Raw genomic sequence first — 68,418 nt, forward strand, 5'->3', positions numbered from 1 at the left:
AGTGGCTGAGGCCAGCTCCAGTCAGGAAAAGAGGGAAGCTGTAAGGTTGTTCCAGTTCTGCGCTCCCCTTGGCATGCCTCTCGCATTGTCAGTGTCCCTGGAGCTCTGGGCTTTGTGGTTTTCTGAATCCTAACCCTAGGCGTAACCCTAACCCTAACCCTAGCTCCAGGCGCAGCCTAAGAAAGAGCAGTGGGCTGAGGCCAGCTCCAGTCAAGAAAAGTGGGAAGCTGCAAGGTTGTTCCAGTTCTGCGCTCCCCTTGGCATGCCTCCCGCATTGTCAGTGTCCCTGGAGCTCTGGGCTTTGTGGTTTTCTGAACCCTAACCCTAGGCGTTACCCTTACCCTAACCCTACTCCTAGGCGCAGCCTAAGAAATTGCATGGGGCTGAGGGGAGTTCCAGTCAGGAAAACATGAAGGCTGCAATTTGGGGCAGTGCCGCGCTCCCCTTGGCATGCCTTTCGTATTGTCAGTGTCCCTGGAGCTCTGGGCTTTGTGGTTTCCTAAACCCCAACCCTAGGCATATCCCTAACCCTAACCCTAGCTCCAGGCGCAGCCTAAGAAAGAGCAGTGGGCTGAGGCCAGCTCCAGTCAGGAAAAGAGGGAAGCTGTAAGGTTGTTCCAGTTCTGCGCTCCCCTTGGCATGCCTCTCGCATTGTCAGTGTCCCTGGAGCTCTGGGCTTTGTGGTTTTCTGAATCCTAACCCTAGGCGTAACCCTAACCCTAACCCTAGCTCCAGGCGCAGCCTAAGAAAGAGCAGTGGGCTGAGGCCAGCTCCAGTCAAGAAAAGTGGGAAGCTGCAAGGTTGTTCCAGTTCTGCGCTCCCCTTGGCATGCCTCCCGCATTGTCAGTGTCCCTGGAGCTCTGGGCTTTGTGGTTTTCTGAACCCTAACCCTAGGCGTTACCCTTACCCTAACCCTACTCCTAGGCGCAGCCTAAGAAATTGCATGGGGCTGAGGGGAGTTCCAGTCAGGAAAACATGAAGGCTGCAATTTGGGGCAGTGCCGCGCTCCCCTTGGCATGCCTTTCGTATTGTCACTGTCCCTGGAGCTCTGGGCTTTGTGGTTTTCTGAATCCTAACCCTGGGCATAACCCTAACCCTAACCCTAGCTCCAGGCGCAGCCTAAGAAACAGCAGTGGCTGAGGCCAGCTCCAGTCAGGAAAAGAGGGAAGCTGTAAGGTTGTTCCAGTTCTGCGCTCCCCTTGGCATGCCTCTCGCATTGTCAGTGTCCCTGGAGCTCTGGGCTTTGTGGTTTTCTGAATCCTAACCCTAGGCGTAACCCTAACCCTAACCCTAGCTCCAGGCACAGCCTAAGAAAGAGCAGTGGGCTGAGGCCAGCTCCAGTCAAGAAAAGTGGGAAGCTGCAAGGTTGTTCCAGTTCTGCGCTCCCCTTGGCATGCGTCCCGCATTGTCAGTGTCCCTGGAGCTCTGGGCTTTGTGGTTTTCTGAACCCTAACCCTAGGCGTTACCCTTACCCTAACCCTAGCTCCAGGCGCAGCCTAAGAAACAGCAGTGGCTGAGGCCAGCTCCAGTCAGGAAAAGAGGGAAGCTGCAAGGTTGTTCCAGTTCGGCACTCCCCTTGGCATGCCTCTCGCATTGTCAGTGTCCCTGGAGCTCATTGCTTTGTGGTTTTCTGAGCCCTAATGTAGCGACTCAGGTGGCTGCAGCTACTCTTTGTCCTGAGGAGAACTCAGGCAAGCAGCTGTGGTGGTTAGCAACCCAAGTTAAGCATGTGACTTTGCAGTCATGGTGTGAACCTATGATTCCCTTGTTTTGCCTTTTGCATGTTTTCCCCTGATTAGTTAATATTTTGTCTCCTTGTTTTTTGTATGAAATGATGTAGATTCATTTTCCTTCTTTAATATGTATTAGCTCTAGAAAGTTCCTTGTTCCTCGACGCCCCATTGGATCCTTCCCTGAGTCCCTCCTATGTGTTGTTCCCAGTGGTTCCCTTCCCGTCAATCCCACCTGCTTGTGTCTATACCATTGGCTGAGATCCCTTTCCCCACCTACTCCATACCCAGTATAAGATCCCTGGACCCTCCCAGCAATTGGCCTCTTCGTCCTGTCTTTTCACGGGACTAAACCTGCGTGGAACACATACAGAGAGTCCCCTCCTCCCTTTACTTCTTTCCCTTGGCCTGCGTGCCTGCATAATGGTGACAGGAAGATACAGCCCCTTTGGGTAAGGAGCTCTAACCAGTTTTCACTGAATGCTGGGCACTGAGGGCTGCCTTCCAGAGGGGTTTCAGCGTTGACATCCGGGCTTCTTTGTGTTGGCACGCGAGAGGTGAAACCATCCTTCTGCAAGCTCCCAGGGGCTGAAAATACCTCCACCCGAACCTTCCCCTAAGCCTAACCCTACACCTAGGCACAGTCAGAGAAACTGCATTGGGCTGAGGGGAGTTCAAGTCAGGAAAACATGAAGGCTGCAAGGTTTGGCCAGTGCCACGCTCCCCTTGGCATGCCTCTTGCTTTGTCAGTGTCCCTGGAGCTCTGGGCTTTGTGGTTTCCTAAACCCCAACCCTAGGCATATCCCTAACCCTAACCCTAGCTCCAGGCGCAGCCTAAGAAAGAGCAGTGGGCTGAGGCCAGCTCCAGTCAGGAAAAGAGGGAAGCTGTAAGGTTGTTCCAGTTCTGCGCTCCCCTTGGCATGCCTCTCGCATTGTCAGTGTCCCTGGAGCTCTGGGCTTTGTGGTTTTCTGAATCCTAACCCTAGGCGTAACCCTAACCCTAACCCTAGCTCCAGGCGCAGCCTAAGAAAGAGCAGTGGGCTGAGGCCAGCTCCAGTCAAGAAAAGTGGGAAGCTGCAAGGTTGTTCCAGTTCTGCGCTCCCCTTGGCATGCCTCCCGCATTGTCAGTGTCCCTGGAGCTCTGGGCTTTGTGGTTTTCTGAACCCTAACCCTTGGCGTTACCCTTACCCTAACCCTACTCCTAGGCGCAGCCTAAGAAATTGCATGGGGCTGAGGGGAGTTCCAGTCAGGAAAACATGAAGGCTGCAATTTGGGGCAGTGCCGCGCTCCCCTTGGCATGCCTTTCGTATTGTCAGTGTCCCTGGAGCTCTGGGCTTTGTGGTTTTCTGAATCCTAACCCTGGGCGTAACCCTAACCCTAACCCTAGCTCCAGGCGCAGCCTAAGAAACAGCAGTGGCTGAGGCCAGCTCCAGTCAGGAAAAGAGGGAAGCTGTAAGGTTGTTCCAGTTCTGCGCTCCCCTTGGCATGCCTCTCGCATTGTCAGTGTCCCTGGAGCTCTGGGCTTTGTGGTTTTCTGAATCCTAACCCTAGGCGTAACCCTAACCCTAACCCTAGCTCCAGGCGCAGCCTAAGAAAGAGCAGTGGGCTGAGGCCAGCTCCAGTCAAGAAAAGTGGGAAGCTGCAAGGTTGTTCCAGTTCTGCGCTCCCCTTGGCATGCCTCCCGCATTGTCAGTGTCCCTGGAGCTCTGGGCTTTGTGGTTTTCTGAACCCTAACCCTAGGCGTTACCCTTACCCTAACCCTACTCCTAGGCGCAGCCTAAGAAATTGCATGGGGCTGAGGGGAGTTCCAGTCAGGAAAACATGAAGGCTGCAATTTGGGGCAGTGCCGCGCTCCCCTTGGCATGCCTTTCGTATTGTCAGTGTCCCTGGAGCTCTGGGCTTTGTGGTTTCCTAAACCCCAACCCTAGGCATATCCCTAACCCTAACCCTAGCTCCAGGCGCAGCCTAAGAAAGAGCAGTGGGCTGAGGCCAGCTCCAGTCAGGAAAAGAGGGAAGCTGTAAGGTTGTTCCAGTTCTGCGCTCCCCTTGGCATGCCTCTCGCATTGTCAGTGTCCCTGGAGCTCTGGGCTTTGTGGTTTTCTGAATCCTAACCCTAGGCGTAACCCTAACCCTAACCCTAGCTCCAGGCGCAGCCTAAGAAAGAGCAGTGGGCTGAGGCCAGCTCCAGTCAAGAAAAGTGGGAAGCTGCAAGGTTGTTCCAGTTCTGCGCTCCCCTTGGCATGCCTCCCGCATTGTCAGTGTCCCTGGAGCTCTGGGCTTTGTGGTTTTCTGAACCCTAACCCTAGGCGTTACCCTTACCCTAACCCTACTCCTAGGCGCAGCCTAAGAAATTGCATGGGGCTGAGGGGAGTTCCAGTCAGGAAAACATGAAGGCTGCAATTTGGGGCAGTGCCGCGCTCCCCTTGGCATGCCTTTCGTATTGTCAGTGTCCCTGGAGCTCTGGGCTTTGTGGTTTTCTGAATCCTAACCCTGGGCATAACCCTAACCCTAACCCTAGCTCCAGGCGCAGCCTAAGAAACAGCAGTGGCTGAGGCCAGCTCCAGTCAGGAAAAGAGGGAAGCTGTAAGGTTGTTCCAGTTCTGCGCTCCCCTTGGCATGCCTCTCGCATTGTCAGTGTCCCTGGAGCTCTGGGCTTTGTGGTTTTCTGAATCCTAACCCTAGGCGTAACCCTAACCCTAACCCTAGCTCCAGGCACAGCCTAAGAAAGAGCAGTGGGCTGAGGCCAGCTCCAGTCAAGAAAAGTGGGAAGCTGCAAGGTTGTTCCAGTTCTGCGCTCCCCTTGGCATGCCTCCCGCATTGTCAGTGTCCCTGGAGCTCTGGGCTTTGTGGTTTTCTGAACCCTAACCCTAGGCGTTACCCTTACCCTAACCCTACTCCTAGGCGCAGCCTAAGAAATTGCATGGGGCTGAGGGGAGTTCCAGTCAGGAAAACATGAAGGCTGCAATTTGGGGCAGTGCCGCGCTCCCCTTGGCATGCCTTTCGTATTGTCAGTGTCCCTGGAGCTCTGGGCTTTGTGGTTTTCTGAATCCTAACCCTGGGCGTAACCCTAACCCTAACCCTAGCTCCAGGCGCAGCCTAAGAAACAGCAGTGGGCTGAGGCCAGCTCCAGTCAGGAAAAGAGGGAAGCTGTAAGGTTGTTCCAGTTCTGCACTCCCCTTGGCATGCCTCTCGCATTGTCAGTGTCCCTGGAGCTCTGGGCTTTGTGGTTTTCTGAATCCTAACCCTAGGCGTAACCCTAACCCTAACCCTAGCTCCAGGCACAGCCTAAGAAAGAGCAGTGGGCTGAGGCCAGCTCCAGTCAAGAAAAGTGGGAAGCTGCAAGGTTGTTCCAGTTCTGCGCTCCCCTTGGCATGCCTCCCGCATTGTCAGTGTCCCTGGAGCTCTGGGCTTTGTGGTTTTCTGAACCCTAACCCTAGGCGTTACCCTTACCCTAACCCTACTCCTAGGCGCAGCCTAAGAAATTGCATGGGGCTGAGGGGAGTTCCAGTCAGGAAAACATGAAGGCTGCAATTTGGGGCAGTGCCGCGCTCCCCTTGGCATGCCTCTCGCTTTGTCAGTGTCCCTGGAGCTCTGGGCTTTGTGGTTTCCTAAACCCCAACCCTAGGCATATCCCTAACCCCAACCCTAGCTCCAGGCGCAGCCTGAGAAAGAGCAGTGGGCTGAGGCCAGCTCCAGTCAGGAAAAGAGGGAAGCTGCAAGGTTGTTCCAGTTCTGCGCTCCCCTTGGCATGCCTCTCGCATTGTCAGTGTCCCTGGAGCTCTGGGCTTTGTGGTTTTCTGAGCCCTAATATAGCGGCTCAGGTGGCTGCAGCTACTCTTTGTCCTGAGGAGAACTCAGGCAAGCAGCTGTGGTGGTTAGCAACCCAAGTTAAGCATGTGACTTTGCAGTCATGGTGTGAACCTATGATTCCCTTGTTTTGCCTTTTGCATGTTTTCCCCTGATTAGTTAATATTTTGTCTCCTTGTTTTTTGTATGAAATGATGTAGATTCATTTTCCTTCTTTAATATGTATTAGCTCTAGAAAGTTCCTTGTTCCTCGACGCCCCATTGGATCCTTCCCTGAGTCCCTCCTATGTGTTGTTCCCAGTGGTTCCCTTCCCGTCAATCCCACCTGCTTGTGTCTATACCATTGGCTGAGATCCCTTTCCCCACCTACTCCATACCCAGTATAAGATCCCTGGACCCTCCCAGCAATTGGCCTCTTCGTCCTGTCTTTTCACGGGACTAAACCTGCGTGGAACACATACAGAGAGTCCCCTCCTCCCTTTACTTCTTTCCCTTGGCCTGCGTGCCTGCATAATGGTGACAGGAAGATACAGCCCCTTTGGGTGAGGAGCTCTAACCAGTTTTCACTGAATGCTGGGCACTGAGGGCTGCCTTCCAGAGGGGTTTCAGCGTTGACATCCGGGCTTCTTTGTGTTGGCACGCGAGAGGTGAAACCATCCTTCTGCAAGCTCCCAGGGGCTGAAAATACCTCCACCCGAACCTTCCCCTAAGCCTAACCCTACACCTAGGCACAGTCAGAGAAACTGCATTGGGCTGAGGGGAGTTCAAGTCAGGAAAACATGAAGGCTGCAAGGTTTGGCCAGTGCCACGCTCCCCTTGGCATGCCTCTTGCTTTGTCAGTGTCCCTGGAGCTCTGGGCTTTGTGGTTTCCTAAACCCCAACCCTAGGCATATCCCTAACCCTAACCCTAGCTCCAGGCGCAGCCTAAGAAAGAGCAGTGGGCTGAGGCCAGCTCCAGTCAGGAAAAGAGGGAAGCTGTAAGGTTGTTCCAGTTCTGCGCTCCCCTTGGCATGCCTCTCGCATTGTCAGTGTCCCTGGAGCTCTGGGCTTTGTGGTTTTCTGAATCCTAACCCTAGGCGTAACCCTAACCCTAACCCTAGCTCCAGGCGCAGCCTAAGAAAGAGCAGTGGGCTGAGGCCAGCTCCAGTCAAGAAAAGTGGGAAGCTGCAAGGTTGTTCCAGTTCTGCGCTCCCCTTGGCATGCCTCCCGCATTGTCAGTGTCCCTGGAGCTCTGGGCTTTGTGGTTTTCTGAACCCTAACCCTTGGCGTTACCCTTACCCTAACCCTACTCCTAGGCGCAGCCTAAGAAATTGCATGGGGCTGAGGGGAGTTCCAGTCAGGAAAACATGAAGGCTGCAATTTGGGGCAGTGCCGCGCTCCCCTTGGCATGCCTTTCGTATTGTCAGTGTCCCTGGAGCTCTGGGCTTTGTGGTTTTCTGAATCCTAACCCTGGGCGTAACCCTAACCCTAACCCTAGCTCCAGGCGCAGCCTAAGAAACAGCAGTGGCTGAGGCCAGCTCCAGTCAGGAAAAGAGGGAAGCTGTAAGGTTGTTCCAGTTCTGCGCTCCCCTTGGCATGCCTCTCGCATTGTCAGTGTCCCTGGAGCTCTGGGCTTTGTGGTTTTCTGAATCCTAACCCTAGGCGTAACCCTAACCCTAACCCTAGCTCCAGGCGCAGCCTAAGAAAGAGCAGTGGGCTGAGGCCAGCTCCAGTCAAGAAAAGTGGGAAGCTGCAAGGTTGTTCCAGTTCTGCGCTCCCCTTGGCATGCCTCCCGCATTGTCAGTGTCCCTGGAGCTCTGGGCTTTGTGGTTTTCTGAACCCTAACCCTAGGCGTTACCCTTACCCTAACCCTACTCCTAGGCGCAGCCTAAGAAATTGCATGGGGCTGAGGGGAGTTCCAGTCAGGAAAACATGAAGGCTGCAATTTGGGGCAGTGCCGCGCTCCCCTTGGCATGCCTTTCGTATTGTCAGTGTCCCTGGAGCTCTGGGCTTTGTGGTTTCCTAAACCCCAACCCTAGGCATATCCCTAACCCTAACCCTAGCTCCAGGCGCAGCCTAAGAAAGAGCAGTGGGCTGAGGCCAGCTCCAGTCAGGAAAAGAGGGAAGCTGTAAGGTTGTTCCAGTTCTGCGCTCCCCTTGGCATGCCTCTCGCATTGTCAGTGTCCCTGGAGCTCTGGGCTTTGTGGTTTTCTGAATCCTAACCCTAGGCGTAACCCTAACCCTAACCCTAGCTCCAGGCGCAGCCTAAGAAAGAGCAGTGGGCTGAGGCCAGCTCCAGTCAAGAAAAGTGGGAAGCTGCAAGGTTGTTCCAGTTCTGCGCTCCCCTTGGCATGCCTCCCGCATTGTCAGTGTCCCTGGAGCTCTGGGCTTTGTGGTTTTCTGAACCCTAACCCTAGGCGTTACCCTTACCCTAACCCTACTCCTAGGCGCAGCCTAAGAAATTGCATGGGGCTGAGGGGAGTTCCAGTCAGGAAAACATGAAGGCTGCAATTTGGGGCAGTGCCGCGCTCCCCTTGGCATGCCTTTCGTATTGTCAGTGTCCCTGGAGCTCTGGGCTTTGTGGTTTTCTGAATCCTAACCCTGGGCATAACCCTAACCCTAACCCTAGCTCCAGGCGCAGCCTAAGAAACAGCAGTGGCTGAGGCCAGCTCCAGTCAGGAAAAGAGGGAAGCTGTAAGGTTGTTCCAGTTCTGCGCTCCCCTTGGCATGCCTCTCGCATTGTCAGTGTCCCTGGAGCTCTGGGCTTTGTGGTTTTCTGAATCCTAACCCTAGGCGTAACCCTAACCCTAACCCTAGCTCCAGGCACAGCCTAAGAAAGAGCAGTGGGCTGAGGCCAGCTCCAGTCAAGAAAAGTGGGAAGCTGCAAGGTTGTTCCAGTTCTGCGCTCCCCTTGGCATGCCTCCCGCATTGTCAGTGTCCCTGGAGCTCTGGGCTTTGTGGTTTTCTGAACCCTAACCCTAGGCGTTACCCTTACCCTAACCCTACTCCTAGGCGCAGCCTAAGAAATTGCATGGGGCTGAGGGGAGTTCCAGTCAGGAAAACATGAAGGCTGCAATTTGGGGCAGTGCCGCGCTCCCCTTGGCATGCCTTTCGTATTGTCAGTGTCCCTGGAGCTCTGGGCTTTGTGGTTTTCTGAATCCTAACCCTGGGCGTAACCCTAACCCTAACCCTAGCTCCAGGCGCAGCCTAAGAAACAGCAGTGGCTGAGGCCAGCTCCAGTCAGGAAAAGAGGGAAGCTGCAAGGTTGTTCCAGTTCGGCACTCCCCTTGGCATGCCTCTCGCATTGTCAGTGTCCCTGGAGCTCATTGCTTTGTGGTTTTCTGAGCCCTAATGTAGCGACTCAGGTGGCTGCAGCTACTCTTTGTCCTGAGGAGAACTCAGGCAAGCAGCTGTGGTGGTTAGCAACCCAAGTTAAGCATGTGACTTTGCAGTCATGGTGTGAACCTATGATTCCCTTGTTTTGCCTTTTGCATGTTTTCCCCTGATTAGTTAATATTTTGTCTCCTTGTTTTTTGTATGAAATGATGTAGATTCATTTTCCTTCTTTAATATGTATTAGCTCTAGAAAGTTCCTTGTTCCTCGACGCCCCATTGGATCCTTCCCTGAGTCCCTCCTATGTGTTGTTCCCAGTGGTTCCCTTCCCGTCAATCCCACCTGCTTGTGTCTATACCATTGGCTGAGATCCCTTTCCCCACCTACTCCATACCCAGTATAAGATCCCTGGACCCTCCCAGCAATTGGCCTCTTCGTCCTGTCTTTTCACGGGACTAAACCTGCGTGGAACACATACAGAGAGTCCCCTCCTCCCTTTACTTCTTTCCCTTGGCCTGCGTGCCTGCATAATGGTGACAGGAAGATACAGCCCCTTTGGGTGAGGAGCTCTAACCAGTTTTCACTGAATGCTGGGCACTGAGGGCTGCCTTCCAGAGGGGTTTCAGCGTTGACATCCGGGCTTCTTTGTGTTGGCACGCGAGAGGTGAAACCATCCTTCTGCAAGCTCCCAGGGGCTGAAAATACCTCCACCCGAACCTTCCCCTAAGCCTAACCCTACACCTAGGCACAGTCAGAGAAACTGCATTGGGCTGAGGGGAGTTCAAGTCAGGAAAACATGAAGGCTGCAAGGTTTGGCCAGTGCCACGCTCCCCTTGGCATGCCTCTTGCTTTGTCAGTGTCCCTGGAGCTCTGGGCTTTGTGGTTTCCTAAACCCCAACCCTAGGCATATCCCTAACCCTAACCCTAGCTCCAGGCGCAGCCTAAGAAAGAGCAGTGGGCTGAGGCCAGCTCCAGTCAGGAAAAGAGGGAAGCTGTAAGGTTGTTCCAGTTCTGCGCTCCCCTTGGCATGCCTCTCGCATTGTCAGTGTCCCTGGAGCTCTGGGCTTTGTGGTTTTCTGAATCCTAACCCTAGGCGTAACCCTAACCCTAACCCTAGCTCCAGGCGCAGCCTAAGAAAGAGCAGTGGGCTGAGGCCAGCTCCAGTCAAGAAAAGTGGGAAGCTGCAAGGTTGTTCCAGTTCTGCGCTCCCCTTGGCATGCCTCCCGCATTGTCAGTGTCCCTGGAGCTCTGGGCTTTGTGGTTTTCTGAACCCTAACCCTTGGCGTTACCCTTACCCTAACCCTACTCCTAGGCGCAGCCTAAGAAATTGCATGGGGCTGAGGGGAGTTCCAGTCAGGAAAACATGAAGGCTGCAATTTGGGGCAGTGCCGCGCTCCCCTTGGCATGCCTTTCGTATTGTCAGTGTCCCTGGAGCTCTGGGCTTTGTGGTTTTCTGAATCCTAACCCTGGGCGTAACCCTAACCCTAACCCTAGCTCCAGGCGCAGCCTAAGAAACAGCAGTGGCTGAGGCCAGCTCCAGTCAGGAAAAGAGGGAAGCTGTAAGGTTGTTCCAGTTCTGCGCTCCCCTTGGCATGCCTCTCGCATTGTCAGTGTCCCTGGAGCTCTGGGCTTTGTGGTTTTCTGAATCCTAACCCTAGGCGTAACCCTAACCCTAACCCTAGCTCCAGGCGCAGCCTAAGAAAGAGCAGTGGGCTGAGGCCAGCTCCAGTCAAGAAAAGTGGGAAGCTGCAAGGTTGTTCCAGTTCTGCGCTCCCCTTGGCATGCCTCCCGCATTGTCAGTGTCCCTGGAGCTCTGGGCTTTGTGGTTTTCTGAACCCTAACCCTAGGCGTTACCCTTACCCTAACCCTACTCCTAGGCGCAGCCTAAGAAATTGCATGGGGCTGAGGGGAGTTCCAGTCAGGAAAACATGAAGGCTGCAATTTGGGGCAGTGCCGCGCTCCCCTTGGCATGCCTTTCGTATTGTCAGTGTCCCTGGAGCTCTGGGCTTTGTGGTTTCCTAAACCCCAACCCTAGGCATATCCCTAACCCTAACCCTAGCTCCAGGCGCAGCCTAAGAAAGAGCAGTGGGCTGAGGCCAGCTCCAGTCAGGAAAAGAGGGAAGCTGTAAGGTTGTTCCAGTTCTGCGCTCCCCTTGGCATGCCTCTCGCATTGTCAGTGTCCCTGGAGCTCTGGGCTTTGTGGTTTTCTGAATCCTAACCCTAGGCGTAACCCTAACCCTAACCCTAGCTCCAGGCGCAGCCTAAGAAAGAGCAGTGGGCTGAGGCCAGCTCCAGTCAAGAAAAGTGGGAAGCTGCAAGGTTGTTCCAGTTCTGCGCTCCCCTTGGCATGCCTCCCGCATTGTCAGTGTCCCTGGAGCTCTGGGCTTTGTGGTTTTCTGAACCCTAACCCTAGGCGTTACCCTTACCCTAACCCTACTCCTAGGCGCAGCCTAAGAAATTGCATGGGGCTGAGGGGAGTTCCAGTCAGGAAAACATGAAGGCTGCAATTTGGGGCAGTGCCGCGCTCCCCTTGGCATGCCTTTCGTATTGTCAGTGTCCCTGGAGCTCTGGGCTTTGTGGTTTTCTGAATCCTAACCCTGGGCATAACCCTAACCCTAACCCTAGCTCCAGGCGCAGCCTAAGAAACAGCAGTGGCTGAGGCCAGCTCCAGTCAGGAAAAGAGGGAAGCTGTAAGGTTGTTCCAGTTCTGCGCTCCCCTTGGCATGCCTCTCGCATTGTCAGTGTCCCTGGAGCTCTGGGCTTTGTGGTTTTCTGAATCCTAACCCTAGGCGTAACCCTAACCCTAACCCTAGCTCCAGGCACAGCCTAAGAAAGAGCAGTGGGCTGAGGCCAGCTCCAGTCAAGAAAAGTGGGAAGCTGCAAGGTTGTTCCAGTTCTGCGCTCCCCTTGGCATGCCTCCCGCATTGTCAGTGTCCCTGGAGCTCTGGGCTTTGTGGTTTTCTGAACCCTAACCCTAGGCGTTACCCTTACCCTAACCCTACTCCTAGGCGCAGCCTAAGAAATTGCATGGGGCTGAGGGGAGTTCCAGTCAGGAAAACATGAAGGCTGCAATTTGGGGCAGTGCCGCGCTCCCCTTGGCATGCCTTTCGTATTGTCAGTGTCCCTGGAGCTCTGGGCTTTGTGGTTTTCTGAATCCTAACCCTGGGCGTAACCCTAACCCTAACCCTAGCTCCAGGCGCAGCCTAAGAAACAGCAGTGGCTGAGGCCAGCTCCAGTCAGGAAAAGAGGGAAGCTGCAAGGTTGTTCCAGTTTGGCACTCCCCTTGGCATGCCTCTCGCATTGTCAGTGTCCCTGGAGCTCATTGCTTTGTGGTTTTCTGAGCCCTAATGTAGCGACTCAGGTGGCTGCAGCTACTCTTTGTCCTGAGGAGAACTCAGGCAAGCAGCTGTGGTGGTTAGCAACCCAAGTTAAGCATGTGACTTTGCAGTCATGGTGTGAACCTATGATTCCCTTGTTTTGCCTTTTGCATGTTTTCCCCTGATTAGTTAATATTTTGTCTCCTTGTTTTTTGTATGAAATGATGTAGATTCATTTTCCTTCTTTAATATGTATTAGCTCTAGAAAGTTCCTTGTTCCTCGACGCCCCATTGGATCCTTCCCTGAGTCCCTCCTATGTGTTGTTCCCAGTGGTTCCCTTCCCGTCAATCCCACCTGCTTGTGTCTATACCATTGGCTGAGATCCCTTTCCCCACCTACTCCATACCCAGTATAAGATCCCTGGACCCTCCCAGCAATTGGCCTCTTCGTCCTGTCTTTTCACGGGACTAAACCTGCGTGGAACACATACAGAGAGTCCCCTCCTCCCTTTACTTCTTTCCCTTGGCCTGCGTGCCTGCATAATGGTGACAGGAAGATACAGCCCCTTTGGGTGAGGAGCTCTAACCAGTTTTCACTGAATGCTGGGCACTGAGGGCTGCCTTCCAGAGGGGTTTCAGCGTTGACATCCGGGCTTCTTTGTGTTGGCACGCGAGAGGTGAAACCATCCTTCTGCAAGCTCCCAGGGGCTGAAAATACCTCCACCCGAACCTTCCCCTAAGCCTAACCCTACACCTAGGCACAGTCAGAGAAACTGCATTGGGCTGAGGGGAGTTCAAGTCAGGAAAACATGAAGGCTGCAAGGTTTGGCCAGTGCCACGCTCCCCTTGGCATGCCTCTTGCTTTGTCAGTGTCCCTGGAGCTCTGGGCTTTGTGGTTTTCTGAACCCTAACCCTAGGCGTTACCCTTACCCTAACCCTACTCCTAGGCGCAGCCTAAGAAATTGCATGGGGCTGAGGGGAGTTCCAGTCAGGAAAACATGAAGGCTGCAATTTGGGGCAGTGCCGCGCTCCCCTTGGCATGCCTTTCGTATTGTCAGTGTCCCTGGAGCTCTGGGCTTTGTGGTTTTCTGAATCCTAACCCTGGGCGTAACCCTAACCCTAACCCTAGCTCCAGGCGCAGCCTAAGAAACAGCAGTGGCTGAGGCCAGCTCCAGTCAGGAAAAGAGGGAAGCTGCAAGGTTGTTCCAGTTCTGCGCTCCCCTTGGCATGCCTCTCGCATTGTCAGTGTCCCTGGAGCTCTGGGCTTTGTGGTTTTCTGAGCCCTAATGTAGCGGCTCAGGTGGCTGCAGCTACTCTTTGTCCTGAGGAGAACTCAGGCAAGCAGCTGTGGTGGTTAGCAACCCAAGTTAAGCATGTGACTTTGCAGTCATGGTGTGAACCTATGATTCCCTTGTTTTGCCTTTTGCATGTTTTCCCCTGATTAGTTAATATTTTGTCTCCTTGTTTTTTGTATGAAATGATGTAGATTCATTTTCCTTCTTTAATATGTATTAGCTCTAGAAAGTTCCTTGTTCCTCGACGCCCCATTGGATCCTTCCCTGAGTCCCTCCTATGTGTTGTTCCCAGTGGTTCCCTTCCCGTCAATCCCACCTGCTTGTGTCTATACCATTGGCTGAGATCCCTTTCCCCACCTACTCCATACCCAGTATAAGATCCCTGGACCCTCCCAGCAATTGGCCTCTTCGTCCTGTCTTTTCACGGGACTAAACCTGCGTGGAACACATACAGAGAGTCCCCTCCTCCCTTTACTTCTTTCCCTTGGCCTGCGTGCCTGCATAATGGTGACAGGAAGATACAGCCCCTTTGGGTGAGGAGCTCTAACCAGTTTTCACTGAATGCTGGGCACTGAGGGCTGCCTTCCAGAGGGGTTTCAGCGTTGACATCCGGGCTTCTTTGTGTTGGCACGCGAGAGGTGAAACCATCCTTCTGCAAGCTCCCAGGGGCTGAAAATACCTCCACCCGAACCTTCCCCTAAGCCTAACCCTACACCTAGGCACAGTCAGAGAAACTGCATTGGGCTGAGGGGAGTTCAAGTCAGGAAAACATGAAGGCTGCAAGGTTTGGCCAGTGCCACGCTCCCCTTGGCATGCCTCTTGCTTTGTCAGTGTCCCTGGAGCTCTGGGCTTTGTGGTTTCCTAAACCCCAACCCTAGGCATATCCCTAACCCTAACCCTAGCTCCAGGCGCAGCCTAAGAAAGAGCAGTGGGCTGAGGCCAGCTCCAGTCAGGAAAAGAGGGAAGCTGTAAGGTTGTTCCAGTTCTGCGCTCCCCTTGGCATGCCTCTCGCATTGTCAGTGTCCCTGGAGCTCTGGGCTTTGTGGTTTTCTGAATCCTAACCCTAGGCGTAACCCTAACCCTAACCCTAGCTCCAGGCGCAGCCTAAGAAAGAGCAGTGGGCTGAGGCCAGCTCCAGTCAAGAAAAGTGGGAAGCTGCAAGGTTGTTCCAGTTCTGCGCTCCCCTTGGCATGCCTCCCGCATTGTCAGTGTCCCTGGAGCTCTGGGCTTTGTGGTTTTCTGAACCCTAACCCTAGGCGTTACCCTTACCCTAACCCTACTCCTAGGCGCAGCCTAAGAAATTGCATGGGGCTGAGGGGAGTTCCAGTCAGGAAAACATGAAGGCTGCAATTTGGGGCAGTGCCGCGCTCCCCTTGGCATGCCTTTCGTATTGTCAGTGTCCCTGGAGCTCTGGGCTTTGTGGTTTTCTGAATCCTAACCCTGGGCGTAACCCTAACCCTAACCCTAGCTCCAGGCGCAGCCTAAGAAACAGCAGTGGCTGAGGCCAGCTCCAGTCAGGAAAAGAGGGAAGCTGTAAGGTTGTTCCAGTTCTGCACTCCCCTTGGCATGCCTCTCGCATTGTCAGTGTCCCTGGAGCTCTGGGCTTTGTGGTTTTCTGAATCCTAACCCTAGGCGTAACCCTAACCCTAACCCTAGCTCCAGGCGCAGCCTAAGAAAGAGCAGTGGGCTGAGGCCAGCTCCAGTCAAGAAAAGTGGGAAGCTGCAAGGTTGTTCCAGTTCTGCGCTCCCCTTGGCATGCCTCCCGCATTGTCAGTGTCCCTGGAGCTCTGGGCTTTGTGGTTTTCTGAACCCTAACCCTAGGCGTTACCCTTACCCTAACCCTACTCCTAGGCGCAGCCTAAGAAATTGCATGGGGCTGAGGGGAGTTCCAGTCAGGAAAACATGAAGGCTGCAATTTGGGGCAGTGCCGCGCTCCCCTTGGCATGCCTTTCGTATTGTCAGTGTCCCTGGAGCTCTGGGCTTTGTGGTTTCCTAAACCCCAACCCTAGGCATAACCCTAACCCTAACCCTAGCTCCAGGCGCAGCCTAAGAAAGAGCAGTGGGCTGAGGCCAGCTCCAGTCAGGAAAAGAGGGAAGCTGTAAGGTTGTTCCAGTTCTGCGCTCCCCTTGGCATGCCTCTCGCATTGTCAGTGTCCCTGGAGCTCTGGGCTTTGTGGTTTTCTGAATCCTAACCCTAGGCGTAACCCTAACCCTAACCCTAGCTCCAGGCGCAGCCTAAGAAAGAGCAGTGGGCTGAGGCCAGCTCCAGTCAAGAAAAGTGGGAAGCTGCAAGGTTGTTCCAGTTCTGCGCTCCCCTTGGCATGCCTCCCGCATTGTCAGTGTCCCTGGAGCTCTGGGCTTTGTGGTTTTCTGAACCCTAACCCTAGGCGTTACCCTTACCCTAACCCTACTCCTAGGCGCAGCCTAAGAAATTGCATGGGGCTGAGGGGAGTTCCAGTCAGGAAAACATGAAGGCTGCAATTTGGGGCAGTGCCGCGCTCCCCTTGGCATGCCTTTCGTATTGTCAGTGTCCCTGGAGCTCTGGGCTTTGTGGTTTTCTGAATCCTAACCCTGGGCATAACCCTAACCCTAACCCTAGCTCCAGGCGCAGCCTAAGAAACAGCAGTGGCTGAGGCCAGCTCCAGTCAGGAAAAGAGGGAAGCTGTAAGGTTGTTCCAGTTCTGCGCTCCCCTTGGCATGCCTCTCGCATTGTCAGTGTCCCTGGAGCTCTGGGCTTTGTGGTTTTCTGAATCCTAACCCTAGGCGTAACCCTAACCCTAACCCTAGCTCCAGGCACAGCCTAAGAAAGAGCAGTGGGCTGAGGCCAGCTCCAGTCAAGAAAAGTGGGAAGCTGCAAGGTTGTTCCAGTTCTGCGCTCCCCTTGGCATGCCTCTCGCATTGTCAGTGTCCCTGGAGCTCTGGGCTTTGTGGTTTTCTGAACCCTAACCCTAGGCGTTACCCTTACCCTAACCCTACTCCTAGGCGCAGCCTAAGAAATTGCATGGGGCTGAGGGGAGTTCCAGTCAGGAAAACATGAAGGCTGCAATTTGGGGCAGTGCCGCGCTCCCCTTGGCATGCCTTTCGTATTGTCAGTGTCCCTGGAGCTCTGGGCTTTGTGGTTTTCTGAATCCTAACCCTGGGCGTAACCCTAACCCTAACCCTAGCTCCAGGCGCAGCCTAAGAAACAGCAGTGGCTGAGGCCAGCTCCAGTCAGGAAAAGAGGGAAGCTGCAAGGTTGTTCCAGTTCGGCACTCCCCTTGGCATGCCTCTCGCATTGTCAGTGTCCCTGGAGCTCATTGCTTTGTGGTTTTCTGAGCCCTAATGTAGCGACTTAGGTGGCTGCAGCTACTCTTTGTCCTGAGGAGAACTCAGGCAAGCAGCTGTGGTGGTTAGCAACCCAAGTTAAGCATGTGACTTTGCAGTCATGGTGTGAACCTATGATTCCCTTGTTTTGCCTTTTGCATGTTTTCCCCTGATTAGTTAATATTTTGTCTCCTTGTTTTTTGTATGAAATGATGTAGATTCATTTTCCTTCTTTAATATGTATTAGCTCTAGAAAGTTCCTTGTTCCTCGACGCCCCATTGGATCCTTCCCTGAGTCCCTCCTATGTGTTGTTCCCAGTGGTTCCCTTCCTGTCAATCCCACCTGCTTGTGTCTATACCATTGGCTGAGATCCCTTTCCCCACCTACTCCATACCCAGTATAAGATCCCTGGACCCTCCCAGCAATTGGCCTCTTCGTCCTGTCTTTTCACGGGACTAAACCTGCGTGGAACACATACAGAGAGTCCCCTCCTCCCTTTACTTCTTTCCCTTGGCCTGCGTGCCTGCATAATGGTGACAGGAAGATACAGCCCCTTTGGGTGAGGAGCTCTAACCAGTTTTCACTGAATGCTGGGCACTGAGGGCTGCCTTCCAGAGGGGTTTCAGCGTTGACATCCGGGCTTCTTTGTGTTGGCACGCGAGAGGTGAAACCATCCTTCTGCAAGCTCCCAGGGGCTGAAAATACCTCCACCCGAACCTTCCCCTAAGCCTAACCCTACACCTAGGCACAGTCAGAGAAACTGCATTGGGCTGAGGGGAGTTCAAGTCAGGAAAACATGAAGGCTGCAAGGTTTGGCCAGTGCCACGCTCCCCTTGGCATGCCTCTTGCTTTGTCAGTGTCCCTGGAGCTCTGGGCTTTGTGGTTTTCTGAACCCTAACCCTAGGCGTTACCCTTACCCTAACCCTACTCCTAGGCGCAGCCTAAGAAATTGCATGGGGCTGAGGGGAGTTCCAGTCAGGAAAACATGAAGGCTGCAATTTGGGGCAGTGCCGCGCTCCCCTTGGCATGCCTCTCGCTTTGTCAGTGTCCCTGGAGCTCTGGGCTTTGTGGTTTTCTGAATCCTAACCCTGGGCGTAACCCTAACCCTAACCCTAGCTCCAGGCGCAGCCTAAGAAACAGCAGTGGCTGAGGCCAGCTCCAGTCAGGAAAAGAGGGAAGCTGTAAGGTTGTTCCAGTTCTGCGCTCCCCTTGGCATGCCTCTCGCATTGTCAGTGTCCCTGGAGCTCTGGGCTTTGTGGTTTTCTGAGCCCTAATGTAGCGGCTCAGGTGGCTGCAGCTACTCTTTGTGCTGAGGAGAACTCAGGCAAGCAGCTGTGGTGGTTAGCAACCCAAGTTAAGCATGTGACTTTGCAGTCATGGTGTGAACCTATGATTCCCTTGTTTTGCCTTTTGCATGTTTTCCCCTGATTAGTTAATATTTTGTCTCCTTGTTTTTTGTATGAAATGATGTAGATTCATTTTCCTTCTTTAATATGTATTAGCTCTAGAAAGTTCCTTGTTCCTCGATGCCCCATTGGATCCTTCCCTGAGTCCCTCCTATGTGTTGTTCCCAGTGGTTCCCTTCCCGTCAATCCCACCTGCTTGTGTCTATACCATTGGCTGAGATCCCTTTCCCCACCTACTCCATACCCAGTATAAGATCCCTGGACCCTCCCAGCAATTGGCCTCTTCGTCCTGTCTTTTCACGGGACTAAACCTGCGTGGAACACATACAGAGAGTCCCCTCCTCCCTTTACTTCTTTCCCTTGGCCTGCGTGCCTGCATAATGGTGACAGGAAGATACAGCCCCTTTGGGTGAGGAGCTCTAACCAGTTTTCACTGAATGCTGGGCACTGAGGGCTGCCTTCCAGAGGGGTTTCAGCGTTGACATCCGGGCTTCTTTGTGTTGGCACGCGAGAGGTGAAACCATCCTTCTGCAAGCTCCCAGGGGCTGAAAATACCTCCACCCGAACCTTCCCCTAAGCCTAACCCTACACCTAGGCACAGTCAGAGAAACTGCATTGGGCTGAGGGGAGTTCAAGTCAGGAAAACATGAAGGCTGCAAGGTTTGGCCAGTGCCACGCTCCCCTTGGCATGCCTCTTGCTTTGTCAGTGTCCCTGGAGCTCTGGGCTTTGTGGTTTCCTAAACCCCAACCCTAGGCATATCCCTAACCCTAACCCTAGCTCCAGGCGCAGCCTAAGAAAGAGCAGTGGGCTGAGGCCAGCTCCAGTCAGGAAAAGAGGGAAGCTGTAAGGTTGTTCCAGTTCTGCGCTCCCCTTGGCATGCCTCCCGCATTGTCAGTGTCCCTGGAGCTCTGGGCTTTGTGGTTTTCTGAACCCTAACCCTAGGCGTTACCCTTACCCTAACCCTACTCCTAGGCGCAGCCTAAGAAATTGCATGGGGCTGAGGGGAGTTCCAGTCAGGAAAACATGAAGGCTGCAATTTGGAGCAGTGCCGCGCTCCCCTTGGCATGCCTTTCGTATTGTCAGTGTCCCTGGAGCTCTGGGCTTTGTGGTTTTCTGAATCCTAACCCTAGGCGTAACCCTAACCCTAACCCTAGCTCCAGGCGCAGCCTAAGAAACAGCAGTGGCTGAGGCCAGCTCCAGTCAGGAAAAGCGGGAAGCTGTAAGGTTGTTCCAGTTCTGCACTCCCCTTGGCATGCCTCTCGCATTGTCAGTGTCCCTGGAGCTCTGGGCTTTGTGGTTTTCTGAATCCTAACCCTAGGCGTAACCCTAACCCTAACCCTAGCTCCAGGCGCAGCCTAAGAAAGAGCAGTGGGCTGAGGCCAGCTCCAGTCAAGAAAAGTGGGAAGCTGCAAGGTTGTTCCAGTTCTGCGCTCCCCTTGGCATGCCTCCCGCATTGTCAGTGTCCCTGGAGCTCTGGGCTTTGTGGTTTTCTGAACCCTAACCCTAGGCGTTACCCTTACCCTAACCCTACTCCTAGGCGCAGCCTAAGAAATTGCATGGGGCTGAGGGGAGTTCCAGTCAGGAAAACATGAAGGCTGCAATTTGGGGCAGTGCCGCGCTCCCCTTGGCATGCCTTTCGTATTGTCAGTGTCCCTGGAGCTCTGGGCTTTGTGGTTTTCTGAATCCTAACCCTGGGCGTAACCCTAACCCTAACCCTAGCTCCAGGCGCAGCCTAAGAAACAGCAGTGGCTGAGGCCAGCTCCAGTCAGGAAAAGAGGGAAGCTGTAAGGTTGTTCCAGTTCTGCGCTCCCCTTGGCATGCCTCTCGCATTGTCAGTGTCCCTGGAGCTCTGGGCTTTGTGGTTTTCTGAATCCTAACCCTAGGCGTAACCCTAACCCTAACCCTAGCTCCAGGCACAGCCTAAGAAAGAGCAGTGGGCTGAGGCCAGCTCCAGTCAAGAAAAGTGGGAAGCTGCAAGGTTGTTCCAGTTCTGCGCTCCCCTTGGCATGCCTTTCGTATTGTCAGTGTCCCTGGAGCTCTGGGCTTTGTGGTTTTCTGAATCCTAACCCTGGGCGTAACCCTTACCCTAACCCTACTCCTAGGCGCAGCCTAAGAAATTGCATGGGGCTGAGGGGAGTTCCAGTCAGGAAAACATGAAGGCTGCAATTTGGGGCAGTGCCGCGCTCCCCTTGGCATGCCTTTCGTATTGTCAGTGTCCCTGGAGCTCTGGGCTTTGTGGTTTTCTGAATCCTAACCCTGGGCGTAACCCTAACCCTAACCCTAGCTCCAGGCGCAGCCTAAGAAACAGCAGTGGCTGAGGCCAGCTCCAGTCAGGAAAAGAGGGAAGCTGTAAGGTTGTTCCAGTTCTGCGCTCCCCTTGGCATGCCTCTCGCATTGTCAGTGTCCCTGGAGCTCTGGGCTTTGTGGTTTTCTGAATCCTAACCCTAGGCGTAACCCTAACCCTAACCCTAGCTCCAGGCACAGCCTAAGAAAGAGCAGTGGGCTGAGGCCAGCTCCAGTCAAGAAAAGTGGGAAGCTGCAAGGTTGTTCCAGTTCTGCGCTCCCCTTGGCATGCCTTTCGTATTGTCAGTGTCCCTGGAGCTCTGGGCTTTGTGGTTTTCTGAATCCTAACCCTGGGCATAACCCTAACCCTAACCCTAGCTCCAGGCGCAGCCTAAGAAACAGCAGTGGCTGAGGCCAGCTCCAGTCAGGAAAAGAGGGAAGCTGTAAGGTTGTTCCATTTCTGCGCTCCCCTTGGCATGCCTCTCGCATTGTCAGTGTCCCTGGAGCTCTGGGCTTTGTGGTTTTCTGAATCCTAACCCTAGGCGTAACCCTAACCCTAACCCTAGCTCCAGGCACAGCCTAAGAAAGAGCAGTGGGCTGAGGCCAGCTCCAGTCAAGAAAAGTGGGAAGCTGCAAGGTTGTTCCAGTTCTGCGCTCCCCTTGGCATGCCTCTCGCATTGTCAGTGTCCCTGGAGCTCTGGGCTTTGTGGTTTTCTGAACCCTAACCCTAGGCGTTACCCTTACCCTAACCCTACTCCTAGGCGCAGCCTAAGAAATTGCATGGGGCTGAGGGGAGTTCCAGTCAGGAAAACATGAAGGCTGCAATTTGGGGCAGTGCCGCGCTCCCCTTGGCATGCCTTTCGTATTGTCAGTGTCCCTGGAGCTCTGGGCTTTGTGGTTTTCTGAATCCTAACCCTGGGCGTAACCCTAACCCTAACCCTAGCTCCAGGCGCAGCCTAAGAAACAGCAGTGGCTGAGGCCAGCTCCAGTCAGGAAAAGAGGGAAGCTGCAAGGTTGTTCCAGTTCTGCGCTCCCCTTGGCATGCCTCTCGCATTGTCAGTGTCCCTGGAGCTCTGGGCTTTGTGGATTTCTGAGCCCTAATGTAGCGGCTCAGGTGGCTGCAGCTACTCTTTGTCCTGAGGAGAACTCAGGCAAGCAGCTGTGGTGGTTAGCAACCCAAGTTAAGCATGTGACTTTGCAGTCATGGTGTGAACCTATGATTCCCTTGTTTTGCCTTTTGCATGTTTTCCCCTGATTAGTTAATATTTTGTCTCCTTGTTTTTTGTATGAAATGATGTAGATTCATTTTCCTTCTTTAATATGTATTAGCTCTAGAAAGTTCCTTGTTCCTCGACGCCCCATTGGATCCTTCCCTGAGTCCCTCCTATGTGTTGTTCCCAGTGGTTCCCTTCCCGTCAATCCCACCTGCTTGTGTCTATACCATTGGCTGAGATCCCTTTCCCCACCTACTCCATACCCAGTATAAGATCCCTGGACCCTCCCAGCAATTGGCCTCTTCGTCCTGTCTTTTCACGGGACTAAACCTGCGTGGAACACATACAGAGAGTCCCCTCCTCCCTTTACTTCTTTCCCTTGGCCTGCGTGCCTGCATAATGGTGACAGGAAGATACAGCCCCTTTGGGTGAGGAGCTCTAACCAGTTTTCACTGAATGCTGGGCACTGAGGGCTGCCTTCCAGAGGGGTTTCAGCGTTGACATCCGGGCTTCTTTGTGTTGGCACGCGAGAGGTGAAACCATCCTTCTGCAAGCTCCCAGGGGCTGAAAATACCTCCACCCGAACCTTCCCCTAAGCCTAACCCTACACCTAGGCACAGTCAGAGAAACTGCATTGGGCTGAGGGGAGTTCAAGTCAGGAAAACATGAAGGCTGCAAGGTTTGGCCAGTGCCACGCTCCCCTTGGCATGCCTCTTGCTTTGTCAGTGTCCCTGGAGCTCTGGGCTTTGTGGTTTTCTGAACCCTAACCCTAGGCGTTACCCTTACCCTAACCCTACTCCTAGGCGCAGCCTAAGAAATTGCATGGGGCTGAGGGGAGTTCCAGTCAGGAAAACATGAAGGCTGCAATTTGGGGCAGTGCCGCGCTCCCCTTGGCATGCCTTTCGTATTGTCAGTGTCCCTGGAGCTCTGGGCTTTGTGGTTTTCTGAATCCTAACCCTGGGCGTAACCCTAACCCTAACCCTAGCTCCAGGCGCAGCCTAAGAAACAGCAGTGGCTGAGGCCAGCTCCAGTCAGGAAAAGAGGGAAGCTGCAAGGTTGTTCCAGTTCTGCGCTCCCCTTGGCATGCCTCTCGCATTGTCAGTGTCCCTGGAGCTCTGGGCTTTGTGGTTTTCTGAGCCCTAATGTAGCGGCTCAGGTGGCTGCAGCTACTCTTTGTCCTGAGGAGAACTCAGGCAAGCAGCTGTGGTGGTTAGCAACCCAAGTTAAGCATGTGACTTTGCAGTCATGGTGTGAACCTATGATTCCCTTGTTTTGCCTTTTGCATGTTTTCCCCTGATTAGTTAATATTTTGTCTCCTTGTTTTTTGTATGAAATGATGTAGATTCATTTTCCTTCTTTAATATGTATTAGCTCTAGAAAGTTCCTTGTTCCTCGATGCCCCATTGGATCCTTCCCTGAGTCCCTCCTATGTGTTGTTCCCAGTGGTTCCCTTCCCGTCAATCCCACCTGCTTGTGTCTATACCATTGGCTGAGATCCCTTTCCCCACCTACTCCATACCCAGTATAAGATCCCTGGACCCTCCCAGCAATTGGCCTCTTCGTCCTGTCTTTTCACGGGACTAAACCTGCGTGGAACACATACAGAGAGTCCCCTCCTCCCTTTACTTCTTTCCCTTGGCCTGCGTGCCTGCATAATGGTGACAGGAAGATACAGCCCCTTTGGGTGAGGAGCTCTAACCAGTTTTCACTGAATGCTGGGCACTGAGGGCTGCCTTCCAGAGGGGTTTCAGCGTTGACATCCGGGCTTCTTTGTGTTGGCACGCGAGAGGTGAAACCATCCTTCTGCAAGCTCCCAGGGGCTGAAAATACCTCCACCCGAACCTTCCCCTAAGCCTAACCCTACACCTAGGCACAGTCAGAGAAACTGCATTGGGCTGAGGGGAGTTCAAGTCAGGAAAACATGAAGGCTGCAAGGTTTGGCCAGTGCCACGCTCCCCTTGGCATGCCTCTTGCTTTGTCAGTGTCCCTGGAGCTCTGGGCTTTGTGGTTTCCTAAACCCCAACCCTAGGCATATCCCTAACCCTAACCCTAGCTCCAGGCGCAGCCTAAGAAAGAGCAGTGGGCTGAGGCCAGCTCCAGTCAGGAAAAGAGGGAAGCTGTAAGGTTGTTCCAGTTCTGCGCTCCCCTTGGCATGCCTCCCGCATTGTCAGTGTCCCTGGAGCTCTGGGCTTTGTGGTTTTCTGAACCCTAACCCTAGGCGTTACCCTTACCCTAACCCTACTCCTAGGCGCAGCCTAAGAAATTGCATGGGGCTGAGGGGAGTTCCAGTCAGGAAAACATGAAGGCTGCAATTTGGAGCAGTGCCGCGCTCCCCTTGGCATGCCTTTCGTATTGTCAGTGTCCCTGGAGCTCTGGGCTTTGTGGTTTTCTGAATCCTAACCCTAGGCGTAACCCTAACCCTAACCCTAGCTCCAGGCGCAGCCTAAGAAACAGCAGTGGCTGAGGCCAGCTCCAGTCAGGAAAAGCGGGAAGCTGTAAGGTTGTTCCAGTTCTGCACTCCCCTTGGCATGCCTCTCGCATTGTCTGTGTCCCTGGAGCTCTGGGCTTTGTGGTTTTCTGAATCCTAACCCTAGGCGTAACCCTAACCCTAACCCTAGCTCCAGGCACAGCCTAAGAAAGAGCAGTGGGCTGAGGCCAGCTCCAGTCAAGAAAAGTGGGAAGCTGCAAGGTTGTTCCAGTTCTGCGCTCCCCTTGGCATGCCTCCTGCATTGTCAGTGTCCCTGGAGCTCTGGGCTTTGTGGTTTTCTGAACCCTAACCCTAGGCGTTACCCTTACCCTAACCCTACTCCTGGGCGCAGCCTAAGAAATTGCATGGGGCTGAGGGGAGTTCCAGTCAGGAAAACATGAAGGCTGCAATTTGGGGCAGTGCCGCGCTCCCCTTGGCATGCCTCTCGCTTTGTCAGTGTCCCTGCAGCTCTGGGCTTTGTGGTTTCCTAAACCCCAACCCTAGGCATATCCCTAACCCTAACCCTAGCTCCAGGCGCAGCCTAAGAAAGAGCAGTGGGCTGAGGCCAGCTCCAGTCAGGAAAAGAGGGAAGCTGTAAGGTTGTTCCAGTTCTGCGCTCCCGTTGGCATGCCTCTCGCATTGTCAGTGTCCCTGGAGCTCTGGGCTTTGTGGTTTTCTGAATCCTAACCCTAGGCGTAACCCTAACCCTAACCCTAGCTCCAGGCGCAGCCTAAGAAAGAGCAGTGGGCTGAGGCCAGCTCCAGTCAAGAAAAGTGGGAAGCTGCAAGGTTGTTCCAGTTCTGCGCTCCCCTTGGCATGCCTCCCGCATTGTCAGTGTCCCTGGAGCTCTGGGCTTTGTGGTTTTCTGAACCCTAACCCTAGGCGTTACCCTTACCCTAACCCTACTCCTAGGCGCAGCCTAAGAAATTGCATGGGGCTGAGGGGAGTTCCAGTCAGGAAAACATGAAGGCTGCAATTTGGGGCAGTGCCGCGCTCCCCTTGGCATGCCTTTCGTATTGTCAGTGTCCCTGGAGCTCTGGGCTTTGTGGTTTTCTGAATCCTAACCCTGGGCGTAACCCTAACCCTAACCCTAGCTCCAGGCGCAGCCTAAGAAACAGCAGTGGCTGAGGCCAGCTCCAGTCAGGAAAAGAGGGAAGCTGTAAGGTTGTTCCAGTTCTGCGCTCCCCTTGGCATGCCTCTCGCATTGTCAGTGTCCCTGGAGCTCTGGGCTTTGTGGTTTTCTGAATCCTAACCCTAGGCGTAACCCTAACCCTAACCCTAGCTCCAGGCACAGCCTAAGAAAGAGCAGTGGGCTGAGGCCAGCTCCAGTCAAGAAAAGTGGGAAGCTGCAAGGTTGTTCCAGTTCTGCGCTCCCCTTGGCATGCCTTTCGTATTGTCAGTGTCCCTGGAGCTCTGGGCTTTGTGGTTTTCTGAATCCTAACCCTGGGCGTAACCCTTACCCTAACCCTACTCCTAGGCGCAGCCTAAGAAATTGCATGGGGCTGAGGGGAGTTCCAGTCAGGAAAACATGAAGGCTGCAATTTGGGGCAGTGCCGCGCTCCCCTTGGCATGCCTTTCGTATTGTCAGTGTCCCTGGAGCTCTGGGCTTTGTGGTTTTCTGAATCCTAACCCTGGGCGTAACCCTAACCCTAACCCTAGCTCCAGGCGCAGCCTAAGAAACAGCAGTGGCTGAGGCCAGCTCCAGTCAGGAAAAGAGGGAAGCTGTAAGGTTGTTCCAGTTCTGCGCTCCCCTTGGCATGCCTCTCGCATTGTCAGTGTCCCTGGAGCTCTGGGCTTTGTGGTTTTCTGAATCCTAACCCTAGGCGTAACCCTAACCCTAACCCTAGCTCCAGGCACAGCCTAAGAAAGAGCAGTGGGCTGAGGCCAGCTCCAGTCAAGAAAAGTGGGAAGCTGCAAGGTTGTTCCAGTTCTGCGCTCCCCTTGGCATGCCTTTCGTATTGTCAGTGTCCCTGGAGCTCTGGGCTTTGTGGTTTTCTGAATCCTAACCCTGGGCATAACCCTAACCCTAACCCTAGCTCCAGGCGCAGCCTAAGAAACAGCAGTGGCTGAGGCCAGCTCCAGTCAGGAAAAGAGGGAAGCTGTAAGGTTGTTCCATTTCTGCGCTCCCCTTGGCATGCCTCTCGCATTGTCAGTGTCCCTGGAGCTCTGGGCTTTGTGGTTTTCTGAATCCTAACCCTAGGCGTAACCCTAACCCTAACCCTAGCTCCAGGCACAGCCTAAGAAAGAGCAGTGGGCTGAGGCCAGCTCCAGTCAAGAAAAGTGGGAAGCTGCAAGGTTGTTCCAGTTCTGCGCTCCCCTTGGCATGCCTCCCGCATTGTCAGTGTCCCTGGAGCTCTGGGCTTTGTGGTTTTCTGAACCCTAACCCTAGGCGTTACCCTTACCCTAACCCTACTCCTAGGCGCAGCCTAAGAAATTGCATGGGGCTGAGGGGAGTTCCAGTCAGGAAAACATGAAGGCTGCAATTTGGGGCAGTGCCGCGCTCCCCTTGGCATGCCTTTCGTATTGTCAGTGTCCCTGGAGCTCTGGGCTTTGTGGTTTTCTGAATCCTAACCCTGGGCGTAACCCTAACCCTAACCCTAGCTCCAGGCGCAGCCTAAGAAACAGCAGTGGCTGAGGCCAGCTCCAGTCAGGAAAAGAGGGAAGCTGTAAGGTTGTTCCAGTTCTGCGCTCCCCTTGGCATGCCTCTCGCATTGTCAGTGTCCCTGGAGCTCTGGGCTTTGTGGTTTTCTGAATCCTAACCCTAGGCGTTACCCTTACCCTAACCCTAGCTCCAGGCACAGCCTAAGAAAGAGCAGTGGGCTGAGGCCAGCTCCAGTCAAGAAAAGTGGGAAGCTGCAAGGTTGTTCCAGTTCTGCGCTCCCCTTGGCATGCCTTTCGTATTGTCAGTGTCCCTGGAGCTCTGGGCTTTGTGGTTTTCTGAATCCTAACCCTAGGCGTTCCCCTTACCCTAACCCTACTCCTAGGCGCAGCCTAAGAAATTGCATGGGGCTGAGGGGAGTTCCAGTCAGGAAAACATGAAGGCTGCAATTTGGGGCAGTGCCGCGCTCCCCTTGGCATGCCTTTCGTATTGTCAGTGTCCCTGGAGCTCTGGGCTTTGTGGTTTTCTGAATCCTAACCCTGGGCGTAACCCTAACCCTAACCCTAGCTCCAGGCGCAGCCTAAGAAACAGCAGTGGCTGAGGCCAGCTCCAGTCAGGAAAAGAGGGAAGCTGTAAGGTTGTTCCAGTTCTGCGCTCCCCTTGGCATGCCTCTCGCATTGTCAGTGTCCCTGGAGCTCTGGGCTTTGTGGTTTTCTGAATCCTAACCCTAGGCGTAACCCTAACCCTAACCCTAGCTCCAGGCACAGCCTAAGAAAGAGCAGTGGGCTGAGGCCAGCTCCAGTCAAGAAAAGTGGGAAGCTGTAAGGTTGTTCCAGTTCTGCGCTCCCCTTGGCATGCCTCCCGCATTGTCAGTGTCCCTGGAGCTCTGGGCTTTGTGGTTTTCTGAACCCTAACCCTAGGCGTTACCCTTACCCTAACCCTACTCCTAGGCGCAGCCTAAGAAATTGCATGGGGCTGAGGGGAGTTCCAGTCAGGAAAACATGAAGGCTGCAATTTGGGGCAGTGCCGCGCTCCCCTTGGCATGCCTTTCGTATTGTCAGTGTCCCTGGAGCTCTGGGCTTTGTGGTTTTCTGAATCCTAACCCTGGGCGTAACCCTAACCCTAACCCTAGCTCCAGGCGCAGCCTAAGAAACAGCAGTGGCTGAGGCCAGCTCCAGTCAGGAAAAGAGGGAAGCTGCAAGGTTGTTCCAGTTCTGCGCTCCCCTTGGCATGCCTCTCGCATTGTCAGTGTCCCTGGAGCTCTGGGCTTTGTGGTTTTCTGAATCCTAACCCTAGGCGTAACCCTAACCCTAACCCTAGCTCCAGGCACAGCCTAAGAAAGAGCAGTGGGCTGAGGCCAGCTCCAGTCAAGAAAAGTGGGAAGCTGCAAGGTTGTTCCAGTTCTGCGCTCCCCTTGGCATGCCTCCCGCATTGTCAGTGTCCCTGGAGCTCTGGGCTTTGTGGTTTTCTGAACCCTAACCCTAGGCGTTACCCTTACCCTAACCCTACTCCTAGGCGCAGCCTAAGAAATTGCATGGGGCTGAGGGGAGTTCCAGTCAGGAAAACATGAAGGCTGCAATTTGGGGCAGTGCCGCGCTCCCCTTGGCATGCCTTTCGTATTGTCAGTGTCCCTGGAGCTCTGGGCTTTGTGGTTTTCTGAATCCTAACCCTGGGCGTAACCCTAACCCTAACCCTAGCTCCAGGCGCAGCCTAAGAAACAGCAGTGGCTGAGGCCAGCTCCAGTCAAGAAAAGTGGGAAGCTGTAAGGTTGTTCCAGTTCTGCGCTCCCCTTGGCATGCCTCTCGCATTGTCAGTGTCCCTGGAGCTCTGGGCTTTGTGGTTTTCTGAATCCTAACCCTAGGCGTAACCCTAACCCTAACCCTAGCTCCAGGCACAGCCTAAGAAAGAGCAGTGGGCTGAGGCCAGCTCCAGTCAAGAAAAGTGGGAAGCTGCAAGGTTGTTCCAGTTCTGCGCTCCCCTTGGCATGCCTTTCGTATTGTCAGTGTCCCTGGAGCTCTGGGCTTTGTGGTTTTCTGAATCCTAACCCTGGGCGTAACCCTAACCCTAACCCTAGCTCCAGGCGCAGCCTAAGAAACAGCAGTGGCTGAGGCCAGCTCCAGTCAGGAAAAGAGGGAAGCTGTAAGGTTGTTCCAGTTCTGCGCTCCCCTTGGCATGCCTCTCGCATTGTCAGTGTCCCTGGAGCTCTGGGCTTTGTGGTTTTCTGAATCCTAACCCTAGGCGTAACCCTAACCCTAACCCTAGCTCCAGGCACAGCCTAAGAAAGAGCAGTGGGCTGAGGCCAGCTCCAGTCAAGAAAAGTGGGAAGCTGCAAGGTTGTTCCAGTTCTGCGCTCCCCTTGCCATGCCTCCCGCATTGTCAGTGTCCCTGGAGCTCTGGGCTTTGTGGTTTTCTGAACCCTAACCCTAGGCGTTACCCTTACCCTAACCCTACTCCTAGGCGCAGCCTAAGAAATTGCATGGGGCTGAGGGGAGTTCCAGTCAGGAAAACATGAAGGCTGCAATTTGGGGCAGTGCCGCGCTCCCCTTGGCATGCCTTTCGTATTGTCAGTGTCCCTGGAGCTCTGGGCTTTGTGGTTTTCTGAATCCTAACCCTGGGCGTAACCCTAACCCTAACCCTAGCTCCAGGCGCAGCCTAAGAAACAGCAGTGGCTGAGGCCAGCTCCAGTCAGGAAAAGAGGGAAGCTGTAAGGTTGTTCCAGTTCTGCGCTCCCCTTGGCATGCCTCTCGCATTGTCAGTGTCCCTGGAGCTCTGGGCTTTGTGGTTTTCTGAATCCTAACCCTAGGCGTAACCCTAACCCTAACCCTAGCTCCAGGCACAGCCTAAGAAAGAGCAGTGGGCTGAGGCCAGCTCCAGTCAAGAAAAGTGGGAAGCTGCAAGGTTGTTCCAGTTCTGCGCTCCCCTTGGCATGCCTCCCGCATTGTCAGTGTCCCTGGAGCTCTGGGCTTTGTGGTTTTCTGAACCCTAACCCTAGGCGTTACCCTTACCCTAACCCTACTCCTAGGCGCAGCCTAAGAAATTGCATGGGGCTGAGGGGAGTTCCAGTCAGGAAAACATGAAGGCTGCAATTTGGGGCAGTGCCGCGCTCCCCTTGGCATGCCTTTCGTATTGTCAGTGTCCCTGGAGCTCTGGGCTTTGTGGTTTTCTGAATCCTAACCCTGGGCGTAACCCTAACCCTAACCCTAGCTCCAGGCGCAGCCTAAGAAACAGCAGTGGCTGAGGCCAGCTCCAGTCAGGAAAAGAGGGAAGCTGTAAGGTTGTTCCAGTTCTGCGCTCCCCTTGGCATGCCTCTCGCATTGTCAGTGTCCCTGGAGCTCTGGGCTTTGTGGTTTTCTGAATCCTAACCCTAGGCGTAACCCTAACCCTAACCCTAGCTCCAGGCACAGCCTAAGAAAGAGCAGTGGGCTGAGGCCAGCTCCAGTCAAGAAAAGTGGGAAGCTGCAAGGTTGTTCCAGTTCTGCGCTCCCCTTGGCATGCCTTTCGTATTGTCAGTGTCCCTGGAGCTCTGGGCTTTGTGGTTTTCTGAATCCTAACCCTGGGCATAACCCTAACCCTAACCCTAGCTCCAGGCGCAGCCTAAGAAACAGCAGTGGCTGAGGCCAGCTCCAGTCAGGAAAAGAGGGAAGCTGTAAGGTTGTTCCATTTCTGCGCTCCCCTTGGCATGCCTCTCGCATTGTCAGTGTCCCTGGAGCTCTGGGCTTTGTGGTTTTCTGAATCCTAACCCTAGGCGTAACCCTAACCCTAACCCTAGCTCCAGGCACAGCCTAAGAAAGAGCAGTGGGCTGAGGCCAGCTCCAGTCAAGAAAAGTGGGAAGCTGCAAGGTTGTTCCAGTTCTGCGCTCCCCTTGGCATGCCTCCCGCATTGTCAGTGTCCCTGGAGCTCTGGGCTTTGTGGTTTTCTGAACCCTAACCCTAGGCGTTACCCTTACCCTAACCCTACTCCTAGGCGCAGCCTAAGAAATTGCATGGGGCTGAGGGGAGTTCCAGTCAGGAAAACATGAAGGCTGCAATTTGGGGCAGTGCCGTGCTCCCCTTGGCATGCCTTTCGTATTGTCAGTGTCCCTGGAGCTCTGGGCTTTGTGGTTTTCTGAATCCTAACCCTGGGCGTAACCCTAACCCTAACCCTAGCTCCAGGCGCAGCCTAAGAAACAGCAGTGGCTGAGGCCAGCTCCAGTCAGGAAAAGAGGGAAGCTGTAAGGTTGTTCCAGTTCTGCGCTCCCCTTGGCATGCCTCTCGCATTGTCAGTGTCCCTGGAGCTCTGGGCTTTGTGGTTTTCTGAATCCTAACCCTAGGCGTAACCCTAACCCTAACCCTAGCTCCAGGCACAGCCTAAGAAAGAGCAGTGGGCTGAGGCCAGCTCCAGTCAAGAAAAGTGGGAAGCTGTAAGGTTGTTCCAGTTCTGCGCTCCCCTTGGCATGCCTCCCGCATTGTCAGTGTCCCTGGAGCTCTGGGCTTTGTGGTTTTCTGAACCCTAACCCTAGGCATTACCCTTACCCTAACCCTACTCCTAGGCGCAGCCTAAGAAATTGCATGGGGCTGAGGGGAGTTCCAGTCAGGAAAACATGAAGGCTGCAATTTGGGGCAGTGCCGCGCTCCCCTTGGCATGCCTTTCGTATTGTCAGTGTCCCTGGAGCTCTGGGCTTTGTGGTTTTCTGAATCCTAACCCTGGGCGTAACCCTAACCCTAACCCTAGCTCCAGGCGCAGCCTAAGAAACAGCAGTGGCTGAGGCCAGCTCCAGTCAAGAAAAGTGGGAAGCTGTAAGGTTGTTCCAGTTCTGCGCTCCCCTTGGCATGCCTCTCGCATTGTCAGTGTCCCTGGAGCTCTGGGCTTTGTGGTTTTCTGAATCCTAACCCTGGGCGTAACCCTAACCCTAACCCTAGCTCCAGGCGCAGCCTAAGAAACAGCAGTGGCTGAGGCCAGCTCCAGTCAGGAAAAGAGGGAAGCTGCAAGGTTGTTCCAGTTCGGCGCTCCCCTTGGCATGCCTCTCGCATTGTCAGTGTCCCTGGAGCTCTGGGCTTTGTGGTTTTCTGAGCCCTAATGTAGCGGCTCAGGTGGCTGCAGCTACTCTTTGTCCTGAGGAGAACTCAGGCAAGCAGCTGTGGTGGTTAGCAACCCAAGTTAAGCATGTGACTTTGCAGTCATGGTGTGAACCTATGATTCCCTTGTTTTGCCTTTTGCATGTTTTCCCCTGATTAGTTAATATTTTGTCTCCTTGTTTTTTGTATGAAATGATGTAGATTCATTTTCCTTCTTTAATATGTATTAGCTCTAGAAAGTTCCTTGTTCCTCGACGCCCCATTGGATCCTTCCCTGAGTCCCTCCTATGTGTTGTTCCCAGTGGTTCCCTTCCCGTCAATCCCACCTGCTTGTGTCTATACCATTGGCTGAGATCCCTTTCCCCACCTACTCCATACCCAGTATAAGATCCCTGGACCCTCCCAGCAATTGGCCTCTTCGTCCTGTCTTTTCGCGGGAATAAGCCTGCGTGGAACACATACAGAGAGTCCCCTCCTCCCTTTACTTCTTTCCCTTGGCCTGCGTGCCTGCATAATGGTGACAGGAAGATACAGCCCCTTTGGGTGAGGAGCTCTAACCAGTTTTCACTGAATGCTGGGCACTGAGGGCTGCCTTCCAGAGGGGTTTCAGCGTTGACATCCGGGCTTCTTTGTGTTGGCACGCGAGAGGTGAAACCATCCTTCTGCAAGCTCCCAGGGGCTGAAAATACCTCCACCCGAACCTTCCCCTAAGCCTAACCCTACACCTAGGCACAGTCAGAGAAACTGCATTGGGCTGAGGGGAGTTCAAGTCAGGAAAACATGAAGGCTGCAAGGTTTGGCCAGTGCCACGCTCCCCTTGGCATGCCTCTCGCTTTGTCAGTGTCCCTGGAGCTCTGGGCTTTGTGGTTTCCTAAACCCCAACCCTAGGCATAACCCTAACCCTAACCCTAGCTCCAGGCGCAGCCTAAGAAAGAGCAGTGGGCTGAGGCCAGCTCCAGTCAGGAAAAGAGGGAAGCTGTAAGGTTGTTCCAGTTCTGCGCTCCCCTTGGCATGCCTTTCGTATTGTCAGTGTCCCTGGAGCTCTGGGCTTTGTGGTTTTCTGAATCCTAACCCTGGGCGTAACCCTAACCCTAACCCTACTCCTAGGCGCAGCCTAAGAAACAGCAGTGGCTGAGGCCAGCTCCAGTCAGGAAAAGAGGGAAGCTGTAAGGTTGTTCCAGTTCTGCGCTCCCCTTGGCATGCCTCTCGCATTGTCAGTGTCCCTGGAGCTCTGGGCTTTGTGGTTTTCTGAATCCTAACCCTAGGCGTAACCCTAACCCTAACCCTAGCTCCAGGCACAGCCTAAGAAAGAGCAGTGGGCTGAGGCCAGCTCCAGTCAAGAAAAGTGGGAAGCTGCAAGGTTGTTCCAGTTCTGCGCTCCCCTTGGCATGCCTCCCGCATTGTCAGTGTCCCTGGAGCTCTGGGCTTTGTGGTTTTCTGAACCCTAACCCTAGGCGTTACCCTTACCCTAACCCTACTCCTAGGCGCAGCCTAAGAAATTGCATGGGGCTGAGGGGAGTTCCAGTCAGGAAAACATGAAGGCTGCAATTTGGGGCAGTGCCGCGCTCCCCTTGGCATGCCTTTCGTATTGTCAGTGTCCCTGGAGCTCTGGGCTTTGTGGTTTTCTGAATCCTAACCCTGGGCGTAACCCTAACCCTAACCCTAGCTCCAGGCGCAGCCTAAGAAACAGCAGTGGCTGAGGCCAGCTCCAGTCAGGAAAAGTGGGAAGCTGTAAGGTTGTTCCAGTTCTGCGCTCCCCTTGGCATGCCTCTCGCATTGTCAGTGTCCCTGGAGCTCTGGGCTTTGTGGTTTTCTGAATCCTAACCCTAGGCGTAACCCTAACCCTAACCCTAGCTCCAGGCACAGCCTAAGAAAGAGCAGTGGGCTGAGGCCAGCTCCAGTCAAGAAAAGTGGGAAGCTGTAAGGTTGTTCCAGTTCTGCGCTCCCCTTGGCATGCCTCCCGCATTGTCAGTGTCCCTGGAGCTCTGGGCTTTGTGGTTTTCTGAACCCTAACCCTAGGCGTTACCCTTACCCTAACCCTACTCCTAGGCGCAGCCTAAGAAATTGCATGGGGCTGAGGGGAGTTCCAGTCAGGAAAACATGAAGGCTGCAATTTGGGGCAGTGCCGCGCTCCCCTTGGCATGCCTTTCGTATTGTCAGTGTCCCTGGAGCTCTGGGCTTTGTGGTTTTCTGAATCCTAACCCTGGGCGTAACCCTAACCCTAACCCTAGCTCCAGGCGCAGCCTAAGAAACAGCAGTGGCTGAGGCCAGCTCCAGTCAGGAAAAGAGGGAAGCTGTAAGGTTGTTCCAGTTCTGCGCTCCCCTTGGCATGCCTCTTGCATTGTCAGTGTCCCTGGAGCTCTGGGCTTTGTGGTTTTCTGAATCCTAACCCTAGGCGTAACCCTAACCCTAACCCTAGCTCCAGGCACAGCCTAAGAAAGAGCAGTGGGCTGAGGCCAGCTCCAGTCAAGAAAAGTGGGAAGCTGCAAGGTTGTTCCAGTTCTGCGCTCCCCTTGGCATGCCTCCCGCATTGTCAGTGTCCCTGGAGCTCTGGGCTTTGTGGTTTTCTGAACCCTAACCCTAGGCGTTACCCTTACCCTAACCCTACTCCTAGGCGCAGCCTAAGAAATTGCATGGGGCTGAGGGGAGTTCAAGTCAGGAAAACATGAAGGCTGCAATTTGGGGCAGTGCCGCGCTCCCCTTGGCATGCCTTTCGTATTGTCAGTGTCCCTGGAGCTCTGGGCTTTGTGGTTTTCTGAATCCTAACCCTAGGCGTAACCCTAACCCTAACCCTAGCTCCAGGCGCAGCCTAAGAAACAGCAGTGGCTGAGGCCAGCTCCAGTCAGGAAAAGAGGGAAGCTGTAAGGTTGTTCCAGTTCTGCGCTCCCCTTGGCATGCCTCTCGCATTGTCAGTGTCCCTGGAGCTCTGGGCTTTGTGGTTTTCTGAATCCTAACCCTAGGCGTAACCCTAACCCTAACCCTAGCTCCAGGCACAGCCTAAGAAAGAGCAGTGGGCTGAGGCCAGCTCCAGTCAAGAAAAGTGGGAAGCTGCAAGGTTGTTCCAGTTCTGCGCTCCCCTTGGCATGCCTTTCGTATTGTCAGTGTCCCTGGAGCTCTGGGCTTTGTGGTTTTCTGAATCCTAACCCTGGGCGTAACCCTAACCCTAACCCTAGCTCCAGGCGCAGCCTAAGAAACAGCAGTGGCTGAGGCCAGCTCCAGTCAGGAAAAGAGGGAAGCTGTAAGGTTGTTCCATTTCTGCGCTCCCCTTGGCATGCCTCTCGCATTGTCAGTGTCCCTGGAGCTCTGGGCTTTGTGGTTTTCTGAATCCTAACCCTAGGCGTAACCCTAACCCTAACCCTAGCTCCAGGCACAGCCTAAGAAAGAGCAGTGGGCTGAGGCCAGCTCCAGTCAAGAAAAGTGGGAAGCTGCAAGGTTGTTCCAGTTCTGCGCTCCCCTTGGCATGCCTCCCGCATTGTCAGTGTCCCTGGAGCTCTGGGCTTTGTGGTTTTCTGAACCCTAACCCTAGGCGTTACCCTTACCCTAACCCTACTCCTAGGCGCAGCCTAAGAAATTGCATGGGGCTGAGGGGAGTCCCAGTCAGGAAAACATGAAGGCTGCAATTTGGGGCAGTGCCGCGCTCCCCTTGGCATGCCTTTCGTATTGTCAGTGTCCCTGGAGCTCTGGGCTTTGTGGTTTTCTGAATCCTAACCCTGGGCGTAACCCTAACCCTAACCCTAGCTCCAGGCGCAGCCTAAGAAACAGCAGTGGCTGAGGCCAGCTCCAGTCAGGAAAAGAGGGAAGCTGTAAGGTTGTTCCAGTTCTGCGCTCCCCTTGGCATGCCTCTCGCATTGTCAGTGTCCCTGGAGCTCTGGGCTTTGTGGTTTTCTGAATCCTAACCCTAGGCGTAACCCTAACCCTAACCCTAGCTCCAGGCACAGCCTAAGAAAGAGCAGTGGGCTGAGGCCAGCTCCAGTCAAGAAAAGTGGGAAGCTGTAAGGTTGTTCCAGTTCTGCGCTCCCCTTGGCATGCCTCCCGCATTGTCAGTGTCCCTGGAGCTCTGGGCTTTGTGGTTTTCTGAACCCTAACCCTAGGCGTTACCCTTACCCTAACCCTACTCCTAGGCGCAGCCTAAGAAATTGCATGGGGCTGAGGGGAGTTCCAGTCAGGAAAACATGAAGGCTGCAATTTGGGGCAGTGCCGCGCTCCCCTTGGCATGCCTTTCGTATTGTCAGTGTCCCTGGAGCTCTGGGCTTTGTGGTTTTCTGAATCCTAACCCTGGGCGTAACCCTAACCCTAACCCTAGCTCCAGGCGCAGCCTAAGAAACAGCAGTGGCTGAGGCCAGCTCCAGTCAAGAAAAGTGGGAAGCTGTAAGGTTGTTCCAGTTCTGCGCTCCCCTTGGCATGCCTCTCGCATTGTCAGTGTCCCTGGAGCTCTGGGCTTTGTGGTTTTCTGAATCCTAACCCTGGGCGTAACCCTAACCCTAACCCTAGCTCCAGGCGCAGCCTAAGAAACAGCAGTGGCTGAGGCCAGCTCCAGTCAGGAAAAGAGGGAAGCTGCAAGGTTGTTCCAGTTCGGCGCTCCCCTTGGCATGCCTCTCGCATTGTCAGTGTCCCTGGAGCTCTGGGCTTTGTGGTTTTCTGAGCCCTAATGTAGCGGCTCAGGTGGCTGCAGCTACTCTTTGTCCTGAGGAGAACTCAGGCAAGCAGCTGTGGTGGTTAGCAACCCAAGTTAAGCATGTGACTTTGCAGTCATGGTGTGAACCTATGATTCCCTTGTTTTGCCTTTTGCATGTTTTCCCCTGATTAGTTAATATTTTGTCTCCTTGTTTTTTGTATGAAATGATGTAGATTCATTTTCCTTCTTTAATATGTATTAGCTCTAGAAAGTTCCTTGTTCCTCGACGCCCCATTGGATCCTTCCCTGAGTCCCTCCTATGTGTTGTTCCCAGTGGTTCCCTTCCCGTCAATCCCACCTGCTTGTGTCTATACCATTGGCTGAGATCCCTTTCCCCACCTACTCCATACCCAGTATAAGATCCCTGGACCCTCCCAGCAATTGGCCTCTTCGTCCTGTCTTTTCGCGGGAATAAGCCTGCGTGGAACACATACAGAGAGTCCCCTCCTCCCTTTACTTCTTTCCCTTGGCCTGCGTGCCTGCATAATGGTGACAGGAAGATACAGCCCCTTTGGGTGAGGAGCTCTAACCAGTTTTCACTGAATGCTGGGCACTGAGGGCTGCCTTCCAGAGGGGTTTCAGCGTTGACATCCGGGCTTCTTTGTGTTGGCACGCGAGAGGTGAAACCATCCTTCTGCAAGCTCCCAGGGGCTGAAAATACCTCCACCCGAACCTTCCCCTAAGCCTAACCCTACACCTAGGCACAGTCAGAGAAACTGCATTGGGCTGAGGGGAGTTCAAGTCAGGAAAACATGAAGGCTGCAAGGTTTGGCCAGTGCCACGCTCCCCTTGGCATGCCTCTCGCTTTGTCAGTGTCCCTGGAGCTCTGGGCTTTGTGGTTTCCTAAACCCCAACCCTAGGCATAACCCTAACCCTAACCCTAGCTCCAGGCGCAGCCTAAGAAAGAGCAGTGGGCTGAGGCCAGCTCCAGTCAGGAAAAGAGGGAAGCTGTAAGGTTGTTCCAGTTCTGCGCTCCCCTTGGCATGCCTTTCGTATTGTCAGTGTCCCTGGAGCTCTGGGCTTTGTGGTTTTCTGAATCCTAACCCTGGGCGTAACCCTAACCCTAACCCTACTCCTAGGCGCAGCCTAAGAAACAGCAGTGGCTGAGGCCAGCTCCAGTCAGGAAAAGAGGGAAGCTGTAAGGTTGTTCCAGTTCTGCGCTCCCCTTGGCATGCCTCTCGCATTGTCAGTGTCCCTGGAGCTCTGGGCTTTGTGGTTTTCTGAATCCTAACCCTAGGCGTAACCCTAACCCTAACCCTAGCTCCAGGCACAGCCTAAGAAAGAGCAGTGGGCTGAGGCCAGCTCCAGTCAAGAAAAGTGGGAAGCTGCAAGGTTGTTCCAGTTCTGCGCTCCCCTTGGCATGCCTCCCGCATTGTCAGTGTCCCTGGAGCTCTGGGCTTTGTGGTTTTCTGAACCCTAACCCTAGGCGTTACCCTTACCCTAACCCTACTCCTAGGCGCAGCCTAAGAAATTGCATGGGGCTGAGGGGAGTTCCAGTCAGGAAAACATGAAGGCTGCAATTTGGGGCAGTGCCGCGCTCCCCTTGGCATGCCTTTCGTATTGTCAGTGTCCCTGGAGCTCTGGGCTTTGTGGTTTTCTGAATCCTAACCCTGGGCGTAACCCTAACCCTAACCCTAGCTCCAGGCGCAGCCTAAGAAACAGCAGTGGCTGAGGCCAGCTCCAGTCAAGAAAAGTGGGAAGCTGTAAGGTTGTTCCAGTTCTGCGCTCCCCTTGGCATGCCTCTCGCATTGTCAGTGTCCCTGGAGCTCTGGGCTTTGTGGTTTTCTGAATCCTAACCCTGGGCGTAACCCTAACCCTAACCCTAGCTCCAGGCGCAGCCTAAGAAACAGCAGTGGCTGAGGCCAGCTCCAGTCAGGAAAAGAGGGAAGCTGCAAGGTTGTTCCAGTTCGGCGCTCCCCTTGGCATGCCTCTCGCATTGTCAGTGTCCCTGGAGCTCTGGGCTTTGTGGTTTTCTGAGCCCTAATGTAGCGGCTCAGGTGGCTGCAGCTACTCTTTGTCCTGAGGAGAACTCAGGCAAGCAGCTGTGGTGGTTAGCAACCCAAGTTAAGCATGTGACTTTGCAGTCATGGTGTGAACCTATGATTCCCTTGTTTTGCCTTTTGCATGTTTTCCCCTGATTAGTTAATATTTTGTCTCCTTGTTTTTTGTATGAAATGATGTAGATTCATTTTCCTTCTTTAATATGTATTAGCTCTAGAAAGTTCCTTGTTCCTCGACGCCCCATTGGATCCTTCCCTGAGTCCCTCCTATGTGTTGTTCCCAGTGGTTCCCTTCCCGTCAATCCCACCTGCTTGTGTCTATACCATTGGCTGAGATCCCTTTCCCCACCTACTCCATACCCAGTATAAGATCCCTGGACCCTCCCAGCAATTGGCCTCTTCGTCCTGTCTTTTCGCGGGAATAAGCCTGCGTGGAACACATACAGAGAGTCCCCTCCTCCCTTTACTTCTTTCCCTTGGCCTGCGTGCCTGCATAATGGTGACAGGAAGATACAGCCCCTTTGGGTGAGGAGCTCTAACCAGTTTTCACTGAATGCTGGGCACTGAGGGCTGCCTTCCAGAGGGGTTTCAGCGTTGACATCCGGGCTTCTTTGTGTTGGCACGCGAGAGGTGAAACCATCCTTCTGCAAGCTCCCAGGGGCTGAAAATACCTCCACCCGAACCTTCCCCTAAGCCTAACCCTACACCTAGGCACAGTCAGAGAAACTGCATTGGGCTGAGGGGAGTTCAAGTCAGGAAAACATGAAGGCTGCAAGGTTTGGCCAGTGCCACGCTCCCCTTGGCATGCCTCTCGCTTTGTCAGTGTCCCTGGAGCTCTGGGCTTTGTGGTTTCCTAAACCCCAACCCTAGGCATAACCCTAACCCTAACCCTAGCTCCAGGCGCAGCCTAAGAAAGAGCAGTGGGCTGAGGCCAGCTCCAGTCAGGAAAAGAGGGAAGCTGTAAGGTTGTTCCAGTTCTGCGCTCCCCTTGGCATGCCTTTCGTATTGTCAGTGTCCCTGGAGCTCTGGGCTTTGTGGTTTTCTGAATCCTAACCCTGGGCGTAACCCTAACCCTAACCCTACTCCTAGGCGCAGCCTAAGAAACAGCAGTGGCTGAGGCCAGCTCCAGTCAGGAAAAGAGGGAAGCTGTAAGGTTGTTCCAGTTCTGCGCTCCCCTTGGCATGCCTCTCGCATTGTCAGTGTCCCTGGAGCTCTGGGCTTTGTGGTTTTCTGAATCCTAACCCTAGGCGTAACCCTAACCCTAACCCTAGCTCCAGGCACAGCCTAAGAAAGAGCAGTGGGCTGAGGCCAGCTCCAGTCAAGAAAAGTGGGAAGCTGCAAGGTTGTTCCAGTTCTGCGCTCCCCTTGGCATGCCTCCCGCATTGTCAGTGTCCCTGGAGCTCTGGGCTTTGTGGTTTTCTGAACCCTAACCCTAGGCGTTACCCTTACCCTAACCCTACTCCTAGGCGCAGCCTAAGAAATTGCATGGGGCTGAGGGGAGTTCCAGTCAGGAAAACATGAAGGCTGCAATTTGGGGCAGTGCCGCGCTCCCCTTGGCATGCCTTTCGTATTGTCAGTGTCCCTGGAGCTCTGGGCTTTGTGGTTTTCTGAATCCTAACCCTGGGCGTAACCCTAACCCTAACCCTAGCTCCAGGCGCAGCCTAAGAAACAGCAGTGGCTGAGGCCAGCTCCAGTCAGGAAAAGTGGGAAGCTGTAAGGTTGTTCCAGTTCTGCGCTCCCCTTGGCATGCCTCTCGCATTGTCAGTGTCCCTGGAGCTCTGGGCTTTGTGGTTTTCTGAATCCTAACCCTAGGCGTAACCCTAACCCTAACCCTAGCTCCAGGCACAGCCTAAGAAAGAGCAGTGGGCTGAGGCCAGCTCCAGTCAAGAAAAGTGGGAAGCTGTAAGGTTGTTCCAGTTCTGCGCTCCCCTTGGCATGCCTCCCGCATTGTCAGTGTCCCTGGAGCTCTGGGCTTTGTGGTTTTCTGAACCCTAACCCTAGGCGTTACCCTTACCCTAACCCTACTCCTAGGCGCAGCCTAAGAAATTGCATGGGGCTGAGGGGAGTTCCAGTCAGGAAAACATGAAGGCTGCAATTTGGGGCAGTGCCGCGCTCCCCTTGGCATGCCTTTCGTATTGTCAGTGTCCCTGGAGCTCTGGGCTTTGTGGTTTTCTGAATCCTAACCCTGGGCGTAACCCTAACCCTAACCCTAGCTCCAGGCGCAGCCTAAGAAACAGCAGTGGCTGAGGCCAGCTCCAGTCAGGAAAAGAGGGAAGCTGTAAGGTTGTTCCAGTTCTGCGCTCCCCTTGGCATGCCTCTCGCATTGTCAGTGTCCCTGGAGCTCTGGGCTTTGTGGTTTTCTGAATCCTAACCCTAGGCGTAACCCTAACCCTAACCCTAGCTCCAGGCACAGCCTAAGAAAGAGCAGTGGGCTGAGGCCAGCTCCAGTCAAGAAAAGTGGGAAGCTGCAAGGTTGTTCCAGTTCTGCGCTCCCCTTGGCATGCCTCCCGCATTGTCAGTGTCCCTGGAGCTCTGGGCTTTGTGGTTTTCTGAACCCTAACCCTAGGCGTTACCCTTACCCTAACCCTACTCCTAGGCGCAGCCTAAGAAATTGCATGGGGCTGAGGGGAGTTCAAGTCAGGAAAACATGAAGGCTGCAATTTGGGGCAGTGCCGCGCTCCCCTTGGCATGCCTTTCGTATTGTCAGTGTCCCTGGAGCTCTGGGCTTTGTGGTTTTCTGAATCCTAACCCTAGGCGTAACCCTAACCCTAACCCTAGCTCCAGGCGCAGCCTAAGAAACAGCAGTGGCTGAGGCCAGCTCCAGTCAGGAAAAGAGGGAAGCTGTAAGGTTGTTCCAGTTCTGCGCTCCCCTTGGCATGCCTCTCGCATTGTCAGTGTCCCTGGAGCTCTGGGCTTTGTGGTTTTCTGAATCCTAACCCTAGGCGTAACCCTAACCCTAACCCTAGCTCCAGGCACAGCCTAAGAAAGAGCAGTGGGCTGAGGCCAGCTCCAGTCAAGAAAAGTGGGAAGCTGCAAGGTTGTTCCAGTTCTGCGCTCCCCTTGGCATGCCTTTCGTATTGTCAGTGTCCCTGGAGCTCTGGGCTTTGTGGTTTTCTGAATCCTAACCCTGGGCGTAACCCTAACCCTAACCCTAGCTCCAGGCGCAGCCTAAGAAACAGCAGTGGCTGAGGCCAGCTCCAGTCAGGAAAAGAGGGAAGCTGTAAGGTTGTTCCAGTTCTGCGCTCCCCTTGGCATGCCTCTCGCATTGTCAGTGTCCCTGGAGCTCTGGGCTTTGTGGTTTTCTGAATCCTAACCCTAGGCGTAACCCTAACCCTAACCCTAGCTCCAGGCACAGCCTAAGAAAGAGCAGTGGGCTGAGGCCAGCTCCAGTCAAGAAAAGTGGGAAGCTGCAAGGTTGTTCCAGTTCTGCGCTCCCCTTGGCATGCCTCCCGCATTGTCAGTGTCCCTGGAGCTCTGGGCTTTGTGGTTTTCTGAACCCTAACCCTAGGCGTTACCCTTACCCTAACCCTACTCCTAGGCGCAGCCTAAGAAATTGCATGGGGCTGAGGGGAGTCCCAGTCAGGAAAACATGAAGGCTGCAATTTGGGGCAGTGCCGCGCTCCCCTTGGCATGCCTTTCGTATTGTCAGTGTCCCTGGAGCTCTGGGCTTTGTGGTTTTCTGAATCCTAACCCTGGGCGTAACCCTAACCCTAACCCTAGCTCCAGGCGCAGCCTAAGAAACAGCAGTGGCTGAGGCCAGCTCCAGTCAGGAAAAGAGGGAAGCTGTAAGGTTGTTCCAGTTCTGCGCTCCCCTTGGCATGCCTCTCGCATTGTCAGTGTCCCTGGAGCTCTGGGCTTTGTGGTTTTCTGAATCCTAACCCTAGGCGTAACCCTAACCCTAACCCTAGCTCCAGGCACAGCCTAAGAAAGAGCAGTGGGCTGAGGCCAGCTCCAGTCAAGAAAAGTGGGAAGCTGTAAGGTTGTTCCAGTTCTGCGCTCCCCTTGGCATGCCTCCCGCATTGTCAGTGTCCCTGGAGCTCTGGGCTTTGTGGTTTTCTGAACCCTAACCCTAGGCGTTACCCTTACCCTAACCCTACTCCTAGGCGCAGCCTAAGAAATTGCATGGGGCTGAGGGGAGTTCCAGTCAGGAAAACATGAAGGCTGCAATTTGGGGCAGTGCCGCGCTCCCCTTGGCATGCCTTTCGTATTGTCAGTGTCCCTGGAGCTCTGGGCTTTGTGGTTTTCTGAATCCTAACCCTGGGCGTAACCCTAACCCTAACCCTAGCTCCAGGCGCAGCCTAAGAAACAGCAGTGGCTGAGGCCAGCTCCAGTCAAGAAAAGTGGGAAGCTGCAAGGTTGTTCCAGTTCTGCGCTCCCCTTGGCATGCCTCTCGCATTGTCAGTGTCCCTGGAGCTCTGGGCTTTGTGGTTTTCTGAATCCTAACCCTGGGCGTAACCCTAACCCTAACCCTAGCTCCAGGCGCAGCCTAAGAAACAGCAGTGGCTGAGGCCAGCTCCAGTCAGGAAAAGAGGGAAGCTGCAAGGTTGTTCCAGTTCGGCGCTCCCCTTGGCATGCCTCTCGCATTGTCAGTGTCCCTGGAGCTCTGGGCTTTGTGGTTTTCTGAGCCCTAATGTAGCGGCTCAGGTGGCTGCAGCTACTCTTTGTCCTGAGGAGAACTCAGGCAAGCAGCTGTGGTGGTTAGCAACCCAAGTTAAGCATGTGACTTTGCAGTCATGGTGTGAACCTATGATTCCCTTGTTTTGCCTTTTGCATGTTTTCCCCTGATTAGTTAATATTTTGTCTCCTTGTTTTTTGTATGAAATGATGTAGATTCATTTTCCTTCTTTAATATGTATTAGCTCTAGAAAGTTCCTTGTTCCTCGACGCCCCATTGGATCCTTCCCTGAGTCCCTCCTATGTGTTGTTCCCAGTGGTTCCCTTCCCGTCAATCCCACCTGCTTGTGTCTATACCATTGGCTGAGATCCCTTTCCCCACCTACTCCATACCCAGTATAAGATCCCTGGACCCTCCCAGCAATTGGCCTCTTCGTCCTGTCTTTTCGCGGGAATAAGCCTGCGTGGAACACATACAGAGAGTCCCCTCCTCCCTTTACTTCTTTCCCTTGGCCTGCGTGCCTGCATAATGGTGACAGGAAGATACAGCCCCTTTGGGTGAGGAGCTCTAACCAGTTTTCACTGAATGCTGGGCACTGAGGGCTGCCTTCCAGAGGGGTTTCAGCGTTGACATCCGGGCTTCTTTGTGTTGGCACGCGAGAGGTGAAACCATCCTTCTGCAAGCTCCCAGGGGCTGAAAATACCTCCACCCGAACCTTCCCCTAAGCCTAACCCTACACCTAGGCACAGTCAGAGAAACTGCATTGGGCTGAGGGGAGTTCAAGTCAGGAAAACATGAAGGCTGCAAGGTTTGGCCAGTGCCACGCTCCCCTTGGCATGCCTCTCGCTTTGTCAGTGTCCCTGGAGCTCTGGGCTTTGTGGTTTCCTAAACCCCAACCCTAGGCATAACCCTAACCCTAACCCTAGCTCCAGGCGCAGCCTAAGAAAGAGCAGTGGGCTGAGGCCAGCTCCAGTCAGGAAAAGAGGGAAGCTGTAAGGTTGTTCCAGTTCTGCGCTCCCCTTGGCATGCCTTTCGTATTGTCAGTGTCCCTGGAGCTCTGGGCTTTGTGGTTTTCTGAATCCTAACCCTGGGCGTAACCCTAACCCTAACCCTACTCCTAGGCGCAGCCTAAGAAACAGCAGTGGCTGAGGCCAGCTCCAGTCAGGAAAAGAGGGAAGCTGTAAGGTTGTTCCAGTTCTGCGCTCCCCTTGGCATGCCTCTCGCATTGTCAGTGTCCCTGGAGCTCTGGGCTTTGTGGTTTTCTGAATCCTAACCCTAGGCGTAACCCTAACCCTAACCCTAGCTCCAGGCACAGCCTAAGAAAGAGCAGTGGGCTGAGGCCAGCTCCAGTCAAGAAAAGTGGGAAGCTGCAAGGTTGTTCCAGTTCTGCGCTCCCCTTGGCATGCCTCCCGCATTGTCAGTGTCCCTGGAGCTCTGGGCTTTGTGGTTCTCTGAACCCTAACCCTAGGCGTTACCCTTACCCTAACCCTACTCCTAGGCGCAGCCTAAGAAATTGCATGGGGCTGAGGGGAGTTCCAGTCAGGAAAACATGAAGGCTGCAATTTGGGGCAGTGCCGCGCTCCCCTTGGCATGCCTTTCGTATTGTCAGTGTCCCTGGAGCTCTGGGCTTTGTGGTTTTCTGAATCCTAACCCTGGGCGTAACCCTAACCCTAACCCTAGCTCCAGGCGCAGCCTAAGAAACAGCAGTGGCTGAGGCCAGCTCCAGTCAGGAAAAGTGGGAAGCTGTAAGGTTGTTCCAGTTCTGCGCTCCCCTTGGCATGCCTCTCGCATTGTCAGTGTCCCTGGAGCTCTGGGCTTTGTGGTTTTCTGAATCCTAACCCTAGGCGTAACCCTAACCCTAACCCTAGCTCCAGGCACAGCCTAAGAAAGAGCAGTGGGCTGAGGCCAGCTCCAGTCAAGAAAAGTGGGAAGCTGTAAGGTTGTTCCAGTTCTGCGCTCCCCTTGGCATGCCTCCCGCATTGTCAGTGTCCCTGGAGCTCTGGGCTTTGTGGTTTTCTGAACCCTAACCCTAGGCGTTACCCTTACCCTAACCCTACTCCTAGGCGCAGCCTAAGAAATTGCATGGGGCTGAGGGGAGTTCCAGTCAGGAAAACATGAAGGCTGCAATTTGGGGCAGTGCCGCGCTCCCCTTGGCATGCCTTTCGTATTGTCAGTGTCCCTGGAGCTCTGGGCTTTGTGGTTTTCTGAATCCTAACCCTGGGCGTAACCCTAACCCTAACCCTAGCTCCAGGCGCAGCCTAAGAAACAGCAGTGGCTGAGGCCAGCTCCAGTCAGGAAAAGAGGGAAGCTGTAAGGTTGTTCCAGTTCTGCGCTCCCCTTGGCATGCCTCTCGCATTGTCAGTGTCCCTGGAGCTCTGGGCTTTGTGGTTTTCTGAATCCTAACCCTAGGCGTAACCCTAACCCTAACCCTAGCTCCAGGCACAGCCTAAGAAAGAGCAGTGGGCTGAGGCCAGCTCCAGTCAAGAAAAGTGGGAAGCTGCAAGGTTGTTCCAGTTCTGCGCTCCCCTTGGCATGCCTCCCGCATTGTCAGTGTCCCTGGAGCTCTGGGCTTTGTGGTTTTCTGAACCCTAACCCTAGGCGTTACCCTTACCCTAACCCTACTCCTAGGCGCAGCCTAAGAAATTGCATGGGGCTGAGGGGAGTTCAAGTCAGGAAAACATGAAGGCTGCAATTTGGGGCAGTGCCGCGCTCCCCTTGGCATGCCTTTCGTATTGTCAGTGTCCCTGGAGCTCTGGGCTTTGTGGTTTTCTGAATCCTAACCCTAGGCGTAACCCTAACCCTAACCCTAGCTCCAGGCGCAGCCTAAGAAACAGCAGTGGCTGAGGCCAGCTCCAGTCAGGAAAAGAGGGAAGCTGTAAGGTTGTTCCAGTTCTGCGCTCCCCTTGGCATGCCTCTCGCATTGTCAGTGTCCCTGGAGCTCTGGGCTTTGTGGTTTTCTGAATCCTAACCCTAGGCGTAACCCTAACCCTAACCCTAGCTCCAGGCACAGCCTAAGAAAGAGCAGTGGGCTGAGGCCAGCTCCAGTCAAGAAAAGTGGGAAGCTGCAAGGTTGTTCCAGTTCTGCGCTCCCCTTGGCATGCCTTTCGTATTGTCAGTGTCCCTGGAGCTCTGGGCTTTGTGGTTTTCTGAATCCTAACCCTGGGCGTAACCCTAACCCTAACCCTAGCTCCAGGCGCAGCCTAAGAAACAGCAGTGGCTGAGGCCAGCTCCAGTCAGGAAAAGAGGGAAGCTGTAAGGTTGTTCCATTTCTGCGCTCCCCTTGGCATGCCTCTCGCATTGTCAGTGTCCCTGGAGCTCTGGGCTTTGTGGTTTTCTGAATCCTAACCCTAGGCGTAACCCTAACCCTAACCCTAGCTCCAGGCACAGCCTAAGAAAGAGCAGTGGGCTGAGGCCAGCTCCAGTCAAGAAAAGTGGGAAGCTGCAAGGTTGTTCCAGTTCTGCGCTCCCCTTGGCATGCCTCCCGCATTGTCAGTGTCCCTGGAGCTCTGGGCTTTGTGGTTTTCTGAATCCTAACCCTGGGCGTAACCCTAACCCTAACCCTAGCTCCAGGCGCAGCCTAAGAAACAGCAGTGGCTGAGGCCAGCTCCAGTCAGGAAAAGAGGGAAGCTGCAAGGTTGTTCCAGTTCGGCGCTCCCCTTGGCATGCCTCTCGCATTGTCAGTGTCCCTGGAGCTCTGGGCTTTGTGGTTTTCTGAGCCCTAATTTAGCGGCTCAGGTGGCTGCAGCTACTCTTTGTCCTGAGGAGAACTCAGGCAAGCAGCTGTGGTGGTTAGCAACCCAAGTTAAGCATGTGACTTTGCAGTCATGGTGTGAACCTATGATTCCCTTGTTTTGCCTTTTGCATGTTTTCCCCTGATTAGTTAATATTTTGTCTCCTTGTTTTTTGTATGAAATGATGTAGATTCATTTTCCTTCTTTAATATGTATTAGCTCTAGAAAGTTCCTTGTTCCTCGACGCCCCATTGGATCCTTCCCTGAGTCCCTCTTATGTGTTGTTCCCAGTGGTTCCCTTCCCGTCAATCCCACCTGCTTGTGTCTATACCATTGGCTGAGATCCCTTTCCCCACCTACTCCATACCCAGTATAAGATCCCTGGACCCTCCCAGCAATTGGCCTCTTCGTCCTGTCTTTTCGCGGGAATAAGCCTGCGTGGAACACATACAGAGAGTCCCCTCCTCCCTTTACTTCTTTCCCTTGGCCTGCGTGCCTGCATAATGGTGACAGGAAGATACAGCCCCTTTGGGTGAGGAGCTCTAACCAGTTTTCACTGAATGCTGGGCACTGAGGGCTGCCTTCCAGAGGGGTTTCAGCGTTGACATCCGGGCTTCTTTGTGTTGGCACGCGAGAGGTGAAACCATCCTTCTGCAAGCTCCCAGGGGCTGAAAATACCTCCACCCGAACCTTCCCCTAAGCCTAACCCTACACCTAGGCACAGTCAGAGAAACTGCATTGGGCTGAGGGGAGTTCAAGTCAGGAAAACATGAAGGCTGCAAGGTTTGGCCAGTGCCACGCTCCCCTTGGCATGCCTCTCGCATTGTCAGTGTCCCTGGAGCTCTGGGCTTTGTGGTTTTCTGAATCCTAACCCTAGGCGTAACCCTAACCCTAACCCTAGCTCCAGGCACAGCCTAAGAAAGAGCAGTGGGCTGAGGCCAGCTCCAGTCAAGAAAAGTGGGAAGCTGCAAGGTTGTTCCAGTTCTGCGCTCCCCTTGGCATGCCTCCCGCATTGTCAGTGTCCCTGGAGCTCTGGGCTTTGTGGTTTTCTGAACCCTAACCCTAGGCGTTACCCTTACCCTAACCCTACTCCTAGGCGCAGCCTAAGAAATTGCATGGGGCTGAGGGGAGTTCCAGTCAGGAAAACATGAAGGCTGCAATTTGGGGCAGTGCCGCGCTCCCCTTGGCATGCCTTTCGTATTGTCAGTGTCCCTGGAGCTCTGGGCTTTGTGGTTTTCTGAATCCTAACCCTGGGCGTAACCCTAACCCTAACCCTAGCTCCAGGCGCAGCCTAAGAAACAGCAGTGGCTGAGGCCAGCTCCAGTCAGGAAAAGAGGGAAGCTGTAAGGTTGTTCCAGTTCTGCGCTCCCCTTGGCATGCCTCTCGCATTGTCAGTGTCCCTGGAGCTCTGGGCTTTGTGGTTTTCTGAATCCTAACCCTAGGCGTAACCCTAACCCTAACCCTAGCTCCAGGCACAGCCTAAGAAAGAGCAGTGGGCTGAGGCCAGCTCCAGTCAAGAAAAGTGGGAAGCTGCAAGGTTGTTCCAGTTCTGCGCTCCCCTTGGCATGCCTCCCGCATTGTCAGTGTCCCTGGAGCTCTGGGCTTTGTGGTTTTCTGAACCCTAACCCTAGGCGTTACCCTTACCCTAACCCTACTCCTAGGCGCAGCCTAAGAAATTGCATGGGGCTGAGGGGAGTTCCAGTCAGGAAAACATGAAGGCTGCAATTTGGGGCAGTGCCGCGCTCCCCTTGGCATGCCTTTCGTATTGTCAGTGTCCCTGGAGCTCTGGGCTTTGTGGTTTTCTGAATCCTAACCCTGGGCGTAACCCTAACCCTAACCCTAGCTCCAGGCGCAGCCTAAGAAACAGCAGTGGCTGAGGCCAGCTCCAGTCAGGAAAAGAGGGAAGCTGTAAGGTTGTTCCAGTTCTGCGCTCCCCTTGGCATGCCTCTCGCATTGTCAGTGTCCCTGGAGCTCTGGGCTTTGTGGTTTTCTGAATCCTAACCCTAGGCGTAACCCTAACCCTAACCCTAGCTCCAGGCACAGCCTAAGAAAGAGCAGTGGGCTGAGGCCAGCTCCAGTCAAGAAAAGTGGGAAGCTGCAAGGTTGTTCCAGTTCTGCGCTCCCCTTGGCATGCCTTTCGTATTGTCAGTGTCCCTGGAGCTCTGGGCTTTGTGGTTTTCTGAATCCTAACCCTGGGCGTAACCCTAACCCTAACCCTAGCTCCAGGCGCAGCCTAAGAAACAGCAGTGGCTGAGGCCAGCTCCAGTCAGGAAAAGAGGGAAGCTGTAAGGTTGTTCCAGTTCTGCGCTCCCCTTGGCATGCCTCTCGCATTGTCAGTGTCCCTGGAGCTCTGGGCTTTGTGGTTTTCTGAATCCTAACCCTAGGCGTAACCCTAACCCTAACCCTAGCTCCAGGCACAGCCTAAGAAAGAGCAGTGGGCTGAGGCCAGCTCCAGTCAAGAAAAGTGGGAAGCTGCAAGGTTGTTCCAGTTCTGCGCTCCCCTTGGCATGCCTCCCGCATTGTCAGTGTCCCTGGAGCTCTGGGCTTTGTGGTTTTCTGAACCCTAACCCTAGGCGTTACCCTTACCCTAACCCTACTCCTAGGCGCAGCCTAAGAAATTGCATGGGGCTGAGGGGAGTTCCAGTCAGGAAAACATGAAGGCTGCAATTTGGGGCAGTGCCGCGCTCCCCTTGGCATGCCTTTCGTATTGTCAGTGTCCCTGGAGCTCTGGGCTTTGTGGTTTTCTGAATCCTAACCCTGGGCGTAACCCTAACCCTAACCCTAGCTCCAGGCGCAGCCTAAGAAACAGCAGTGGCTGAGGCCAGCTCCAGTCAAGAAAAGTGGGAAGCTGTAAGGTTGTTCCAGTTCTGCGCTCCCCTTGGCATGCCTCTCGCATTGTCAGTGTCCCTGGAGCTCTGGGCTTTGTGGTTTTCTGAATCCTAACCCTGGGCGTAACCCTAACCCTAACCCTAGCTCCAGGCGCAGCCTAAGAAACAGCAGTGGCTGAGGCCAGCTCCAGTCAGGAAAAGAGGGAAGCTGCAAGGTTGTTCCAGTTCGGCGCTCCCCTTGGCATGCCTCTCGCATTGTCAGTGTCCCTGGAGCTCTGGGCTTTGTGGTTTTCTGAGCCCTAATGTAGCGGCTCAGGTGGCTGCAGCTACTCTTTGTCCTGAGGAGAACTCAGGCAAGCAGCTGTGGTGGTTAGCAACCCAAGTTAAGCATGTGACTTTGCAGTCATGGTGTGAACCTATGATTCCCTTGTTTTGCCTTTTGCATGTTTTCCCCTGATTAGTTAATATTTTGTCTCCTTGTTTTTTGTATGAAATGATGTAGATTCATTTTCCTTCTTTAATATGTATTAGCTCTAGAAAGTTCCTTGTTCCTCGACGCCCCATTGGATCCTTCCCTGAGTCCCTCCTATGTGTTGTTCCCAGTGGTTCCCTTCCCGTCAATCCCACCTGCTTGTGTCTATACCATTGGCTGAGATCCCTTTCCCCACCTACTCCATACCCAGTATAAGATCCCTGGACCCTCCCAGCAATTGGCCTCTTCGTCCTGTCTTTTCGCGGGAATAAGCCTGCGTGGAACACATACAGAGAGTCCCCTCCTCCCTTTACTTCTTTCCCTTGGCCTGCGTGCCTGCATAATGGTGACAGGAAGATACAGCCCCTTTGGGTGAGGAGCTCTAACCAGTTTTCACTGAATGCTGGGCACTGAGGGCTGCCTTCCAGAGGGGTTTCAGCGTTGACATCCGGGCTTCTTTGTGTTGGCACGCGAGAGGTGAAACCATCCTTCTGCAAGCTCCCAGGGGCTGAAAATACCTCCACCCGAACCTTCCCCTAAGCCTAACCCTACACCTAGGCACAGTCAGAGAAACTGCATTGGGCTGAGGGGAGTTCAAGTCAGGAAAACATGAAGGCTGCAAGGTTTGGCCAGTGCCACGCTCCCCTTGGCATGCCTCTCGCTTTGTCAGTGTCCCTGGAGCTCTGGGCTTTGTGGTTTCCTAAACCCCAACCCTAGGCATAACCCTAACCCTAACCCTAGCTCCAGGCGCAGCCTAAGAAAGAGCAGTGGGCTGAGGCCAGCTCCAGTCAGGAAAAGAGGGAAGCTGTAAGGTTGTTCCAGTTCTGCGCTCCCCTTGGCATGCCTTTCGTATTGTCAGTGTCCCTGGAGCTCTGGGCTTTGTGGTTTTCTGAATCCTAACCCTGGGCGTAACCCTAACCCTAACCCTACTCCTAGGCGCAGCCTAAGAAACAGCAGTGGCTGAGGCCAGCTCCAGTCAGGAAAAGAGGGAAGCTGTAAGGTTGTTCCAGTTCTGCGCTCCCCTTGGCATGCCTCTCGCATTGTCAGTGTCCCTGGAGCTCTGGGCTTTGTGGTTTTCTGAATCCTAACCCTAGGCGTAACCCTAACCCTAACCCTAGCTCCAGGCACAGCCTAAGAAAGAGCAGTGGGCTGAGGCCAGCTCCAGTCAAGAAAAGTGGGAAGCTGCAAGGTTGTTCCAGTTCTGCGCTCCCCTTGGCATGCCTCCCGCATTGTCAGTGTCCCTGGAGCTCTGGGCTTTGTGGTTTTCTGAACCCTAACCCTAGGCGTTACCCTTACCCTAACCCTACTCCTAGGCGCAGCCTAAGAAATTGCATGGGGCTGAGGGGAGTTCCAGTCAGGAAAACATGAAGGCTGCAATTTGGGGCAGTGCCGCGCTCCCCTTGGCATGCCTTTCGTATTGTCAGTGTCCCTGGAGCTCTGGGCTTTGTGGTTTTCTGAATCCTAACCCTGGGCGTAACCCTAACCCTAACCCTAGCTCCAGGCGCAGCCTAAGAAACAGCAGTGGCTGAGGCCAGCTCCAGTCAAGAAAAGTGGGAAGCTGTAAGGTTGTTCCAGTTCTGCGCTCCCCTTGGCATGCCTCTCGCATTGTCAGTGTCCCTGGAGCTCTGGGCTTTGTGGTTTTCTGAATCCTAACCCTGGGCGTAACCCTAACCCTAACCCTAGCTCCAGGCGCAGCCTAAGAAACAGCAGTGGCTGAGGCCAGCTCCAGTCAGGAAAAGAGGGAAGCTGCAAGGTTGTTCCAGTTCGGCGCTCCCCTTGGCATGCCTCTCGCATTGTCAGTGTCCCTGGAGCTCTGGGCTTTGTGGTTTTCTGAGCCCTAATTTAGCGGCTCAGGTGGCTGCAGCTACTCTTTGTCCTGAGGAGAACTCAGGCAAGCAGCTGTGGTGGTTAGCAACCCAAGTTAAGCATGTGACTTTGCAGTCATGGTGTGAACCTATGATTCCCTTGTTTTGCCTTTTGCATGTTTTCCCCTGATTAGTTAATATTTTGTCTCCTTGTTTTTTGTATGAAATGATGTAGATTCATTTTCCTTCTTTAATATGTATTAGCTCTAGAAAGTTCCTTGTTCCTCGACGCCCCATTGGATCCTTCCCTGAGTCCCTCTTATGTGTTGTTCCCAGTGGTTCCCTTCCCGTCAATCCCACCTGCTTGTGTCTATACCATTGGCTGAGATCCCTTTCCCCACCTACTCCATACCCAGTATAAGATCCCTGGACCCTCCCAGCAATTGGCCTCTTCGTCCTGTCTTTTCGCGGGAATAAGCCTGCGTGGAACACATACAGAGAGTCCCCTCCTCCCTTTACTTCTTTCCCTTGGCCTGCGTGCCTGCATAATGGTGACAGGAAGATACAGCCCCTTTGGGTGAGGAGCTCTAACCAGTTTTCACTGAATGCTGGGCACTGAGGGCTGCCTTCCAGAGGGGTTTCAGCGTTGACATCCGGGCTTCTTTGTGTTGGCACGCGAGAGGTGAAACCATCCTTCTGCAAGCTCCCAGGGGCTGAAAATACCTCCACCCGAACCTTCCCCTAAGCCTAACCCTACACCTAGGCACAGTCAGAGAAACTGCATTGGGCTGAGGGGAGTTCAAGTCAGGAAAACATGAAGGCTGCAAGGTTTGGCCAGTGCCACGCTCCCCTTGGCATGCCTCTCGCATTGTCAGTGTCCCTGGAGCTCTGGGCTTTGTGGTTTTCTGAATCCTAACCCTAGGCGTAACCCTAACCCTAACCCTAGCTCCAGGCACAGCCTAAGAAAGAGCAGTGGGCTGAGGCCAGCTCCAGTCAAGAAAAGTGGGAAGCTGCAAGGTTGTTCCAGTTCTGCGCTCCCCTTGGCATGCCTCCCGCATTGTCAGTGTCCCTGGAGCTCTGGGCTTTGTGGTTTTCTGAACCCTAACCCTAGGCGTTACCCTTACCCTAACCCTACTCCTAGGCGCAGCCTAAGAAATTGCATGGGGCTGAGGGGAGTTCCAGTCAGGAAAACATGAAGGCTGCAATTTGGGGCAGTGCCGCGCTCCCCTTGGCATGCCTTTCGTATTGTCAGTGTCCCTGGAGCTCTGGGCTTTGTGGTTTTCTGAATCCTAACCCTGGGCGTAACCCTAACCCTAACCCTAGCTCCAGGCGCAGCCTAAGAAACAGCAGTGGCTGAGGCCAGCTCCAGTCAGGAAAAGAGGGAAGCTGTAAGGTTGTTCCAGTTCTGCGCTCCCCTTGGCATGCCTCTCGCATTGTCAGTGTCCCTGGAGCTCTGGGCTTTGTGGTTTTCTGAATCCTAACCCTAGGCGTAACCCTAACCCTAACCCTAGCTCCAGGCACAGCCTAAGAAAGAGCAGTGGGCTGAGGCCAGCTCCAGTCAAGAAAAGTGGGAAGCTGCAAGGTTGTTCCAGTTCTGCGCTCCCCTTGGCATGCCTCCCGCATTGTCAGTGTCCCTGGAGCTCTGGGCTTTGTGGTTTTCTGAACCCTAACCCTAGGCGTTACCCTTACCCTAACCCTACTCCTAGGCGCAGCCTAAGAAATTGCATGGGGCTGAGGGGAGTTCCAGTCAGGAAAACATGAAGGCTGCAATTTGGGGCAGTGCCGCGCTCCCCTTGGCATGCCTTTCGTATTGTCAGTGTCCCTGGAGCTCTGGGCTTTGTGGTTTTCTGAATCCTAACCCTGGGCGTAACCCTAACCCTAACCCTAGCTCCAGGCGCAGCCTAAGAAACAGCAGTGGCTGAGGCCAGCTCCAGTCAGGAAAAGAGGGAAGCTGTAAGGTTGTTCCAGTTCTGCGCTCCCCTTGGCATGCCTCTCGCATTGTCAGTGTCCCTGGAGCTCTGGGCTTTGTGGTTTTCTGAATCCTAACCCTAGGCGTAACCCTAACCCTAACCCTAGCTCCAGGCACAGCCTAAGAAAGAGCAGTGGGCTGAGGCCAGCTCCAGTCAAGAAAAGTGGGAAGCTGCAAGGTTGTTCCAGTTCTGCGCTCCCCTTGGCATGCCTTTCGTATTGTCAGTGTCCCTGGAGCTCTGGGCTTTGTGGTTTTCTGAATCCTAACCCTGGGCGTAACCCTAACCCTAACCCTAGCTCCAGGCGCAGCCTAAGAAACAGCAGTGGCTGAGGCCAGCTCCAGTCAGGAAAAGAGGGAAGCTGTAAGGTTGTTCCAGTTCTGCGCTCCCCTTGGCATGCCTCTCGCATTGTCAGTGTCCCTGGAGCTCTGGGCTTTGTGGTTTTCTGAATCCTAACCCTAGGCGTAACCCTAACCCTAACCCTAGCTCCAGGCACAGCCTAAGAAAGAGCAGTGGGCTGAGGCCAGCTCCAGTCAAGAAAAGTGGGAAGCTGCAAGGTTGTTCCAGTTCTGCGCTCCCCTTGGCATGCCTCCCGCATTGTCAGTGTCCCTGGAGCTCTGGGCTTTGTGGTTTTCTGAACCCTAACCCTAGGCGTTACCCTTACCCTAACCCTACTCCTAGGCGCAGCCTAAGAAATTGCATGGGGCTGAGGGGAGTTCCAGTCAGGAAAACATGAAGGCTGCAATTTGGGGCAGTGCCGCGCTCCCCTTGGCATGCCTTTCGTATTGTCAGTGTCCCTGGAGCTCTGGGCTTTGTGGTTTTCTGAATCCTAACCCTGGGCGTAACCCTAACCCTAACCCTAGCTCCAGGCGCAGCCTAAGAAACAGCAGTGGCTGAGGCCAGCTCCAGTCAAGAAAAGTGGGAAGCTGTAAGGTTGTTCCAGTTCTGCGCTCCCCTTGGCATGCCTCTCGCATTGTCAGTGTCCCTGGAGCTCTGGGCTTTGTGGTTTTCTGAATCCTAACCCTGGGCGTAACCCTAACCCTAACCCTAGCTCCAGGCGCAGCCTAAGAAACAGCAGTGGCTGAGGCCAGCTCCAGTCAGGAAAAGAGGGAAGCTGCAAGGTTGTTCCAGTTCGGCGCTCCCCTTGGCATGCCTCTCGCATTGTCAGTGTCCCTGGAGCTCTGGGCTTTGTGGTTTTCTGAGCCCTAATGTAGCGGCTCAGGTGGCTGCAGCTACTCTTTGTCCTGAGGAGAACTCAGGCAAGCAGCTGTGGTGGTTAGCAACCCAAGTTAAGCATGTGACTTTGCAGTCATGGTGTGAACCTATGATTCCCTTGTTTTGCCTTTTGCATGTTTTCCCCTGATTAGTTAATATTTTGTCTCCTTGTTTTTTGTATGAAATGATGTAGATTCATTTTCCTTCTTTAATATGTATTAGCTCTAGAAAGTTCCTTGTTCCTCGACGCCCCATTGGATCCTTCCCTGAGTCCCTCCTATGTGTTGTTCCCAGTGGTTCCCTTCCCGTCAATCCCACCTGCTTGTGTCTATACCATTGGCTGAGATCCCTTTCCCCACCTACTCCATACCCAGTATAAGATCCCTGGACCCTCCCAGCAATTGGCCTCTTCGTCCTGTCTTTTCGCGGGAATAAGCCTGCGTGGAACACATACAGAGAGTCCCCTCCTCCCTTTACTTCTTTCCCTTGGCCTGCGTGCCTGCATAATGGTGACAGGAAGATACAGCCCCTTTGGGTGAGGAGCTCTAACCAGTTTTCACTGAATGCTGGGCACTGAGGGCTGCCTTCCAGAGGGGTTTCAGCGTTGACATCCGGGCTTCTTTGTGTTGGCACGCGAGAGGTGAAACCATCCTTCTGCAAGCTCCCAGGGGCTGAAAATACCTCCACCCGAACCTTCCCCTAAGCCTAACCCTACACCTAGGCACAGTCAGAGAAACTGCATTGGGCTGAGGGGAGTTCAAGTCAGGAAAACATGAAGGCTGCAAGGTTTGGCCAGTGCCACGCTCCCCTTGGCATGCCTCTCGCTTTGTCAGTGTCCCTGGAGCTCTGGGCTTTGTGGTTTCCTAAACCCCAACCCTAGGCATAACCCTAACCCTAACCCTAGCTCCAGGCGCAGCCTAAGAAAGAGCAGTGGGCTGAGGCCAGCTCCAGTCAGGAAAAGAGGGAAGCTGTAAGGTTGTTCCAGTTCTGCGCTCCCCTTGGCATGCCTTTCGTATTGTCAGTGTCCCTGGAGCTCTGGGCTTTGTGGTTTTCTGAATCCTAACCCTGGGCGTAACCCTAACCCTAACCCTACTCCTAGGCGCAGCCTAAGAAACAGCAGTGGCTGAGGCCAGCTCCAGTCAGGAAAAGAGGGAAGCTGTAAGGTTGTTCCAGTTCTGCGCTCCCCTTGGCATGCCTCTCGCATTGTCAGTGTCCCTGGAGCTCTGGGCTTTGTGGTTTTCTGAATCCTAACCCTAGGCGTAACCCTAACCCTAACCCTAGCTCCAGGCACAGCCTAAGAAAGAGCAGTGGGCTGAGGCCAGCTCCAGTCAAGAAAAGTGGGAAGCTGCAAGGTTGTTCCAGTTCTGCGCTCCCCTTGGCATGCCTCCCGCATTGTCAGTGTCCCTGGAGCTCTGGGCTTTGTGGTTTTCTGAACCCTAACCCTAGGCGTTACCCTTACCCTAACCCTACTCCTAGGCGCAGCCTAAGAAATTGCATGGGGCTGAGGGGAGTTCCAGTCAGGAAAACATGAAGGCTGCAATTTGGGGCAGTGCCGCGCTCCCCTTGGCATGCCTTTCGTATTGTCAGTGTCCCTGGAGCTCTGGGCTTTGTGGTTTTCTGAATCCTAACCCTGGGCGTAACCCTAACCCTAACCCTAGCTCCAGGCGCAGCCTAAGAAACAGCAGTGGCTGAGGCCAGCTCCAGTCAGGAAAAGTGGGAAGCTGTAAGGTTGTTCCAGTTCTGCGCTCCCCTTGGCATGCCTCTCGCATTGTCAGTGTCCCTGGAGCTCTGGGCTTTGTGGTTTTCTGAATCCTAACCCTAGGCGTAACCCTAACCCTAACCCTAGCTCCAGGCACAGCCTAAGAAAGAGCAGTGGGCTGAGGCCAGCTCCAGTCAAGAAAAGTGGGAAGCTGTAAGGTTGTTCCAGTTCTGCGCTCCCCTTGGCATGCCTCCCGCATTGTCAGTGTCCCTGGAGCTCTGGGCTTTGTGGTTTTCTGAACCCTAACCCTAGGCGTTACCCTTACCCTAACCCTACTCCTAGGCGCAGCCTAAGAAATTGCATGGGGCTGAGGGGAGTTCCAGTCAGGAAAACATGAAGGCTGCAATTTGGGGCAGTGCCGCGCTCCCCTTGGCATGCCTTTCGTATTGTCAGTGTCCCTGGAGCTCTGGGCTTTGTGGTTTTCTGAATCCTAACCCTGGGCGTAACCCTAACCCTAACCCTAGCTCCAGGCGCAGCCTAAGAAACAGCAGTGGCTGAGGCCAGCTCCAGTCAGGAAAAGAGGGAAGCTGTAAGGTTGTTCCAGTTCTGCGCTCCCCTTGGCATGCCTCTCGCATTGTCAGTGTCCCTGGAGCTCTGGGCTTTGTGGTTTTCTGAATCCTAACCCTAGGCGTAACCCTAACCCTAACCCTAGCTCCAGGCACAGCCTAAGAAAGAGCAGTGGGCTGAGGCCAGCTCCAGTCAAGAAAAGTGGGAAGCTGCAAGGTTGTTCCAGTTCTGCGCTCCCCTTGGCATGCCTCCCGCATTGTCAGTGTCCCTGGAGCTCTGGGCTTTGTGGTTTTCTGAACCCTAACCCTAGGCGTTACCCTTACCCTAACCCTACTCCTAGGCGCAGCCTAAGAAATTGCATGGGGCTGAGGGGAGTTCAAGTCAGGAAAACATGAAGGCTGCAATTTGGGGCAGTGCCGCGCTCCCCTTGGCATGCCTTTCGTATTGTCAGTGTCCCTGGAGCTCTGGGCTTTGTGGTTTTCTGAATCCTAACCCTGGGCGTAACCCTAACCCTAACCCTAGCTCCAGGCGCAGCCTAAGAAACAGCAGTGGCTGAGGCCAGCTCCAGTCAGGAAAAGAGGGAAGCTGTAAGGTTGTTCCAGTTCTGCGCTCCCCTTGGCATGCCTCTCGCATTGTCAGTGTCCCTGGAGCTCTGGGCTTTGTGGTTTTCTGAATCCTAACCCTAGGCGTAACCCTAACCCTAACCCTAGCTCCAGGCACAGCCTAAGAAAGAGCAGTGGGCTGAGGCCAGCTCCAGTCAAGAAAAGTGGGAAGCTGCAAGGTTGTTCCAGTTCTGCGCTCCCCTTGGCATGCCTTTCGTATTGTCAGTGTCCCTGGAGCTCTGGGCTTTGTGGTTTTCTGAATCCTAACCCTGGGCGTAACCCTAACCCTAACCCTAGCTCCAGGCGCAGCCTAAGAAACAGCAGTGGCTGAGGCCAGCTCCAGTCAGGAAAAGAGGGAAGCTGTAAGGTTGTTCCATTTCTGCGCTCCCCTTGGCATGCCTCTCGCATTGTCAGTGTCCCTGGAGCTCTGGGCTTTGTGGTTTTCTGAATCCTAACCCTAGGCGTAACCCTAACCCTAACCCTAGCTCCAGGCACAGCCTAAGAAAGAGCAGTGGGCTGAGGCCAGCTCCAGTCAAGAAAAGTGGGAAGCTGCAAGGTTGTTCCAGTTCTGCGCTCCCCTTGGCATGCCTCCCGCATTGTCAGTGTCCCTGGAGCTCTGGGCTTTGTGGTTTTCTGAACCCTAACCCTAGGCGTTACCCTTACCCTAACCCTACTCCTAGGCGCAGCCTAAGAAATTGCATGGGGCTGAGGGGAGTCCCAGTCAGGAAAACATGAAGGCTGCAATTTGGGGCAGTGCCGCGCTCCCCTTGGCATGCCTTTCGTATTGTCAGTGTCCCTGGAGCTCTGGGCTTTGTGGTTTTCTGAATCCTAACCCTGGGCGTAACCCTAACCCTAACCCTAGCTCCAGGCGCAGCCTAAGAAACAGCAGTGGCTGAGGCCAGCTCCAGTCAGGAAAAGAGGGAAGCTGTAAGGTTGTTCCAGTTCTGCGCTCCCCTTGGCATGCCTCTCGCATTGTCAGTGTCCCTGGAGCTCTGGGCTTTGTGGTTTTCTGAATCCTAACCCTAGGCGTAACCCTAACCCTAACCCTAGCTCCAGGCACAGCCTAAGAAAGAGCAGTGGGCTGAGGCCAGCTCCAGTCAAGAAAAGAGGGAAGCTGTAAGGTTGTTCCAGTTCTGCGCTCCCCTTGGCATGCCTCCCGCATTGTCAGTGTCCCTGGAGCTCTGGGCTTTGTGGTTTTCTGAACCCTAACCCTAGGCGTTACCCTTACCCTAACCCTACTCCTAGGCGCAGCCTAAGAAATTGCATGGGGCTGAGGGGAGTTCCAGTCAGGAAAACATGAAGGCTGCAATTTGGGGCAGTGCCGCGCTCCCCTTGGCATGCCTTTCGTATTGTCAGTGTCCCTGGAGCTCTGGGCTTTGTGGTTTTCTGAATCCTAACCCTGGGCGTAACCCTAACCCTAACCCTAGCTCCAGGCGCAGCCTAAGAAACAGCAGTGGCTGAGGCCAGCTCCAGTCAAGAAAAGTGGGAAGCTGTAAGGTTGTTCCAGTTCTGCGCTCCCCTTGGCATGCCTCTCGCATTGTCAGTGTCCCTGGAGCTCTGGGCTTTGTGGTTTTCTGAATCCTAACCCTGGGCGTAACCCTAACCCTAACCCTAGCTCCAGGCGCAGCCTAAGAAACAGCAGTGGCTGAGGCCAGCTCCAGTCAGGAAAAGAGGGAAGCTGCAAGGTTGTTCCAGTTCGGCGCTCCCCTTGGCATGCCTCTCGCATTGTCAGTGTCCCTGGAGCTCTGGGCTTTGTGGTTTTCTGAGCCCTAATTTAGCGGCTCAGGTGGCTGCAGCTACTCTTTGTCCTGAGGAGAACTCAGGCAAGCAGCTGTGGTGGTTAGCAACCCAAGTTAAGCATGTGACTTTGCAGTCATGGTGTGAACCTATGATTCCCTTGTTTTGCCTTTTGCATGTTTTCCCCTGATTAGTTAATATTTTGTCTCCTTGTTTTTTGTATGAAATGATGTAGATTCATTTTCCTTCTTTAATATGTATTAGCTCTAGAAAGTTCCTTGTTCCTCGATGCCCCATTGGATCCTTCCCTGAGTCCCTCCTATGTGTTGTTCCCAGTGGTTCCCTTCCCGTCAATCCCACCTGCTTGTGTCTATACCATTGGCTGAGATCCCTTTCCCCACCTACTCCATACCCAGTATAAGATCCCTGGACCCTCCCAGCAATTGGCCTCTTCGTCCTGTCTTTTCGCGGGAATAAGCCTGCGTGGAACACATACAGAGAGTCCCCTCCTCCCTTTACTTCTTTCCCTTGGCCTGCGTGCCTGCATAATGGTGACAGGAAGATACAGCCCCTTTGGGTGAGGAGCTCTAACCAGTTTTCACTGAATGCTGGGCACTGAGGGCTGCCTTCCAGAGGGGTTTCAGCGTTGACATCCGGGCTTCTTTGTGTTGGCACGCGAGAGGTGAAACCATCCTTCTGCAAGCTCCCAGGGGCTGAAAATACCTCCACCCGAACCTTCCCCTAAGCCTAACCCTACACCTAGGCACAGTCAGAGAAACTGCATTGGGCTGAGGGGAGTTCAAGTCAGGAAAACATGAAGGCTGCAAGGTTTGGCCAGTGCCACGCTCCCCTTGGCATGCCTCTCGCATTGTCAGTGTCCCTGGAGCTCTGGGCTTTGTGGTTTTCTGAATCCTAACCCTAGGCGTAACCCTAACCCTAACCCTAGCTCCAGGCACAGCCTAAGAAAGAGCAGTGGGCTGAGGCCAGCTCCAGTCAAGAAAAGTGGGAAGCTGCAAGGTTGTTCCAGTTCTGCGCTCCCCTTGGCATGCCTCCCGCATTGTCAGTGTCCCTGGAGCTCTGGGCTTTGTGGTTTTCTGAACCCTAACCCTAGGCGTTACCCTTACCCTAACCCTACTCCTAGGCGCAGCCTAAGAAATTGCATGGGGCTGAGGGGAGTTCCAGTCAGGAAAACATGAAGGCTGCAATTTGGGGCAGTGCCGCGCTCCCCTTGGCATGCCTTTCGTATTGTCAGTGTCCCTGGAGCTCTGGGCTTTGTGGTTTTCTGAATCCTAACCCTGGGCGTAACCCTAACCCTAACCCTAGCTCCAGGCGCAGCCTAAGAAACAGCAGTGGCTGAGGCCAGCTCCAGTCAGGAAAAGAGGGAAGCTGTAAGGTTGTTCCAGTTCTGCGCTCCCCTTGGCATGCCTCTCGCATTGTCAGTGTCCCTGGAGCTCTGGGCTTTGTGGTTTTCTGAATCCTAACCCTAGGCGTAACCCTAACCCTAACCCTAGCTCCAGGCACAGCCTAAGAAAGAGCAGTGGGCTGAGGCCAGCTCCAGTCAAGAAAAGTGGGAAGCTGCAAGGTTGTTCCAGTTCTGCGCTCCCCTTGGCATGCCTCCCGCATTGTCAGTGTCCCTGGAGCTCTGGGCTTTGTGGTTTTCTGAACCCTAACCCTAGGCGTTACCCTTACCCTAACCCTACTCCTAGGCGCAGCCTAAGAAATTGCATGGGGCTGAGGGGAGTTCCAGTCAGGAAAACATGAAGGCTGCAATTTGGGGCAGTGCCGCGCTCCCCTTGGCATGCCTTTCGTATTGTCAGTGTCCCTGGAGCTCTGGGCTTTGTGGTTTTCTGAATCCTAACCCTGGGCGTAACCCTAACCCTAACCCTAGCTCCAGGCGCAGCCTAAGAAACAGCAGTGGCTGAGGCCAGCTCCAGTCAGGAAAAGAGGGAAGCTGTAAGGTTGTTCCAGTTCTGCGCTCCCCTTGGCATGCCTCTCGCATTGTCAGTGTCCCTGGAGCTCTGGGCTTTGTGGTTTTCTGAATCCTAACCCTCGGCGTAACCCTAACCCTAACCCTAGCTCCAGGCACAGCCTAAGAAAGAGCAGTGGGCTGAGGCCAGCTCCAGTCAAGAAAAGTGGGAAGCTGTAAGGTTGTTCCAGTTCTGCGCTCCCCTTGGCATGCCTCCCGCATTGTCAGTGTCCCTGGAGCTCTGGGCTTTGTGGTTTTCTGAACCCTAACCCTAGGCGTTACCCTTACCCTAACCCTACTCCTAGGCGCAGCCTAAGAAATTGCATGGGGCTGAGGGGAGTTCCAGTCAGGAAAACATGAAGGCTGCAATTTGGGGCAGTGCCGCGCTCCCCTTGGCATGCCTTTCGTATTGTCAGTGTCCCTGGAGCTCTGGGCTTTGTGGTTTTCTGAATCCTAACCCTGGGCGTAACCCTAACCCTAACCCTAGCTCCAGGCGCAGCCTAAGAAACAGCAGTGGCTGAGGCCAGCTCCAGTCAAGAAAAGTGGGAAGCTGTAAGGTTGTTCCAGTTCTGCGCTCCCCTTGGCATGCCTCTCGCATTGTCAGTGTCCCTGGAGCTCTGGGCTTTGTGGTTTTCTGAATCCTAACCCTAGGCGTAACCCTAACCCTAACCCTAGCTCCAGGCACAGCCTAAGAAAGAGCAGTGGGCTGAGGCCAGCTCCAGTCAAGAAAAGTGGGAAGCTGCAAGGTTGTTCCAGTTCTGCGCTCCCCTTGGCATGCCTTTCGTATTGTCAGTGTCCCTGGAGCTCTGGGCTTTGTGGTTTTCTGAATCCTAACCCTGGGCGTAACCCTAACCCTAACCCTAGCTCCAGGCGCAGCCTAAGAAACAGCAGTGGCTGAGGCCAGCTCCAGTCAGGAAAAGAGGGAAGCTGTAAGGTTGTTCCAGTTCTGCGCTCCCCTTGGCATGCCTCTCGCATTGTCAGTGTCCCTGGAGCTCTGGGCTTTGTGGTTTTCTGAATCCTAACCCTAGGCGTAACCCTAACCCTAACCCTAGCTCCAGGCACAGCCTAAGAAAGAGCAGTGGGCTGAGGCCAGCTCCAGTCAAGAAAAGTGGGAAGCTGCAAGGTTGTTCCAGTTCTGCGCTCCCCTTGCCATGCCTCCCGCATTGTCAGTGTCCCTGGAGCTCTGGGCTTTGTGGTTTTCTGAACCCTAACCCTAGGCGTTACCCTTACCCTAACCCTACTCCTAGGCGCAGCCTAAGAAATTCCATGGGGCTGAGGGGAGTTCCAGTCAGGAAAACATGAAGGCTGCAATTTGGGGCAGTGCCGCGCTCCCCTTGGCATGCCTTTCGTATTGTCAGTGTCCCTGGAGCTCTGGGCTTTGTGGTTTTCTGAATCCTAACCCTGGGCGTAACCCTAACCCTAACCCTAGCTCCAGGCGCAGCCTAAGAAACAGCAGTGGCTGAGGCCAGCTCCAGTCAAGAAAAGTGGGAAGCTGTAAGGTTGTTCCAGTTCTGCGCTCCCCTTGGCATGCCTCTCGCATTGTCAGTGTCCCTGGAGCTCTGGGCTTTGTGGTTTTCTGAATCCTAACCCTAGGCGTAACCCTAACCCTAACCCTAGCTCCAGGCACAGCCTAAGAAAGAGCAGTGGGCTGAGGCCAGCTCCAGTCAAGAAAAGTGGGAAGCTGCAAGGTTGTTCCAGTTCTGCGCTCCCCTTGGCATGCCTTTCGTATTGTCAGTGTCCCTGGAGCTCTGGGCTTTGTGGTTTTCTGAATCCTAACCCTGGGCGTAACCCTAACCCTAACCCTAGCTCCAGGCGCAGCCTAAGAAACAGCAGTGGCTGAGGCCAGCTCCAGTCAGGAAAAGAGGGAAGCTGTAAGGTTGTTCCAGTTCTGCGCTCCCCTTGGCATGCCTCTCGCATTGTCAGTGTCCCTGGAGCTCTGGGCTTTGTGGTTTTCTGAATCCTAACCCTAGGCGTAACCCTAACCCTAACCCTAGCTCCAGGCACAGCCTAAGAAAGAGCAGTGGGCTGAGGCCAGCTCCAGTCAAGAAAAGTGGGAAGCTGTAAGGTTGTTCCAGTTCTGCGCTCCCCTTGGCATGCCTCCCGCATTGTCAGTGTCCCTGGAGCTCTGGGCTTTGTGGTTTTCTGAACCCTAACCCTAGGCGTTACCCTTACCCTAACCCTACTCCTAGGCGCAGCCTAAGAAATTGCATGGGGCTGAGGGGAGTTCCAGTCAGGAAAACATGAAGGCTGCAATTTGGGGCAGTGCCGCGCTCCCCTTGGCATGCCTTTCGTATTGTCAGTGTCCCTGGAGCTCTGGGCTTTGTGGTTTTCTGAATCCTAACCCTGGGCGTAACCCTAACCCTAACCCTAGCTCCAGGCGCAGCCTAAGAAACAGCAGTGGCTGAGGCCAGCTCCAGTCAGGAAAAGAGGGAAGCTGTAAGGTTGTTCCAGTTCTGCGCTCCCCTTGGCATGCCTCTCGCATTGTCAGTGTCCCTGGAGCTCTGGGCTTTGTGGTTTTCTGAATCCTAACCCTCGGCGTAACCCTAACCCTAACCCTAGCTCCAGGCACAGCCTAAGAAAGAGCAGTGGGCTGAGGCCAGCTCCAGTCAAGAAAAGTGGGAAGCTGCAAGGTTGTTCCAGTTCTGCGCTCCCCTTGGCATGCCTCCCGCATTGTCAGTGTCCCTGGAGCTCTGGGCTTTGTGGTTTTCTGAACCCTAACCCTAGGCGTTACCCTTACCCTAACCCTACTCCTAGGCGCAGCCTAAGAAATTGCATGGGGCTGAGGGGAGTTCCAGTCAGGAAAACATGAAGGCTGCAATTTGGGGCAGTGCCGCGCTCCCCTTGGCATGCCTTTCGTATTGTCAGTGTCCCTGGAGCTCTGGGCTTTGTGGTTTTCTGAATCCTAACCCTGGGCGTAACCCTAACCCTAACCCTAGCTCCAGGCGCAGCCTAAGAAACAGCAGTGGCTGAGGCCAGCTCCAGTCAAGAAAAGTGGGAAGCTGTAAGGTTGTTCCAGTTCTGCGCTCCCCTTGGCATGCCTCTCGCATTGTCAGTGTCCCTGGAGCTCTGGGCTTTGTGGTTTTCTGAATCCTAACCCTAGGCGTAACCCTAACCCTAACCCTAGCTCCAGGCACAGCCTAAGAAAGAGCAGTGGGCTGAGGCCAGCTCCAGTCAAGAAAAGTGGGAAGCTGCAAGGTTGTTCCAGTTCTGCGCTCCCCTTGGCATGCCTTTCGTATTGTCAGTGTCCCTGGAGCTCTGGGCTTTGTGGTTTTCTGAATCCTAACCCTGGGCGTAACCCTAACCCTAACCCTAGCTCCAGGCGCAGCCTAAGAAACAGCAGTGGCTGAGGCCAGCTCCAGTCAGGAAAAGAGGGAAGCTGTAAGGTTGTTCCAGTTCTGCGCTCCCCTTGGCATGCCTCTCGCATTGTCAGTGTCCCTGGAGCTCTGGGCTTTGTGGTTTTCTGAATCCTAACCCTAGGCGTAACCCTAACCCTAACCCTAGCTCCAGGCACAGCCTAAGAAAGAGCAGTGGGCTGAGGCCAGCTCCAGTCAAGAAAAGTGGGAAGCTGCAAGGTTGTTCCAGTTCTGCGCTCCCCTTGGCATGCCTCCCGCATTGTCAGTGTCCCTGGAGCTCTGGGCTTTGTGGTTTTCTGAACCCTAACCCTAGGCGTTACCCTTACCCTAACCCTACTCCTAGGCGCAGCCTAAGAAATTGCATGGGGCTGAGGGGAGTTCCAGTCAGGAAAACATGAAGGCTGCAATTTGGGGCAGTGCCGCGCTCCCCTTGGCATGCCTTTCGTATTGTCAGTGTCCCTGGAGCTCTGGGCTTTGTGGTTTTCTGAATCCTAACCCTGGGCGTAACCCTAACCCTAACCCTAGCTCCAGGCGCAGCCTAAGAAACAGCAGTGGCTGAGGCCAGCTCCAGTCAGGAAAAGAGGGAAGCTGTAAGGTTGTTCCAGTTCTGCGCTCCCCTTGGCATGCCTCTCGCATTGTCAGTGTCCCTGGAGCTCTGGGCTTTGTGGTTTTCTGAATCCTAACCCTAGGCGTAACCCTAACCCTAACCCTAGCTCCAGGCACAGCCTAAGAAAGAGCAGTGGGCTGAGGCCAGCTCCAGTCAAGAAAAGTGGGAAGCTGCAAGGTTGTTCCAGTTCTGCGCTCCCCTTGGCATGCCTCCCGCATTGTCAGTGTCCCTGGAGCTCTGGGCTTTGTGGTTTTCTGAACCCTAACCCTAGGCGTTACCCTTACCCTAACCCTACTCCTAGGCGCAGCCTAAGAAATTGCATGGGGCTGAGGGGAGTTCCAGTCAGGAAAACATGAAGGCTGCAATTTGGGGCAGTGCCGCGCTCCCCTTGGCATGCCTTTCGTATTGTCAGTGTCCCTGGAGCTCTGGGCTTTGTGGTTTTCTGAATCCTAACCCTGGGCGTAACCCTAACCCTAACCCTAGCTCCAGGCGCAGCCTAAGAAACAGCAGTGGCTGAGGCCAGCTCCAGTCAGGAAAAGAGGGAAGCTGTAAGGTTGTTCCAGTTCTGCGCTCCCCTTGGCATGCCTCTCGCATTGTCAGTGTCCCTGGAGCTCTGGGCTTTGTGGTTTTCTGAATCCTAACCCTCGGCGTAACCCTAACCCTAACCCTAGCTCCAGGCACAGCCTAAGAAAGAGCAGTGGGCTGAGGCCAGCTCCAGTCAAGAAAAGTGGGAAGCTGCAAGGTTGTTCCAGTTCTGCGCTCCCCTTGGCATGCCTCCCGCATTGTCAGTGTCCCTGGAGCTCTGGGCTTTGTGGTTTTCTGAACCCTAACCCTAGGCGTTACCCTTACCCTAACCCTACTCCTAGGCGCAGCCTAAGAAATTGCATGGGGCTGAGGGGAGTTCCAGTCAGGAAAACATGAAGGCTGCAATTTGGGGCAGTGCCGCGCTCCCCTTGGCATGCCTTTCGTATTGTCAGTGTCCCTGGAGCTCTGGGCTTTGTGGTTTTCTGAATCCTAACCCTGGGCGTAACCCTAACCCTAACCCTAGCTCCAGGCGCAGCCTAAGAAACAGCAGTGGCTGAGGCCAGCTCCAGTCAAGAAAAGTGGGAAGCTGTAAGGTTGTTCCAGTTCTGCGCTCCCCTTGGCATGCCTCTCGCATTGTCAGTGTCCCTGGAGCTCTGGGCTTTGTGGTTTTCTGAATCCTAACCCTAGGCGTAACCCTAACCCTAACCCTAGCTCCAGGCACAGCCTAAGAAAGAGCAGTGGGCTGAGGCCAGCTCCAGTCAAGAAAAGTGGGAAGCTGCAAGGTTGTTCCAGTTCTGCGCTCCCCTTGGCATGCCTTTCGTATTGTCAGTGTCCCTGGAGCTCTGGGCTTTGTGGTTTTCTGAATCCTAACCCTGGGCGTAACCCTAACCCTAACCCTAGCTCCAGGCGCAGCCTAAGAAACAGCAGTGGCTGAGGCCAGCTCCAGTCAGGAAAAGAGGGAAGCTGTAAGGTTGTTCCAGTTCTGCGCTCCCCTTGGCATGCCTCTCGCATTGTCAGTGTCCCTGGAGCTCTGGGCTTTGTGGTTTTCTGAATCCTAACCCTAGGCGTAACCCTAACCCTAACCCTAGCTCCAGGCACAGCCTAAGAAAGAGCAGTGGGCTGAGGCCAGCTCCAGTCAAGAAAAGTGGGAAGCTGTAAGGTTGTTCCAGTTCTGCGCTCCCCTTGGCATGCCTCCCGCATTGTCAGTGTCCCTGGAGCTCTGGGCTTTGTGGTTTTCTGAACCCTAACCCTAGGCGTTACCCTTACCCTAACCCTACTCCTAGGCGCAGCCTAAGAAATTGCATGGGGCTGAGGGGAGTTCCAGTCAGGAAAACATGAAGGCTGCAATTTGGGGCAGTGCCGCGCTCCCCTTGGCATGCCTTTCGTATTGTCAGTGTCCCTGGAGCTCTGGGCTTTGTGGTTTTCTGAATCCTAACCCTGGGCGTAACCCTAACCCTAACCCTAGCTCCAGGCGCAGCCTAAGAAACAGCAGTGGCTGAGGCCAGCTCCAGTCAAGAAAAGTGGGAAGCTGTAAGGTTGTTCCAGTTCTGCGCTCCCCTTGGCATGCCTCTCGCATTGTCAGTGTCCCTGGAGCTCTGGGCTTTGTGGTTTTCTGAATCCTAACCCTGGGCGTAACCCTAACCCTAACCCTAGCTCCAGGCGCAGCCTAAGAAACAGCAGTGGCTGAGGCCAGCTCCAGTCAGGAAAAGTGGGAAGCTGCAAGGTTGTTCCAGTTCGGCGCTCCCCTTGGCATGCCTCTCGCATTGTCAGTGTCCCTGGAGCTCTGGGCTTTGTGGTTTTCTGAGCCCTAATGTAGCGGCTCAGGTGGCTGCAGCTACTCTTTGTCCTGAGGAGAACTCAGGCAAGCAGCTGTGGTGGTTAGCAACCCAAGTTAAGCATGTGACTTTGCAGTCATGGTGTGAACCTATGATTCCCTTGTTTTGCCTTTTGCATGTTTTCCCCTGATTAGTTAATATTTTGTCTCCTTGTTTTTTGTATGAAATGATGTAGATTCATTTTCCTTCTTTAATATGTATTAGCTCTAGAAAGTTCCTTGTTCCTCGACGCCCCATTGGATCCTTCCCTGAGTCCCTCCTATGTGTTGTTCCCAGTGGTTCCCTTCCCGTCAATCCCACCTGCTTGTGTCTATACCATTGGCTGAGATCCCTTTCCCCACCTACTCCATACCCAGTATAAGATCCCTGGACCCTCCCAGCAATTGGCCTCTTCGTCCTGTCTTTTCGCGGGAATAAGCCTGCGTGGA

This window comes from Coloeus monedula, assembly GCF_965178545.1.
Source record: "Coloeus monedula genome assembly, chromosome: 4".
Classification (NCBI taxonomy): Eukaryota; Metazoa; Chordata; class Aves; order Passeriformes; family Corvidae; genus Coloeus; species Coloeus monedula.